The sequence below is a fragment of the Carlito syrichta genome, unplaced genomic scaffold, assembly GCF_000164805.1.
Source record: "Carlito syrichta isolate Samal-C Ts95f unplaced genomic scaffold, Tarsius_syrichta-2.0.1 Scaffold301633, whole genome shotgun sequence".
Lineage (NCBI taxonomy): Eukaryota > Metazoa > Chordata > Mammalia > Primates > Tarsiidae > Carlito > Carlito syrichta.
In genome coordinates this window covers 673,842-735,228 of record NW_007245729.1, presented here as the reverse complement: position 1 = coordinate 735,228, position 61,387 = coordinate 673,842, and the positions used below count along the sequence as shown (strand labels likewise).

Sequence of the window (61,387 nt, the reverse complement as noted above, 5' to 3'; positions counted from 1 at the left end):
AGGGGGGCACATGTCATCAACAAGGGTACCTGCACAATGAATATTTGTATACCTAACCCTGAATTGTACCCCACAATTTTAAAGTAAAAAATTTAAAATAAATGTAAAAAGTCTTATTAGTTACCTATCATGTGCTGGTCATTGTCCTAATGCTGGGCTTGACAGGTTTATACCCCTCAGGACTTATAAAATGATATGGGAGAGATAAGCCAGCAACCCAACGATTATATGATGACAGAGCTTTGAGACAGGCATGAGATATAGACAATGGGTGGTGTGGTTGAATTTTGTAGGTGATGAAATGGGATTACAAAGGCAGCCACTGAAACTAGTTGATGTGTCGGGAACGGCTTCCCAGAAGTGAGGTTTAAATTGACTTTTGAAGGAAATGTTGGAGTTAGCTACAAGAATAAAGGGGCAAAAATTTCCAAGTTCTAACACTGGTACGTGCTTATGGCACCGGTTGTAGGAGAAGTAGTTTGATACATAAAGAAGGGAGAAGCCTGTGCAAGAGGGACAGGGAAATAGATTAGAGGGGGTGAGGGATGGAAAATGAGGAACCTGGGTGCTCAAGGGGGAAGGTTGAACTTTGTCCCCTTACCTTGGGAACCCTCAAAACATTTTTAAACTGGCAAGTAATATGATCGGGTTTTGGTTTTGGAAAGAAGTCATAGATGGACTATTATGTCACCCTGAATTAACTTTATGGTTAGCTTCCTTAATCTGGGCAAGTAAATTAAATCCTGAGTCAATACTCACATCCAGTTGAGTTGAGGCATTTGGGTGCACAGCTTCTGGGGAAGATCTTCTAAGTAGTTATTAATCATAGACCTTTACACAGAGAAAATATTAATTGAGACAAAATGATATGCCACTTTCAGGACGGTATTTTCATTATTCTACAATTTGGAAAATTGCATACCAAAAATCAATATTTTAGGATGAAGAGTTTACACATAACTAACTACTTCAAAATAATCTTTAAATATGGGTATGGCAAGGATTAGAGGGCAGATGTTGTCAAAGAAACTACACACAGGTGAGTATGATATATATTCTAGGAATAAAAGTTGTACAGTTTAATTTTATAAGATGAAACAAAAGTGTATATCGGGTAATAACTTTGAAGTTCATGGTAATTTTTCTTGTAAACTTCACATTTGTGATAATTTCCAGCACCATACACCCAAAGTTTCTCCTTAAGGGGGTCATTAATCGTTTCTAATATTAAAGGGCCACATTGGAAACCACATTACATCTGAGAAGTGACAGTAATGGGAATTGGGGGGAGGAAAACAACTTATGAACATGTTAAGCTCCACGATTAATTAATGATATTGTGGTCCCTTTTGACAAATGGAAAAATAATGATGCCATATGACCAACTGTAAAGGAACATAATAATCCCCTGATAAATCATTCCAGTGTATTAATAAACAGTGAACAATAATTGTGAGAACAGCTGTCTTGGTAGGACAAAGATTTTGGAATTTTTAGTGACTCTTGCTGGGCAAAGGCACATTTTCCTCGGTTAAAAATGGAGTTGGAGCTTAACTCCTTGGAGATTCCAAGAGATATAAATGTATTCATAGTTAGGATATAAAAATGAATACTATCTTTGGTCAACCACTACTAATAAAAACATGCCGTAGGCCTAAAAGGAAATTTAAGAAGATTCAAACAAGCCTATTTTAGTAGGCTTAAAATATACATTATGATCTGGTTGGCTGTTACCTTTGAGGCATGGCCAATCTGTAGCAACAGAAACGGCAGTTGGAAATACAGGAGAGGTTTTGACTAATAAAAATTTTAGTGGGCTTGATTTTTTCAAAGTTCTTTTTGTAAGCCAGTGTTAGATGTCGTTGCAATTTACAGACAAATGTATTGAAAGGTTGATGAATACTTACAGGAAAAACAAGGAATTTAATCCAGTAAACAACCGCTGTGAAATTCTGGTTATTGGGTTGTCATCTAGAATTCTGACAAAACATTTTCCAGTGTTAGAGACATTTGTGAAATAAAGCCAGGAAAAAATCAAAAGGTCCATGATGATCCTGCCTTCTCAATATCTGATCTACTCTGAGTGTCCTTCCTACTTTGCTCAGCTATTTCTTCTGGCTGGAGTGACTCTTCTCTCCAAATTCCAACATTTCCATCCCAACCCTTATCAAGTCAGATCCTGACTCTTTGCTTTCTCCCCATCCCCACTATCCAACTCCCCTAGACTTAAAGACCTAGGAATGTCCTTCACTTCTGGATACCTGGGTCCAGCACAAGCTGCACATATTGAATGAATATTAACCGAGTGAAGAATGAATAAAAATAATGAAAATAAAATTCTTAGGAACTCACAGATGATTCTTTGGTCTCTCAGTGTTTAAATGATGTATTGAGGGGACGCATAACACCGATAAGGGAACCCACACTTTTCCTGTATGATGACCACTATGTACCTAACCCTAAATTGTACCCCACATTTTTAAAATTAAAAAATAATAGGGGAAAAACTGGCATACTTCAAAAAATCAAATTTTAAAATTGTCATTTTGAGCCAAAATCACTTGGACATAACAGATAGAATTCCCTGGAAGTCCAAGAGAGAACATTAGGCTTATTTGATATGGTACAATTGTGCAGGTAGCCCTGGGAAGCAACAACTGGTGTCTAGCTCTCTTTGTGTTATGTTTGTATAAATGTTATTTATATGGATTCCAAACTTACATACGATTTTTAAAATTCTGAAATGTCTTGGTATCATATGTTATGAGCCATAATTTCACTTACTATGTTAACTTATTGTATGCCACAGAAATAACCAAATTTCTTTGTATGGCATCTTTAATCATGATTACTCTAAATACTAAAAAATAAATGATGTATTTAATAAAGTCTGTACAAACGAATGAATGAATGTCACACCATTCATAAGGAGCTTTATGTGTGAAAGACTGAACATATTTGTATATTCAAACCACCGCTTTTAACTGATTATGATACTGTCATAGAAGAAATTAGGCTAAGGGGAAACAGGCCCCTTTTCTTCTTGTTGCCTGTGAGACATGTAGCATTTCCTTTTACTCACAGGAGGTCTGTCAGCTTAGGACTGGAGAAAGGAAGCCACATTGAGTACCTACTGTATGCCAAGAGTTCTACATGGGGCAGTGTATACCTTTTATCTGATTTAATCTTCACAAAGTCCCTCTTAAAAAGAAATGATAAGTTACAGATGAATTACAGGGGCCAAGAAAGATTAAGAAAGTTGTCTGGAAGATTAAGCCCGGGGCCAGGCACATATAAGGGTCTAGATGAAACTGAAGCTCTGGGTTTTTCCACTAAACCAGGCCAAGCTACAGAAAATGGGCAAATGACACAGAGAGCCTTCTAACTGCCCTTGGTTTATTTTCCTGATGAAACACAGACATCTGATAGGAGATTCCTTGGCGTGGAGTTGATGGCTTAGTGGAGAAAGTGGCGAAATACCATGAGTTACCATATTCAGACTTTTCTCTGAATGCTCTAAAAATCAGAACAAAGTCTTCCCTTGCATCCTTTTTAGGTCAGTGGTTTTCAACAGAGTGCCAGTATTCCTCCCAGCAGACATTCAACAATGTCTACAGACATTTTTGGTTGTCACAACTCTTCGGCATGTACTACTGGCATCTACTGAGTAGAGGCCACAGATGGTGCTTGACATCCTGAAATGCACAGGTCATACTCTTCCCTCCCACTACCCCACACTCCTCCCCGAACCAAGAATTATGTGGGACCAAAAGGTCAATGGTGCTGTAGTTGAGGAATCCTGTTTTTGATGAACACGGAATGGACAGGTGGCTTAACAAACCTACCATAGAGCTCAGAAGGCCACCTGGAATAGCACGGCCAGCTTCCTCATCATACAACCACCACTTGACATGCCATTGTCTGAATTGCTTGGGTAAAGTGCCCCAGATTGTGTGACAACCAGAAAAATAAGTACAAAAAATAAGTGACATCAGTAAGCAGAAACTATATGAGTACTGTCATATATCATTAAGACCATGATCCTCTACGAGGGGAATGAAAGCTTGAATACTTACAGCCAAGTTAGCTGATGTAAGTCTTTGAAGACTCCAGGTCTGAGAGTTGTAATGCAGTTGTGGTTGAGATATCTACAAATAGCATGGGTGAGTTAATTAGGCAAACTCAACACTCTATTTTAGTCACATATAATTAGAATATAAGTCCCTGATGATAATTATGAACTTGGACATCTGCTTCTGAAAGCACTCTTCTGGTTGAGAAGAGGGAGGAAAAAAGAAGCAACGGATGGCCAGGAGGTACAGATAACCACTAGTCGTATGTGCAGCATTGGGGCTGGAGCAAGGAAAGTGGCCAGAAATAATGTTTTGGGTTATTCCATTACCTTAGCGTATAAAAACTGTGTGCGGGAATTTTTTGCTTTTAATTTTTTTGGTCACATTCTTAGTAGACTAGCATTTTAAAATACCAAAGTTTAGAAAAAAATAATAAAATGCTAAAATATTGTGGAAGTGCCTCAAGCTGGAGAGAATAAGGTGAAGGAGAGCCTTTATATGTTTTCTGGAAAAGTAGGAATTTTAAAATAATTCTTTCAGTGTAACAATGAATCCAAGTTCTTTGTGATAACCCATTCCCCTACGATCAATCAAGTCTTGAGAAAGTACCATTCTACCCTTTTAGTCTTTACTTAAAATTATACCCATAATAAAATGATAAAAAAGTTACTCACAATATTTGCAGATTGTGTAAGCCCCAAAATGCTTTCCTGGATATGTGTCTAATGCAGTTATGCTGAAGATATCTGATAGAATAAGATAGAAGAGTCAGGTGATTATGGTTCATGGACTTCATGAGGTTGAAAATGGACTCACCATTTTCCTCACCTGAAGACAATTGTGAAATTGGCTTACGAAGTGCACCATTCTATTCTCATGTTGTGTCCTTTTTTCATATCAGTGGGATGGCTATGAACTAGCCAGTGCATGCAGTTCTCATAGTACCAGTGAAGTGAGATTTAGGCATCGCTGATTCGTTCCACTGAACTCCAGGGTGTGATGTGTTTGGGGAAGGACTTAATATTGTTTTTGCAAACTGCAATGGTGGCAACTCTCCTGTCCTGACAGGCAGGAGTTGTTGGCCCCGTGAGACTAGCTGGAAGCTCATTGCTGAGCTTTCTTGTTCATTCAGCACAGAGATGCACCTTTAACTCTTCATTTCTCTTCCTTGTTCGGTTCCCCGTAAATGAAGGAGGGGCAAGTTTTAATTCTTTTCTATTTCAAGATGCGAAGTGAGAAGCACAAGATGACATAGTAAGGTGCTCAGCATCCCAAAGGGCATTAGTAGTTGAACTGAGGCAAGTACGCCAAGTTCAGCTCTCAGGACCGGGATTATTTGACCTCTGAAGCAACTTAACAGCACAGTATGGATCCAGTAATGGCACTGTCAGGACAATTTTCATTTTCTGTCTTCATTATACAATGGGAGGTTAGCCCTGAATGTTTATTTTCTAAGGGCTGTCGAGGCAGGTAACAGCTACACAAGTAATAACGAGTTATTGCATCGTCTTTTGAAAGGCTTCCGTTTCTCTTATTTGGATTTGAATTAATTTCTAAAATATCATACCACACTGTCTTAACTGTTATGATACTTTACAGCAAAACTATTGGTAGAACACATGCTCATTTAGCATCCGGCTACGTTGAATTTTGTTATATCACAATCATTTCCTAGTGGCTCCTCTTAATCTTTTCCTTTGGGTCACAAATTTGTTACAGGAGTGTCAGAATACTGACTCCCTCAGACCTTATGGTAGCCAGCTAAAACCAAGATCAATTTCCAACTGTCAGCAAACCCTATCTCTTACCCCAAGTACTGTACTGTACACTTGAAACTCAGTGTCACCTTGTACTGTCCTAACCCCCGTGCCCTGCACCAAGTGTTTGGAAAAAGGCCTCTCAGTGCCACATAAATTCTGCCCTTGGTTTAAGGTTCTGCTATGACTAGGACAAACACACAGATCAATATCTGCTTTAGCATTTTCAGAGCCCTTGAATGGATGTAATGAAAGGGAATATGGTGAATTACATTACAGCAGCAAAGGAAAATAGAAAAAGAGTATAATACTCTAATGTAGACCTACTGAAATTCCCCTTCAGTATAAAATTCACTATCTAACTAGTGCTGCTATTTACATTTTATTCAAGGTGATTAATTCAAAAGTGCAACCAACATTTTACCTACATGTGGTCACATCTTGAAGAGATGGGTGTCTCTGCAAGTTGTGAATTTGGTCTTGTGCTTTTGTCTTATAAGTCAAAGGAAAGAAAGAGTAAACCCAACGATCTGCATGACTCATCGGATATGCACAATCAATCTCTTCACTAACATCAATGAAGGCTCAAACTCAAATAATAAAGAGCTTCTCATTTTCTATATACAGAGGGTACCAAAAATGTATACACATTTTAAGAAAAAAAACTATTAAAATTGTAATACTCAGAACAATTATCATAATACTATAAGAAAGGGATTGGCAGTAGTGGGAAACTGCCAGGGGAAGGGGGGGCGGTAAGGGAGCACACTTCATCGGTAAGGGTACCTGATCTCAAACCAGGTGACATGGGGACCCAAGTGAGGCCCAAACTTTATCTGTACAATGACCATTTGTATGCCAATCTCTGAATTGTACCCAATATCCTTAAAATAAAAATTCAAAAAATACAGTAAAATAAAATTGTAATACTTCATATATACCAATAACAAAAAATGAATACAAGTCACGTTTGACTTCTGTGATTACAAGTGGTGCTCAGAGTGGTTACCATCAGGGTCCAGACACTTCTGATTATGGCGAACATCTCTTAGCATCGCTTAAAATGTGTATACATTCTTTTGGTGCCCCTGGTGGTTGACTGGCTGCTGCTCCATAGAGAACTAGAGCCCTAAGTCTCATGTCTCAGATGTAGGCTGCTGACTTCAGCTCCATCCTCCAGTATCTTTGCAGAAAAGTAGTTTAAAGAATATGAGGGGAAATTTGGAAGCATGACAATTTGGCAAGCAATGTCCTCTTCTTATTCAGAGCTGAGGCATAAGCCCGTTGAATATACTTTACACTGGATGACTTTTCTAAGAATAACTTACTGGTTCATGAATTCCTGCTGTTTCAGCTGTCAGGACTTTTCAAGCAGAAACGCCAGGAATTTATGTACCTGAAACTAAAGCAAATACATGCTTTAATGACATACATGTTTATAGGCTATTTTAAAATGTGACATTTTGTATTCAAGAGCCAGACAGACATCTTGAATTACATTTTGTTGCCAATGATCGCATTGAACAAGAACCCAGATTAAGAAGGGATTCTTCCTAACTTATATAAGGTCGATGCTACAAGGAGGAAAACTGCTATTGGTTTCTATAGCAGCAGTGATAAAGTATCATAGTCAATCCCATACATTGTGTTTTATTCCTCTGAAAGGTCATCTGAAACTGTTTTTCCCCCTCAAAGTTAGAAAGGCCTGACATTTGAAAAGGTTATTCAAATGAATAAACTGATCAATGGTGGAAGCGTTCAGATCCATTGAGCAACACTTATTTATATGGCGATTAAATTTGGTTTTGATTTAGAAGTATGTTTTTCCGGATGCCTAAATGACCTCAATTCCACTGTGAATATCTAGAGCATCTCAGACTGGAGTCTAACTTGACATTGAATTTGGGGGTCTCGTAGAATATTTCCCAATACAACTTAAAGATGCAAAGTAACTTTATTAGCTCAATACAGTCTAAACTACAGATGTGTGCATGTCTGTTCTCTGCTTCAATAGAATAAACTCCAGATACTTTAGCTGGCATTCAATGTCCTTACAATCATGATCAATGACCTCTCTAGTACATGTTCCAACATTTCCTATGGGAATCCTTCCTTTGAATAACCTGCCTGTTTACTCTCTTCTCAACATCTTTTGAATGTTTCTGCTTATGTTTCTTTTTTCTTTCTGCTTAAAACACTTCCTACCCTCGCCTTAGTCCAACGTGTTAGTCCTACCCATCTTTCATTTTAAAAAAAAGTTTGTAGTAGAGACGAGATCTTGCTATGTTGCTCAGGCTGACCTTGAACTCCTGCACTCAAGCAATCCACCTGTCTCCGCCTCCCAAAGTGCTGGGCTTACAGGTGTGAGCCACTGCACCCGGCTGCCATCATTCATTTGACAAACATTCGTTCCTACTCACTGGGTCCTTCCTATGTATGCTGCAACGCTAGGGTGGGCCAGGAGAGAACCAGGAGACCACCAAACTCAGGACAGCATGGTGGTAAGTGAGTAGTTCCTTCAAAACTCAAAGACGAAAATGAGGGTTTTATGAAAATGGAATTATAGTTGACCCAAGACATGCTGAAAAGATGAGATCAGTAAAAGCCCAAACTTTGTCATCATGCAATATACCCATGCAACACTCCTGCACACGTACCCCTTGAATCTAAAATTAAAAAAAAGATTTAAAACCTTGGGATAGCAGACCCTAGCTTTAGAGTTGCAATTCCCAAATACTGATGGGAAACAAAATAGGGTCAGGAAGAGAAATCAAGTACCGACTGCAGAGTAAGCAACTGGAGAATATACTTGTAATTTTTAAACTGAATTCTACTTTTAGATTCAGAGAAAATAACTTAAAAAATGATCATCATAATAAAAGCTCAGACAGTAAGAAATAGTATGGGAAATAAAAATGTATTTCTAGTTGTATTGTAGAAGCAAGAAAATGTTAAGAAGAAGTCTAAACTTGCCTCCTGGGACCTGTTTTATAATGTTGTGAGATAATAAAACAGAGACAACTGTTCATTTCTCAACTCCTGGTTTGTTCCTATATTCTCAAAGAAGACGATCTCAGAACTGAGGCAAACAGAAAAGCTACCGGGCAGGGGCAGTGAACGCCCAAGATGGTAGAATGCGTTATTCAAAATCAGTTAAAGCCTGGACAATTTCTTTCAGAAATTGAGAAATAACAAAAATAAGAACATCAAATCATGACCAATTGCTGAGGAATCTGAAGAAAGAATGAGTAACTGGAAAGTTAAAGATAGCAAATGGACTTTCAAGTTCTCAAAAAAGGGAAGAAGTAGGTGTCACATGCTATAGTTGGATGAGCTCAATGCTAGTCCAGGGAAGAGCATTGAACGTGCTATTATGAAGCTCCTTTGTGAACAGGGCAGTTCATGAAAAACAGAAACAGGGCATGTCAGACCAACTTTATTTCTTCTTTGAAAGACTGACCAAGAAAAACTGTGTGGTAGGCATTGTTATGTCTATTGGGCATTGATCAAGTGGTTTTATGATGTTTTCAAAGGCAAACTAAAGAATGATACACATCCTTATCTGAAGGATGTTACCGAAGGAATACTGAAAGACAATTTGCTGCTGTCCTCTTCAGAATTTTACTCTGTGATCTGAATACAGATGGCTCATCTTATTTGAAGATGATAGAAATCTAGGAGGAATAATGAATATGGTGAACAATACACAAAGATACGGTCTGGTAAGAAAAGCTGACTCTAACAGTATGAAACGGACTAAGGATACATTAAAGGACCCACAACTACCTCTCAAATGCTAAGTGCACAAGTACAGGATGGAACACACATTGCTTAGCAGTAACAGACACAGTGTGGGGTTAGGCATTGTAGAGGCAACATCACTAGGGGTTAAGGGTATCAAGTAGTCACTAGAAGAGTGACTACCACCAAAATCTTAGGACACACATAGCGTTCAGAAGGAAAGGGATGCTAATTCTTCCCTATTTGCCCCAGTTATATCATGGAGATAATTATATTTATTCTAGATATCACACGTTAAGGTAAATGTAGACAAGCATATGCGGATTAGTATGACCAGAATGATAACTGATTTGAAACCATGCATGTCCTCTGGGTAAGAATTTAAGGAGCTACAGATGCTTGGAGAAGATTTGTGGTTGGATAGAGGGTGACGACAGCTAGCTTGAGATGTCTGTAGACTTATGTCTACAGACTGATTGAATGGGTTCTGAATAGTCTTCTAGTAAATCTAAGAATGATGGGGCGCTTTAGAGGTATTGTGGGTAGCAGTAATGTGGACAAAATTTATTTATTTATTTGTTATTTTTTTATTTTTTGAGTTGGAGTCTCACTCTGTTACCCAGACTGGAGTGCAGTGGCCGCTCCCGGCCACTGCAGCCTCGACCTGCTGGGCTCTGGCGATCCTTCTGCCTCAGCCTTTCAAGTAGCCGGAATTACAGGCGCTCACTATCATGCCCAGCTAATTTTTTGATTTATTGTAGAGATGAGGTCTCGCTGCCCAGGCGGGTATCGAACCCGCGGGCTCAGGCAATCCACTCACCTCAGCCTCCCAAAGGTGCGGGATTACAGGTTGAGCCACCGAGCCCGGTTTGGACAAAATTTATTAGTGGACTGTTTGAAATTCTATTTCCCCAACACCTCCTAATCATCTTTCTTGGTTTATTTTTCTCTATAGCCCTAATCACCAGCTAAAAAATTGCATACTAAAAATTTTATTTATTGACTATCTTTCTCTATTGAAAATTAAGCTCCATGAGGAGAGGGCTTTTTATATGTTGTTTACTGCTGTATCCTTGGTGTCTGGCACCTTGTAAATATCAATAAATACTTGGCGGAAGAGTGAATAAACATGGGTTTTGCGAACCTTCTGCTCTCCTGCTATCTACTACCAAGAGTAGTAGAGGCCCGTCTGGTTTCTTCCTTCTCCTGATACATTTTTCTGGGAATGGTTTGGTTTTTGCCCCATTGGTTATTTGAGCTGTTCTATGCAGGATTGGAAAGAAAATGAATGTTAAGAGTAGACAGACAGGAGGGACAAGAGGTGGGACTAGGGTTGGGGGAGGCTTTTGGGAAAGAGTCACAGGAAGCCACAGACTAATGTGAGCAATGGGATGGAGAAGAATGGAGATTTGAGGAAGAACTGCTGAGCTTCTGAGTCGCTTTAGGGTATTTGAAGAGTGCTTGTAAAGCAGCAGTCCCCAACCTTTTGGGCATCAGGGACTGGTTTTGTGGAAGATGGTTTTTCCATGGATGGAGGGTTTGAGGGAGGATGGTGGAATGTGCAGTCAAACCTCACTGCTAAGTTAATTTGTATTTGCAGCCGTTCCCCAGTGCTAGCATCCCCACCTGAGCTCCACCTCAGATCATCAGGCATTAGATTCTCATAAGGAGTGCACACCTTGACCTCTCGCATGCCCAGCTCACAATGGAATTTATGCTTCTGTGAGAATCTAATGCTGCTGCTGCTGATCTGACAGTAGGTGGAGCTCAGGCAGTCATGCCAGTGAAGGGAGCGACTGTAAATACAGACGAAGCTTCACCTGCTCACCTGCTGTTCATCTCCTGCTGTGCGATCTGATTCCTTAGAGGCAGTGGAGTGGTGCCAGTTCATGGTCGTGGGGTTGGGGACCGCTATTGTAAAGAACTTGAGTTACTTTCAAATCCAAGTTTAGCTTCTGTGTGGCTTCACTGACAGTATCAAGATTATAAGATGAGACCAGCGGAGAAGCTTCCAAAGGAGCGTTGTCAGAAGATCTGGGTCTGAGGTCAAGCTTTAACATTTGTCAGCTGGCTGACTTTGGGCAAACAACCTTCCTTCTCCAAGAGTGGCTTTCCTCATTCCTGAGAGGGAGGGGATAGTGTCTGCCCCACCTCACAAACTTTGAGGACCAAAGCCAAAATGAAAATCCTAACTATTGGAAATCTGTATAAACTTTAAAAAATGGTATGTGAATGTAAGGAATTGTTTTTTTATTCCCCTGTTATGTTATCTCAGATATGACAGACACTTAGTGAATGTTTATAGGTGAGAGTCTCATACTCTGTCTTCTCTTAGTTTCTGGGAGAATTCTACCACCTAGAAGGCATCAAATGCAGCTAGGATGGAGAGATCCCTTGCTGGGTGATATTCAGGTCATGATGTAGTGCCTAATTTTCCTCAGATGAAGTAGAATTAAACATTTACTTGGAGAAGTTGTCAACTGCTCTTGGCAATGAAAGTTAATTTCTATTTTTTTTACTAGGAAAATTTGGGATCTGAATGATCAAAGTGCTCCCATATTCTTCCCTTCAGTGAGCTAGCAGCTATTACCAGAGAGAAGCATTTGCATAGGACAGAGCCACGGATCAGTAGATTAGGAAAAGACTGCCAGGAAGTCTCTTTTTAACTCTCCTGCTTGATCCTGGAGTGACCCCTCTGCCTCTCCAGAAGTCAGCTTCCCCCAGATTAGGGGGCAAAAGTGTAAACGGGAATTCTACCTGGGACAGGGCAATATGTATTAGTAGAAATTCAATTAAATGTTAGAAGGGGCTGGGCATGGTGGCTCATGCCGATAATCCCAGCACTTTGGGAGGCTGAAACAGGAGGACTATTTGAGTCCAGGAGTTCAAGACCAGCCTAGGCAGCACAGCAAGACCTCATCTCTACAAAAAAATAAAAAAATTAACCAAGCGTGGTGGCACACACCTGTAGCTCCAGCCACTTAGGAGGCTGAGGAGGAAGGATGGCCTAAGCCATGTTGAGCCGTGATTGTGCCACTGGACTCTAGCCTGGGTGATGGAGTGAGACTGACTCACAAAAAGAAAAAATGCTAGAACAATTTCTGTCCATCTTGAGGTTTCTCATTAGGGTAAAGCAAGGACTACCTTGGACACCAGACGATGTGATTTCTGATTCTGGCTCTTCCACTAACTAGTTATACATCTTAGGTGAGTCATTTAACCATTGCAGACTTTAGTTTCTAGTGTATAATGAGAAGACTTAATGAGAAATTCTTAAGACTTCTATGACTCTAGATGATAGCCTTTTACCTGCTACACTAAAACAAGATGTTTTTCCCATTCTTTCTGCTAGTGGTATTTTATTTTTCCTCTCTTAAGCATTGTTCAGGACAATACTGATTCATAGAACGAACATGTTGTGATTTTAAGAATCTCCAGGAAGACTAGAAGCAGTGTGGTGAGGACTGAGAAATTCCTCTCTAGAGAATTCTGGACATGCAGAGCCAATGTGTAGTAGCTACTCCAGTGTGACAATGAAAACATGACTACGTGCTTTAGGCTGAAGCAGCAGGTCTGACTGTAGTTGGAATTTACAGAAACGATAATCAAACCCAAGTATAGCTAAGCACGTATGTTCACACAGGATTCTTCCTTGTAGACTTTCTTCAATGACTTCCTTCCTTTCTTTTTTTTTTTTTTTTGAGTAGGCGTCTCACTCTATCACCCAGTCTGGAGCACAGTGGCATGATCATGGCCACCATAGCCTCAACCTGCTGGGCTCAGGTGATCCTTCCACCTCAGTCTTCCAAGTAGCTGGAACCACAGATGTGTGTCACCACGCCCAGCTAATTTTTTGATTTATTGTAGAGATGAGGTCTCACCAAGTTGCCCAGGCTGGTCTTGAACCCTGGGACTCAGACAATTCTCCCACCTCTGCCTCCCAAAGTCCTGGGATTACAGGCGTGAGTCACCACCCCTGGCCAAAGTCCTTTCTCTTTTTAAGTTTTGTGCATTTGATGAATACTTTATCTGGGAAACTGTGGGTTTTGTTTTCCTTAAGAGATCTCAGAGAATCTGTACTTGAATTCAGCAGCATGGAATCCTTGATGGCATTTCAAATCAGCTGTGTTTGTCTAGTATCAGCCAAGATTCAGATCAATTTTATTTCTGGATTTTGATGAATTTTGCATTTCTAGAAACTTTCTCCTCTCAGCCGTATGTTGAAGGAGACAAACAATAAGATGATGGCACTTCCAAGGAGACTTACAGCTTGTACAGTGTAGTGTTATCTTGCTGGTCATCTTGGCAGGTGTATCCCCTCCGGGGCTCCAGGATGACTGGGCCACAGGGACTGACCAACACTAATCCACTTTATAAAAGGCTGATACATGTACCTGCATATTCTGATTTATTAATCTGAATAGAAAGTATCCCATGCCGCTGATGGGAATGTTCTTATTCCCTATTCAATGCAACGCTTCAAATATGTTTTATTTATTATTTATTTATTTATTTGAGTTGGAGTCTCACTCGGTCGCCCAGACTGGAGTGCAGTAGCCGCTCCCGGCCACCGCAGCCTCGCCTGCTGGGCTCCGGCGATCCTTCCGCCTCAGCCTTCCGAGTAGCCGGAATTACAGGCACGTGCTACCACACCCGGCTGATTTTTTGATTTATTGTAGAGATGAGGTCTCGCTGTCCAGGCTGGTCTCGAACCCGCGGGCTCAGTCAATCCACTCACCTCAGTCTCCCAAAGGCGCGGGATTACAGGCTGAGCCATCGAGCCTGGCTTCAAATACGTTAATATGAAAAAGTCAGGACTTCATCATCACAAGGTTGCTTGGTGAGTAGAGAATCAAAGCAAAGGCATGCAGATAGTATTAAGAGGCAGTTTATGACAATCGTGGTGGAGATTAATGATGCATCTCTGTCCTCCAACAGAGACCATCTCCTGGGATTTTATTTCTCAACTTTTTTGGATGGTGTCGGGAGCACGCTGACCTCTTCTTTTTTACTGAATACCATCACTTATCTGCTGACCACAATATTGACATTTCCTTTCCTCAAATATGCTAATATCACTGAATGATTGCACTGCTTCTGTGTTTTTACTCCTAATACCCTGGGAGACAGTCTATATCCTATCATAATGTGTTTAAATCCTTTAAAGATCTAATCTTGTCTATGCTGTTTCTCTTTTTCCAAGTTGAAAAGTACATCTAGTGCCTCTGAACATGCAATGTCATTTTTCCAAATAACCTTGAGGAAAAGCATGCAACTATGTATTTTCCTACTGCGATGTTTTTAAAAAAAATCTCAACTCTCAGTTTCCTCTCTGAAAAAGTTTAAACAAAATCAGTTTAGCTACTTTAAATTCTAATATGGAATGATAACATACTTTCAAATGCAATAATTTCTAATCTTAGTTACATGTGGAAACATAAATTTTAATGGTAAAGATAATGAACTGGATTTTCCATTTTATTTTTAGGTCAAAAACATCTCAAACAAAACATCACATGGATTTTCCCATAAATACAGTATTAATGACTACTTACATCTTTTTAAGTTTTGTGTATTTGATGAAAACTTTATCTGGAAGACTGTGGATTTTGTTTTTCTTGAGAGACCTAAAATAACATGTAAAACAAACTTCATTATGGATTTTTATGGGCAACCAAACTCTTCCCTAGAAACTGCATGCTTAGGAAGAGAATTTTTGAGAATGTTCTGCGGTGCTTGGCACACATTTGAACATGACAGTAACTAAAAATTTTTAATGGGAAAATGAAAAGCAAGATGAAAGTAGTTTGCAAAGACAAAGTATAGGCAGTTAGTATAATAGATTGGAGGGTCTATGGTGATTTAACATTAAAAAAAAAAACCTGGATATGTTAACAAAACACAACAAACAAACCCAAAAAACAACCAAAGATCCTAACCAACTCAATTATACTCAAATGACGTCACTAAAACTTCCTGAGTGTTTTAAGAACTTCACGTACAGTACAGAAAGTTTGCTCTCTATGGCAAAGTTCATTTCCTAGAGCTTTTATATTTTTCCATTCTTGGATAAATTACCAACATTAAAACTGAGAAAGATGAGTGTGCTGGCTTTTTTTTTTTTTTTTTTTTTTAACATTTCAGCACAGGCACATTAATAATAATACATAAGCCAGAAAGTAATTGCAAATAAGAACTCTAGACCATAGACGTTTGTGTGCTAAATGATCACTGGGATAATTTAACATACGGCGTTTAAAAGATTTTTTTCCCTGGATGGGAAACCTGCAGAATTCTCTGATGATGGGTAGTTTTAAACAGAATTTCTATCATTTTGTAAATATACAAGCAGCCCAATCAGGTGTGCATGTGACTTTAGGGACAATTGTCACCAAGCATCAAGTTCTACTCACAGTAACGTCACATTCCTGGAAATCATTGGCACAGACTTTAAGTTGGCATCGAAACATTCCAGTTCTCTTTCCTTGCAGTCACAGCGTTGTGGATACGGGTTTAGAACTAGGAGGACCAAAAATAAAATAAAATAAAATAAAGTAAAATAAAATAAAATAAGATCTCACTAGCTTAAAAAATTCATTTCTTTAATCATGACTTTATCTATAATAACTGACATTGTTCTCTTTGCATTGAATATATACAATTGTATCTGTTGAATGAACATATCCGACCCATAATAAAAGCAAATAAGAATTAAGCTCTCGCCGGGTTCGGTGGCTCAGCCTGTAATCCTGCGCCTTTGGGAGGCTGAGGTGAGTGGATTGCCTGAGCCCGCAGGTTCAAGACCTGGGCAGGCGAGACCTCATCTCTACAATAAAATAAAATAAAAGTTAGCCGAGCGTGGTAGCGCATGCCTGTAATTCCGGCTACTCAGAAGGCTGAGGTGGAAGGATCGCCAGAACCCAGCAGGTCGAGGCTGCGGTGGCCGGAGCGGCCACTGCCCTCCAGTCTGGGTGTCAGAGTGAGATTCCGACTCAAAAAAAAAAAAAAAAAGAATTAAGCTCTCATCAAATATAGACTAATGAGGCTTCTAGCAGTCATTTCAGAGGCGTTTAACAGATGATTAGAAACTATGGAAATGTTAAATAGCATAAAGTCATGTGGTGAAACAAGATTAATGTGTGTGTGTGTGTGTGTGTGTGTGTGTGTGTGTGTGTGAGAGAGAGAGAGAGAGAGAGGGAGGAGAAAGAGAGGGAAGGAGAGAGAGCCCAAGCAAATATTACTGAAGTCTTTGGTTTTTCTACTGAACTTGACAGTTATTTTCAAATTTTTATTTTAATAGTTATTTTAATGTAAATTCAAGTTCTTTCCAGTTGCCTTATTTCTTTTAGATCGCTTTTATCCAAAAAAGCATTTCTAAAATGAATTTCGCTGGATTTTGGTAGTAAAGCCCACTCGTATTGGGTACCAACTTCATGCAAAAGATGCTGTTATTGTGTTTTGCTGATCTTGTTCCCCTGCCCATCCCGTTAACCTCCCGTCCTTCCCTCCATCCAAGGACTTCAAAGCCCGTCTCATTTGTCATCCTCTCAGGAGTCTTCTCTTTCTCCATCCCTGGTAGAGCCATCATTCTTCCACTGGGTTTTCCCATTCCCTTGTGCAAACATTATTTCTCCCTTACAGTTCTAATATTGTACCGTCGCTGCTTTGGCAAAGAGCTGTCTTTATGCTACCTACAAGGTATTTGTGGGTTGGAACCACATTTCAGTCATCTTTGTGTTCTCAGTGCCTCATACGGGGGCTGGAAAGTGGTTGAGGCTCAAAAACTTTCTTGAAGAAAGTGATTAAGGTGAAAAGAGTCTTACTATTTGTCATAATTATTCAATTCTTATATATCAGTGCCATCTTTGATTAATAACATAAAAATAGTGTGAATGGATATTGCTACTTTTTTTCTTTCTCTCTTTCCAGTCCCACAGGCAGACAGCAGACTGGTTAGCCAGTGAGACACACTGCACCTAAATTGAAACTCTGAAGGGAATCGATCCTATGGCCTACATAAATCCATGGACCGCAAATCATGTTCTTTGCAGAGAAAGTTGATGCTGTCTTTGAAACAATATGACTTACGGCACTCATGTGTTAAGGTCACAATGTCAGCATTTCCATGGACTGTGCCAAGTATGGTCGTCCATCCACTGGTGTCACCTGTGAAATGGTGATTGACATGTGTCAGTTATTCTAGAAATCAAATACCATATTACAAAACAGAAGTCTAAAAATGTAATCATGAAATTAAATATTTGTTTAAGTAATAGAATGACTGATGTTTTATTTTATTTTAAATTTATTTTATTTTAAAGATAGGGGTACAATTCAGGATTAGGTATACAAGTGGTCATCATACAGGTACATTTGGACCTCCCTCTGGTTCCTATTTCACCTGGTTTGAGATTAGGTGCCCTTATTGATGTTGTGTGCTTCCCTCCGCCTCCCCTGGCAGTTTCCAGCTACTGACAATCCCTTTCTTATTATATTATGGTAAATGTTCAGGGTCTGCTTATGAGTGAGAGCATGTGGTACTCAGTTCTTTGTTTCTGTGATAAATCATTGAGCATTATAGACTCTAAATCCATCCAAGTTGCTGCAAAGTCCATAGTTTTGTTCTTCTTTATGGCTGTGTAATACTCCATCATGCATATGTACCACATTAAAAAAAAGTCCAATCCAGTTTCCATGTTGTTGGCGCCATGTTTTTGCTACTGAAAATAGTGCTGCAACAAACGTGTGTGCAAGTCAGAATGACTGATATTTTAAATACATACACAGTAAGGGGAAAAAGACAAGACAAACATCTGTGGGATTTCCCTCTTTTACAGTAACAAGTGTATGAATCACAAAACATATGGTGCAAATATATAATTGTTTTATTATTTGTTCGCTTGTTTATTTATTTACTTATTTTTGAGTTGGGGTCTCACCTGTCGCCCAGGGTGGAGTGCAGGGGCATGCTCACGGCCACCGCAACCTCAACCTGCTGGGCTCAGGCCATCCTTCAGCTTCAGCCTTCCAAGTAGATGGAACTACAGGCATGTGCCACCACGCCCAGCTAATTCTTTGATTTATTGTAGAGATGAGGTGTTGCATGTTGCCCAGGCTGGTCCCCAATCCCTGGACTCAGGTAATCCTCTCGCCTTGGCCTCCCAAAGTGCTGGGATTACATGCTTTAGCCACCGCACCCAGTATAATTATTTTATGTAAATATAAATGTCTTGAGAAACCTTGCCTATTTCTAGTACTGACATTTTAAATCCTTGACCCTAATTCTGAGAACCTCAGAAGAAAATATCTGAATTGTATTTTTATCAGGTGAACACTATTGCATAAGTACATGTAGATACATACTTGATAGATGTATTGAGTCAGATAAAATTAATATCATACGACCTTTACCAATAAAGCAGAAACAAAGTTATTTTTAATAAAGGCTTTTGAGCCTTGTTGAGAGAAATAACAGCCCAGGCTGGAGTGCATTGGTACAATCACTTCTCGCCACAGCTTTGAACTCCTGGGCTCAGGAGATCCTTCTGCCTCAGCCTCCTGAGTAGTTGGGACTACAGGCATGCACCAACAGGCCCAGCTCATATTTTTTATTTTTCGTAGAGATGAGGTCTTGCTATGTTGCCAAGGCTGGTTTCAAACTCCTGGACTCAAGCAATCCTCCTGCCGTGGCCTCCCAAAGTGCTAGGATCACAGGTGTGAGCCACCATGCCCAGCCTCAATGTGTCGTATGTTAATGTCAATTTGCATATGTCAATTTGTCATATGTGAATATGATCTACTTCTTTGCCAAATTTGCTTCTCTTTTTTGTGATGTCATCTATTTTTAAAAGGAGGTCTAATTTTGAAGTATTATTACTTTACCATATGGTATTGAAAACTATAAGATACACATTATAATGTATAATATTGCAGTTCATACAAATAGAGAAATAATTGTAAATAATTGCCCACAGTCTCCTTTGATCCTGGAATCTTTAATTTATCTCTCTTTCTTATTAATACCCTCAATGATTTGACTACGATGCTCCTTCATATAATTATAAAAATTTGGGCTCAGAACACCCTTGTGAGCAGATAAGCACTCATAGTCTTTGATTCCCATGCAGCCAACAAGAAAGGCTGAGAATTTTAGTAACTTGCCCATTGGCGTTCAGAAAGCACTGGTTGAGTGCCTACTGTGTACTCTAGTGTTCTGGGCTCTGGCAGCTACAACACAAATACGACTCAGGCATCTTCTCAAGGAGTTCCTGTCTAGGAAGAGAAATACGGTGAAAAGATAAGGCAGCCCACTTTGTGAGGTTATACAGACACACCCAGGATGCTGTGGTAGCAGAGAGAAACTGTATCCATCCTGCCCTGGGGATAAAGCCTCAGGGTGGCCAGGGAAGCCCTCCTGGAGGAGGAGACACCGGAACTGGACCCTAAGGATTGAGTAGGAGTGATCCACAAGAAGTGTTAGCAGAGGCTGCTTCCATCAGAGGGAAGCATGCCTGAGTACCCAGGGGCGGGAGAGTGGATGCTGGAGTTTGATGGCTGGCATTCCTGGACTTTGCTGCTGCACTTTGATGGCTAGCTGGGCAGTGCCCAAGAGAGGTAGCTCTGTGTGGCAGAAAACTCATAGATGCTTTCAGATTCAGATCAGGATTCTAGTGTCTATTCTGGGACTAACTAGACCTGTCAGTCTCCCTTGGCATCTGTTTTCCCCAGAGAAAAAGAGAGAGGTTAGATTAGTCAAAATATACAGACTGAACACATGGACCTAAAGTTGGCCCTTAAGGTCTCATGTGACCTGGCCTCTGCTCACCCTTCAGTCTCTACTAATATCCTAGTTTACTCAGCTCAAGCGCCACTGGATTTCCTGTCCCTCAAATACAACATTCAGCCTCAGGGCTTTTGCATTTGTTGTCTCCTTTGCCTGGAATTCTATTCCTCTAGGATATTTTATACTTTGTTTCTTTTTTTTTTTTTCATTTTGTTCTTAATGAAAATGTCATCATCTTGAAAAGGTTTTTTTTTTCTGGTTATTTCCTTAAAGTTTCCCTCCCTTCGAGTTAGTTTCTATCTCGTCATCCTGTTTCATTTTCACACTTTGAGATTTATTTATTTACGGACAGTTTGTCATCCTCTTAGTTCATATTGGTGGTGTGAGCTCCACAAGGTCAAGACTCTTATCTCTCTTGAGTGCACTGTGTCCCAGTGATTTGGAGAGTTCCTGGCACAAAGTGGGCACTTGGTATTGTCCTGTTCAGTCAATTAATTCTCTAGATAGGCTCTCGCACACTTAATTAGCATTCTTGCAGCTGAACCAAATTACCAGCCACAAGCAGAGAGTCATAGGAAGCCCCACAAAATTAAAATATGAGTCTCCAAGTAGATTTTAACATAATTTCAACTTAAAAATTTTTTTTTTGTTTTTAGGCTGGGCTCGGTGGCTCAGCCTGTAATTTCAGCATTTTGGGAGGTCGAGGTGAGTGGATTGCCTGAGCCCGTGGGCTCGTGACACACCCGGGCAACTTGGCGAGACCTTATCTCTACAATAAATAAAAAATTAGCCAGGTGTGGTAGTGCACCCCTGTAGTTCTGGCTGCTTGGAAGGCTGAGGTGGAAGGATCGCCGGAGCCCGGTAGGTTGAAGCTGCGGTGGCCAAGAGGCATACCACTGCCCTCCAGCCTAGGTGACAGTGTGAGACTCCAGCTAAAAAAAAAAAAAATTTGTTTTTAAAAAGACGAGTCAAGTGCAGTAGTGAGAAGGGAGGAAAGAGTAAAATAAGAAGACTGATCTGTAACTGACTGTGAACAATCAATTGAAATAACTCACTACCTTCAGACCAGGTTAATTTCAATTTTTATAAAATATAACATTTTATAATACCGTATTGCTGATTTAAGTAACCTGCCTATATGAAAATTCAGGTCACGTTCACAAATAAATTGGGGAGTGATTATTTGCTTTACAAAGGAGTTCAAAACAATACAAAGGGTGACCAAAACAGGTCTAGAAATTTAGATGAAAGAGAAATTCTTTCGATTTAGAGAGTGCTTTCCTGAAAATAATAAAAGACATATTTTTAAATTGGCTAGTAGAAGGTGTCCCTAAAGAACACTGAAATCTGCTCTCCTAGTTCATAACAATCCTTACCTGACCGACCCATAGTTTTGAGGAGTTCACAAATCGGGGCATGCATGGGGTGTGAAGGGAAAACACTCACCACAGTTCTCTTCATCCGCGCCATTCCCACAGTCATCCTCACCATCGCAGTGAAAAGCTCGGGGTAAGCACTTGGTAAGATTCCCACAGGGAAAATATCCTTTGTGGCACAAAGACGTGACTGTACCAGCATCAGTCAGTGCAAAATCTATGGAAAAGAGGGGACCAAAATCTTATGCCAGAGAAACAAAGTGTTCAGAGGGTCAAATTCTGTGTCCCACTTAATTCTCACAAAAGCCCTGTGAGTTAAGTTAGTCTGGTATTATTCTTGGTCCACAATTTCTTTGAATAATATTCTGAATGATGACATTTTAAATGGGCATGATCATACCTAGCACCAACTATACCAAGAATGGACAAAAATTTCATTTTGAATTCACTTCTACAAGGTAAGAGTGGAAAAAAAACTTAAAAGTGTTTTCCTACTTTTGTATGAAAACAGAGTCATATACTTTTGGAAAAAAATAAAGGTAGAACCGTGAGCTAATAGGGTCAAACACATAGACTGACTGATTTATTAATTTTTTAGAAGAAAGATCTGAGATGACATAGTAAAAATGCATATGCAAAAAGACAGTTTAAGTGTGAGTTAGAGAGAAATCCAGAACAACTTTAGAACAAGGGGAGACAATACCAAGCAATGATATCTAATATTTATTGGGTTAACTGTGTGCCACACACTTTACACAGTGGTTACCTTAGTTAATCCTTCAACCAACCTATGGTAGGAATGATATTCTCCCTCATGTTTTGGGATTAGGGAAGTTAAATATCTCGCCTGCAGTTGTTCATCTGGAAAGTGACACAGGGTGAATTTTAATTGTCCCTCTGACCCCAGAGGTCCACGCTTAACCATTGTGCTATGATGACATCAATTGAACTAGGAACCTGCATTTCAAGGACCATATGTCTACTATGAGGACCACTTTAAGACAATCTTATGCAGGGAACATACGGGAAGACCAATGAGAGTTGAATAACTGCTGGGTTGACTAAGAGAGTAAAGAAAGGAAATGCAATTAACATTTACAAAAGTATATCTGTGGATAGATGACCAAAACAATTCTAGAAATTTAGATGTAAGAGACATTCTTTCAATTTAGAGAGAATGCTTTCCTGAAAATAAAGAGACATGTTGTAAGTTGGCTGGTAATATTATGGAGGTCATGTATTTTTTTTTAAAGGAGTTCAAGTTGAAACATCACAGAAATTGATTTAAAGAAAGTGTGGACACAGAAATAGCTATAGTTATTATATTGTAAGGTTACAATAATCAAAATAGCCTGGTATTGGTACAAGAACAGGCATATAGACCAGTGGAACAGGACAGAGACTCTGGAAGCAAAATCGCAGTTTCTCAACTAACTCATCTTTGACAAAGCCTCCACCAACTACCACTGCAGAGAGGAGAATCTGTTTAGTAAATGGTTCTGGGAAAACTGGTTGATCACATGCAGAAGATTGAAACAAGACCTCTATCTGTCACCAAACACACAAATCAGCTCCAAATGGATCAAAGACCTAAATATAAGACCCCAAGCTTTAAGAATCCTAGGAAATACAAGAGATATTCCTATGGAAAATGGATTAGACAACCAATTCCTGATCAAAACCCCAAAAGCCCATGCCATAAGAGATAAGATAGACAAGTAAGACCTCATCAAACTGAAAAGATTCTGCAAAGCAAAAAAAAACCAAGCCAAACCAAACCAAAAAAACCATCAAGAGAGTGGTGAGACAGCCCATAGAATTGGAAAAAATATTTGCCAACTGTTGTATATCTCACAAAGGCCTAACATCCAAGATCTACAAGGAACTCAAACATGCCAAAAGGAAAAAAACAGAGTCCTATTAAAAAGTGGGCAAAAGACATGAATAGACACTTCTCAAAAGAAGACATACGAGCAGCCAACAGACATGAAAAAATGCTCAGCCTCACTAATCATCACAGAAATGCAAATCAAAACCACACTGAGATACCACCAACTCCAGTCAGGATGGTCATCGTGAATAACTCAAAAAACAACAGATGCTGGACAGGATGCGGGAAAAAGGGACACTTCTACACGGTTGATGGGAATGTAAACTAGTACAACCTTTGTGGAAAACAGAGTGGCGATTTCTAAGATCTAAAAATCAACCTTCCATAAGACTCAGCAATCACCCTTCTGGGAATATATCCAGAGGAAATCAAATCATTCTGCAGAATAGATACCTGCACCCGCATGTGTATTGCAGCGCCATTCACAATAGCAAAAACATGGAACCAATTGTGCTGACATGGATAAAAAAAAATGTGATACATATACATGATACAACATCATACAACCATAAAGAAGGACACAATTATGAACTTTGCAGCAACTTGAATGGATTTGTACGATGACCACTTTTGTGCCTAGTCCTGAGTTGTTCCCGACATCTTTAAAGTCAAAAAAAGGAGAGAGAAATGGCCATAGTTCATTATGACTTGCTGAAGGCAGCCAGGGATGGTGGCACCATGACCAGGAATTTTCCTAGGTGGGTGCAGAGACTTTTTTTTTTTTTTGAGTTGGAGTCTCACTCTGTTGCCCAGACTGGAGTGCAGTGGCCTCTCCTAGCCACTGCAGCCTCGACCTGCTGGGCTCCGGCAATCCTTCCGCCTTCACCTTCCAAGTAGCCGGAATTACAGGCATGTGCTACCACGCCCGGCTAATTTTTTTTTTTTTGATTTATTGTAGAGATGGGGTCTCGCCAAGTTGCCCAGGTGGGTCTGAACCCGCGGGCTCAGGCAATCCACTCACCTCAGCCTCCCAAATCGCGGGATTACAGGCTGAGCCACCAAGCTCGGCTAGAGATTTTTTTCAAAAAAATGTAGCAGAAGGATAGGGAACACATCTTTCTGCAGCATCATCTACTTTGTGCTGGGCATTTCCTAGTTACTTGATTTAATGTTAACCGCAACCCGGTACGATTAGTATTATTATCTCCGAATAAAGATAAGGCCGTGACTGAGGATGTGAGGCACTTTCACTCTGGTTCTTGGGAAAATGCCCTCAAGAGGTCTGAGCCCTCCAAGTAAATGCTGCCTTGGGGAAAGCTTCTTCCCCTTAGACCCCTCAAGAGTTCCCCCTAGAGTTGGTAAACCCTGCTGGCCCTCATTAACAAAGGCGGCCATTTGTCCAAGGGCAGGAGTGGGAGCTGAGGCCCTAAAGCTGTTTCTGAGTTACAAATGGACTTTGAGCTTTTAGTGATGTCATTGGAGAGGATGAGCGGATGACCTGAGCTTGAGTGGTTTAGTCCTGATAACCCTGGAGGGCCCAGAAGGAGCATAAAAGTAGAGCATCTGGCCCCTTCGGGGGCAGCCTGGAGTGATGGTGCCCGGGGTGGTGGTGCACACTCTGAGAGGCCGCTGCTGCACCCTTTGGGCCTTCTCTGGCCAAGGGGGAAAGTCTGCAGCATGGCTTTGGGATGCTTATCTACTCGCTGGATTTTATGCTTACCAAGCAAACAATTATTTCTCTGCTGTTGCTGCAGGGGTGGGTGAAAGCTTTACTCTTGGGACTAGGCAGAAGACCAGTTAAGTCTGTGACTATTTTAGGAAGATTTGCAGCTGCCTGGTGCCCACCGGGCTGGCCTATTGAGCTGTTCAGACAGGATGGGAGCACTGACTCAGAGACTTCAAACCGCTGGACTTCTTGCTTGTGAAGATTCCTATCGAAGGCGGATTTATAAAAACGAGTCAGACTCCCGTGCTTAGAGCGGGAATGAGTGAGAATCAGTAGGGTTTTGTGGAGTGGTTGGGGAAAACCTAAAGATAAAACCCCTCACACACTCACAACCCCCCACATACCCACTCACACCCACACTGCCTCACACATCCAAACACGCTCCACACCCACACACCCCTCACAACCTACTCTCAAGACTGTCACATACCCACTCACACCCACATACCCCTCAGAAATTGACTTATACCTACACATCCTCACATCCACACATTCACACACAACCACACTCCCCTCACACACCCACACATACCCACTCACTCCCCCCACACACTCATACTCCCCACACCCACATGCACCAGCACGCACACCCCACACACCCAGATCTACACAGCCACGCACACTGACACCCACACCCACATCCATTGCTGTTCTATCTTGCTCACTTGGAAAGGGGTCATGCGCCCCTCCCTTGATTTCATGATCAACTTGGTGAGTCCCATGGCATGGGACCCCCTGCTGAAACACCATCGTTAGCTGCACTGCACTCTGGAGACCATTAGACCTGGATGAGAATTCTTGCTGCTACTTCCTAGCTACTTTAAACTCCTCTTTAAACTCCCTTTTCCTCAGACCTGGATGAGAATTCTTGCTGCTACTTCCTAGCTACTTTAAACTCCTCTTTAAACTCTTTAAACTCCCGTTTCCTCACACTCAAAACAAAATTAACGACAGCGTCTCCCTTGTGAGTGTGTGTGTTTTGAGGACCAGACAAGCTAAGTGCCAAGGTTCCCCTGGGCTAATGTCAGCACACAGGCCATGTCCAGGCCAGGGAAGAAAACAACTTTAAGGAGCGAGTCCTCTGCAAAATGCAAACTTGTCGCACCTTAAGGAGCTCTTGATTTTTTATGTGACTTCTCCGACAGAAATAAAAGGAACTATAATAAAAACTTTCCCCATGTCATCATGTTATTTTGTCTTAAAAGCCATATGACATCTATGATTTTTATTTCAAGTGGCCTCAGATCTCTCTTGGAAGCTGAAAGAGAGCTGTGAATGAAAAAAGAACAAAGAAATCAATGTCCTTACCACCCCCAAACAATGCTTTCCTAATATTTAGAAGAAATGATTAAGCGTTTGATGAGAGATAATTTTGAGACGGAAAGCTGAGGCCACATGAGATCTTTTGAAGGTGGCATGTTGTGTTTCCTTCTGGGGACACCAGCCGTGAGTTCTTTGAGGGCTGGACCCAACTAATTGTCCCATCTCACAGTTGCAGACTCACTGGGAGACAAAGTCAGACAATGGTCACCCACAAGGTGGGGCTCAAGACTATTTTCTTTTCCTTAGAAAAAAGTTTGAGCTTCTTCTAGCAAATACAGACAAAAGAAGCGGTGGAGGAGGATTGACCATGCATGACTCATAATTCCCTATTTTCCACCTGAGTAGCATCTTCCTGAAAACATTTTAAAATATAAATTTTATGTGGAATGAAAATAAATAAAATATATTCCCTATCCATGACCCTTTCCCCTAAATCCCTATTGTCTAACTTAGTATCTTACTGGGTGCTCACATTTTTTTTTCTTTTTGTAGCAATGGAATATCACTATGTTGCCCAGACTGGTCTTGGATTCCTGGCCTCAAGTCATCCTCCTGCCTTGGTCTCCCAAAGTGCTGGGATTTCAGGCACCAGCCACTGTGCCCCGCCATCAAGAAATTAAAAAAACACACAAAAAAACATATGAATGAATGAGTTATTGATGAATAAAAAAGGAAGTGAATTTAGCCTGATTTAGGCTTCCTAAAGAGGCAGGCTTATGCTGTTATTCTGGTAACAAAAATATTGTTTCGTCTTCCATGCACTTCATTTATCATTCTGCTCTGCCATTACAACATTAAAAAAAATAAGAGTCCCCGCTGTATTTGGTACCTACTGAAAAAAGCATCACGAGCCGTCTGTAGAAAGCATATTTTGCTGTCTATTTTTCCTGCCATCTGTGGAAGTGGAAAGAGACAGTTTTTACTGGAGCTTGGGGATTATAAAAACAGGGGATGCTTACATCACAGCAATGTGGCTCGCTTCTGTGCAGCTTCTGTGGGACCCCAGCCAGACAAAGCTGGGGGGATGTTTGAACATATGAAAGAGAATTGCTCGGTCATAGTCCTTCTTCTCTCTTCTGGTCAATATTCTGGACATGTCTGTGCCAAGGGATTTGAAAATGACTTTTGGGATAGCTTTCTAAAGCCAACCAGACTGCTGCCCGAGGGTGTTTTTTGCTGCCCATCAACATTTTCCCTGGCTGATGGGGAAACAACAGGTGAGAATGACCTTTCAGGTCCTCAGTTTAAGAATCGACGGAAATAGACAAGTCCTTCTGCTTTCTCTGGTTCTTTGTGGATGCCAACCCTACATGAAACTGAAGAGAGCCTGTATCCTCTCAGCCTGGTGTTCTGGCTGAGACTCTCTTGACTTTAATGCCAGAGATGATGGTCTGGGGTTCTGGGGACACACAGAGGCCATTTCCCAGCATGCACCACTCCTAGTGATGTTCAACCCAGTTTAGATTGCATTGTTACCAAGGAAGACGGTGGAGCTGGAAAGCCACTGTAGACATCATAGATGAAACCTGTGCCATTTTCTTTAAAGAGCAGCACCAGAAGAAACATTCATTTGACATCTGGAGCATGTTAACTGAGTGCCTACTATGTGCCAGGTTTTGTTGTCAACCAACAAGGCTGACGTTGTCCTCTCCTGTCTGGAACTCAGGTGCTGGGATGTCTGAGGGCACCGGCAGCGCCATTCTGGGCATCTCCAATGAGAAGCAAAGGTCAAGCCAGCTCCGTCACTGAGCCCACCTGCCAGAAGCTGCCCTACTTCTGGGAAGGGTCTGAATTTCACTCAAAGCTCATCTTTGTGGGGTAGATGATATACTGCTTGTTTGAAGAAAATCAGAAAATTCTCTTTTTCTTTTTCTTTTTTTTTGAGTCAGGATCTCACTCTATTGTCCAGGCTAGAGTGCAGTGGCACCATCACAGCTCACCACAGCCTCAAACTTCTAGGCTCAGGCAATCCTCCCATTTCAGTCTGAGCTGCCTAAGTAACTGGGACTATAGGCATACCCACCACACCCAACTCTTTTTTTTTAAATTGTAGCGACAAGGTCTTGTCAAGTTGCCCAGGCTGGTCTTGAGCTCCTAAACTCAAGCAATTTTCTTGCATCAGCCTCCCAAAGTACTGGGATTATAGGCTTGAGCCACCATGCCTGGCCTGGAAAGGCTTTCTTAAAATACTTTTATGTTAAGATGGGTGGAGAAAATTTGGCCTCTTGGTGGTTGTTTTTTTTTTTACACTTGGAAATCTCCTGCTTTTATGCTACTGTTTGGTCCTTCCTGCCCTGATAGTATGGGTTGGCCACGTTAATCATTATATTCAGGATTTGATTCAGTTTCATTCTCACGGTTACCCTATCTCTTCTCATTTCAAAGATTCCAGCCTTAACTAAATTTCTCTAAGCCTTTATTTTTTGTCATATTCTTCTGGAACGAACCAACCACCTCATGCTGGTGAAAGTCCCTCAGGCCCTACTCATAGATCTTTTGCAGAAAATATTACCTCATATCTGTTTTCAGATGATTACCCAATGTTTAGGCAGACATATTTGGTAAAATGATGCTTAACTTTGTGGAATAGACTGTAGGAGCAATACATCTTGATTTAAATTGGAAAAAAAAGAGAATTTCAAGTTGCCATCATCATCCTTACCAGGGATGGATTTCAGTCCTCCATCCCTCTTTCCTGGATGCCTTTATGGGGGTCATAAACTGAATGCCGTGGCCCTCGATGAGTTAAAAGAGATTTACGGGAACAAATATTTCTTTTTCTGACCAGTAAACAGCCTCAACTTCACCTTTAGGGATGTACTCTTTTAGGTTAAAATCTTGTCTTTTGCTGTGGAAATACCTGTCTTGTTCTACATGATGTGAGAGACTACTTTCTTTCTAAAACCTGCCTGAGTGAACTCAGAGAATGGGAAGAAGACCATGGAAACGGGGCATGTGAGGGAGACATATAAGGGGAAGGAATAACTTGGCATGGGAAATGTGGAGAGGGGAAAAGGCAATACCTCTGTCCCTTCACCTCTGTCTCTTCTAATTCATTGACTGTTCTGTCTCAAGGGACTTTCACTATTCTTCCTCTTGATGGGAATTCTCCCAGATTTCTTGTCCTACACGTTTAGCTGCATCCAAGATGGTTGCATGTGTCTGGGCAAAATGTACCTCACACAAGTCTTGGGTACCATTCACAGAGACTGCAAGAGCTGAGCCTTATGGAAGCCGCACAGTGCTAGACCAAGGCCCTGGATCCTTCTTTTGTGATGCAAAAGAATTAACATTTCTCTTCCTTCCCATGGTAAAGCCTTCCATTTACATCCTAGACCTCACTTGACCTCCCTTCCTCAGACTCTTCATACATAATTTCCTTTATTTTTGATATCTTTGTCTCTTCACTGTATTTCAAAACAATAACCATGCATCAAAAGAAAAAAACAAATAGCTTCTTTAAAAAGTGGGCAAAAGACATAAATAGACACTTCTCAGAAGAAGATATACGGGCAGCCAACAGACACATGAAAAAGTGCTCAGTCTCACTCATCATCAGAGAAATGCAAATCAAAACCACATTGAGATACCACCTAACCCCACTAAGAATGGCCATCATTAATAAAAAAAAAACAACAGATGCTGGCAAGGCTGTGGAGAAAAAGGAACACTTCTACACTGCTGGTGGGAATGCAAACTAGTGCAACCTCTTTGGAAGACAGTGTTGCTATTTCTGAAAGAACTAGAAATTGACCTTCCAGATGACCCAGCAATTCCACTGTTGGGAATATACCCAGAGGAACACAAATCATTCTACAGAAAAGATACCTGTAATGTATGCTCTATTCACAATAGCAAAAACATGGAACCAACCATGTTGCCCATCGAAGCTGGATTGGATAAAGAAAATGTGGTACATATACACAATGGAATATTATACAGTCATAAAGAAGGACAAATGTATGGACTTCGCAGCAACTTGGATAGATTTGGAGTCGATCATACTCAGCGATCTGTCACAGAAACAAAGAACAGAGTACCATACGTTCTCACTCATAAGTGGACCTTGAACAATCATAATACTATAAGAAAGCATTTGGCAGTAATGGGAAACTGTGGAGGGAGGGGATTGACCATTGAGGGAAACTGCTAGGGGAGGGAGGGGCATACCTCATCAGCAAGAGTATCTGCATAATCAAAGTTTGTATACCTAACCCTAAATAGAACCCCACATCTTTATAATAAAAAATAATAAAATAATAAGATTTAATAAAAACAAAACCAAACCGTATTCAACTAGCTCCCATCTTCAAAACAAACAAATAAATGAACCAAATTAAACCAAACTCTCTTATATCTGCATGCCTGTATAACAGGCTCGTGCTTCTCTCCTTCACAATTACAATGTTGTGAAGCATTTCTCAAAGTTGAGAAGAATTTCAGCGGAGCAATAAGGCCAAGACCGGAAGTTGTGGTTTGTTGAATGAAAGAGTGGTATGGAAACGGAAACATTGGTTTATACAATTTTTCTGAGAAATGTGATTGTGAAGGAGAGAAGCATGAGCCTGTTATACAGGCATGCAGATATAAGAGGGTTTGTTGTAGCCGGACTCGGTGGCTCAGCCTGTAATCCTGCGCCTTGGGAGGCTGAGGTGAGTGGATTGCCTGAGCCCGCGGGTTCGAGACCCGCCTGGGCAGCAAGACCTCATCTCTACGATAAATCAAAAAATCAGCCGGGCATGGTAACACATGCCTGTAATTCTGGCTACTTGGAAGGTTGAGGCGGAAGGATCGCCGGAGCCCAGTGGGTTGAGCGGCCACTGCACTCCAGTCTGGGTGACAGACTGAGACTCCAACTCAAAAAAAAAAAAATTCTCGTTGTTACTAAACCCAGTAGGAATTTTACTGTTCGCTCTGGCTTTGTTATGTCCTGTTGCTCTGGTTTACTTCCTTTGCCATATTTTCTAAAGGGTTTTTTCCCCCCTTCTTTATCTTCTTAATTCATAGGCTCCTTTTTCTTTGTCAGTACTCTGAATATCACTGATAAGCATTAGGTTAGAGGTTTCCAGATGTTTACATTTCTTAGACCAATGAAATCAATTAAAAAGAATTTAAAGGAGCCTTCAAAGAGTTGCTAATATTATAGTTTGTCAAATAACAATGTTCAAAAAATCCAAAGTCATATATTTTAATATTGATTTGTTAGAAAAATATATTCTGTTATTAAAAATTAGAAAGAACATATCCACAGGAGAAAAGTCAGTCCCTTCAAAGGAATACATTTAACTATGCAAAACTAACATTGATGCTTGTGAATGGGTAGAAGTTTCATTCCTGACAGCAGTGGTCTGGAACAGTGTTTGGAGCTATGTATGAGAACACAGAATCTGGCAATGGGACCAGAATTCTTTAGGGAGTTTATCCCTTTGTTCTATAACTCACACATGTTTTGCTGCCATTTGTCACTTTTCTTTAACTTTGCTTATCAGCGGCTCTAGGGATGGGACTAGCAGACCCTGACTGTAAAATAACTGTGCAAACTAAAAATAGGTAACTCACTTGATTTAGTTAAGAGTATCTATAAAAACTCATGTCGTAAACTATATTAAATGGTGAGTTTTTAAAGGCTTTCCCTTTGAGGTTGGGAACAACAGAATGATGCCCACTATTATTATATCATTCAATTTTGTACTGGAGGACTTAGGCAATGGAGTCAAACAAGGAAATGAAATCAATGATATAAATATTGGAAAAGGAGAAATAAAACTGTGATTATTTATGAATGATGCGACTGTGAATATTAAAGTAAAAAATAATAAATCATTAGTCTTAGTGAGTTTTGCAAGCTTTCTGACTTTGGTCAATTTTATTTTATTTTATTTTTTGAGTTGGAGTCTTACTGCGTCACCCAGGCTGGAGTGCAGTGGCACGGTCTTGGCCACCCAAGCATAGACCTATTGGGTTCCAGCAATCCTTCTGCCTCAGCCTTCCAAGTAGCTGGAACTACAGGCACGTGCTACCACGCCCGGCTAATTTTTTATTTATTGTAGAGATGAGGTCTTGCCAAGTTGGCCTGGCTGGTCTTAAACTGGCAGACTCAGGCAATCCACTCCCCTCAGCCTCCCAAAGTGCTGGGATTACAGGCTGAGCCACCGAGCCCGGTCAATTTTTTTTAAATTGTAGAGACGAGGTCTTCCCATGGTGCCCAAGATGGTCTCGAACCCGCAGGCTCAGGCATTCCTCTCACTTCGGCCTCCTAAAGTGCTGGGATTATAGGCTTGAGTCACCACACCAAGCCTGGCCAATTGTATTTTAATAGATAAGCAACAAACAATTAGAAAATGAAATGCTTAAAGAACATACTTTTTACTGTGGCATCAATAGTGTCAACCAAAATATGTAAGACATTTAAGTAAAGTGTAAAATATTATTGAGTGACATTAAGGACCTAAATAAATGAAAAACTTGATATTTTAAAGTAGTAAATTCTTTCCTCAAATTGATCTGTAAATTCAAAGCAATCTCAATAAAAATCCCAAAGAGTGTGTGTGTCTGTGTGGAGGAATGGATACACTGAATCTCAAAGGCATAGGGCAGGGGAAAAGGACCCAGGCCCCAGGCTATTCTTGAAGAAGGTAAGACAACTTGTTATCATATGACAAGACTTATTACAATGGAATAGCAATTCAGGCAGTGTGATTTGGCACAAAAATTGAAAAACAGAACAATAGAAAGGATAGAAAGTTTGGAATCAGACACACACATGAACATTTGTACTGCAGAGCAGTGTGAAAAGGTAATGGTCAACTGTAGGTGGATTATAGGCCAAAATATGAAAGAAGAAACAATAGAATTACTGGAAGATATGATAAGAGAAAACCTTTATGACCTTGGGGTACAGAGTTTAAGGAGAATACAAAAAAGAAAAACCAAATAAAAGCCCTAATCACAAAGGAAAAGATACCTAAATTAAACCTTATAAAAATTAAGAATTTCTGTTTTAGAAAAATAAAATGTCATCATTAAGAGAGTATAAAGGAAAGCTGCAGGGAAGATGTTTTCAAAGGGCCTGTGATTAGAATACATACAGACGTCTTACAAACCAATAAGGAAAACATGAACAGCAGATAAAAAAAAATGGGCAAGACACTTGAATAGTTACTGAACAAGAGAGGATATCCAAATGGCTAAAAAACATTTGAAAAAGGTATTAAGTCATTAAGTCTTGTTCATAATCAGTGAAATGTTATTTTAAACCACAATAAGATATCACTATAGATTACTAGTATCTTTTCTTAAAAAAGGATTGCTATACTATTTGGTGAGTATTTGAAGTTATGTGAACTCTCATTCACTGGTGGGAGTGTTAATTGGAATAGCTGCTTTAGGAAGTAGTTTGTCATTAACTATTAAACTTGAAGCTTTGCAAACCCTATTAGTGAGCATTTTTATTTACTTCTAGGTAAATACTCATAGAAATGCGGTGCAGTGGCTCAAACTGATAATCCCAGCACTTTGGGAGACTGAGGTGAGACGATTGCCTGAGCTCAGGGGTTCGAGACCAGCCTGGACAACTTGGTGAGACCTCATCTCTACAATAAATAAAACATTAGCTGGGCATGGTGATGTGCATCAGTAGTTCCAGCTACTTGGAAGGCTGAGGTGGAAGAATTGCCTGAGCTCTGTAGGTCCAGGCTGCAGTGGCCATAAGTGTGCCACTGCACTCCAGCCTGGGTGACCGAGTGAGATTCTGACTCAAAAAAAAAAAAGAGAAATGCATGTACACATGCACCAAAAAACTCATACCAAAATATTAACAGAAGCATTATTCACAATAGCCCCAAACTGAAATAATCCAATGTCTTTGAAAAAATAAAATGGAAACAAATTTGTGGTATATTCCTCAATTGCATGCTATATAGTCTTGAAAATGAACAAAGAGAAACATCTGAAGTGATTTCAGTTCAGACAGAGGCAGTGAAGAGTTCTCTTTAATTTTTTAACAATGATACTTAAAATTCTTTTTTTGTTTTAAAGTTATTTGTAGAAACAAGGTCTTGCTATGTTGCCCAGGCTGGTCTTAAACTCCTGGGCTCAAGCAATCCTCCTGCCTCAGCCTCCTAAAATACTGGGGCTACAGTCCTGCATCACCTCACCAGCCACATTTTTTAGTTATCTTATATTCCATTAGAAAAATATTTCTGGCAGTCTTGACTTTCAAGATGATAAGATATTGATATTTTAGCATATACTGTTCTCTGTATCTAAAATGCAGATCTTTCTTCTTTTCCACTTCCTTATTTGATGTTTATCTCAGAAGTCATTTCTGTGAAAACTTGACTGATACCTTCCAAGTCACTTCAGAAGCACAAACTTTATTTTTTTCTTCTCAAACCATCTTGCACATGCTTCTATGGCAGTATTTATGGCATTTCATTATAATTATAGACAGCTTTCTTTTTCCTATAGTTCACTGTGCTGCACATAATGGAGATAAGTTTGTTTTTATTAACTTTAATTCTGATGGCAAGCAAAATTCTTAGTTTTTAACATATAGCATAGACCTCAAAAGTTGTTGTCTAAGCTTTTTTTTTTTTTGAGTTGAGGTCTCACTCTGTTGCCCAGGTTGGAGTGCAGTGGCATGCTCACAGCCACCACAACCTCAACCTGCTGGGCTCAGGCAATCCTTCTGCCTTAGCCTTCCTAGTAGCTGGAACAACAGGCACACACCACCATGCCCACTCAATTTCTTGATTTATTGTAGAGATGAGGTTTCACCAAGTTGCCCAGGCGGGTCTCGAACCCCTGGACTCAGGCAATCCTATTGCCTTGGCCTCCCAAAGTGCTGGCTTTACAGGCATGTGCCACAGCGCCCAGCCCCTGTTGTCTAAACTCAATGAACTTTTTCAGGAATAGCAATGCTGGTGTGTAAGTACACCACAGATGCCCAAATTCCCATATGTGGGAGTGGGGAGCACACAGTTACTTCAAGGATAATTCATGTCCGAAGCTTAGACCAAACCTGGACATTTACCTGTTGATACTGATATCGGTTTTGGTTAAGTACATATAGGTGCTTTAGTTTTTTTTCAATGTTGACATTTTTATTTGAAGTCATCTACTGTGAAAGTGGTGAGGTGGCTGGGTCTCTTCTAATTTTCAGATGGACTCTACATAGTTTGGGTAAGGTGAACCACATTAGTCTGGGAATCAGGTCATAAGTAACTTCCTCATTCTTTATTCTTTACAAAACTTTCAATTCACGTATACAATGAACAAAAATAACATAGCATTTGCGAAAACCTGTGCTCTTAGGGAATGCAGCTTATTTTTCCAAGTAGATAATTTTAGCTTTAGTTGTTACAGTAAGAGCAGCATTTTAAAGTGGGAAACAGGAAACAACCACAAAGGAAATGGCTTCAAATAAGGGACCAGAGTTTCCAGTAACACACTTAGTGTGGATTATTGTCCTTTTCCTGCCTATAAGAGAGTTTACACAAAGGCTGTCATTTCATCCTCAGATAGAATTTGTGACTTTTAAGGCACTAGTTTTGCAATAGCCCTCAAGGCAAAAGAAAAGAGAATCAATATGGTCTAGATTTCTCATATATCATGGGTTTACATAAAAGGAAATTAGAAATAGAAATATCTATGGCAATAGATGCACTATTTTTAGCTCAAGAGTCTGAAACTGAATATCCCAGGTAAGGCATGAATAAAAGAGAGAAAGACAGACACACACAAACACACACACACACACACACACACACACGGGGGAGGGGAGAGAGAGAGAGAGAGAGAGAGAGAGGCAGGCATAGATATAGGTAACACCATCTAAGTCATAATCAAGCAAAAACATAGATAATAAAAGCCAAGTGGTGATTGAGAAAGAGGACTTGGCCCCAAATTAGAAGAGATACTTTCTCACCCATGGGTGTTACGGGTTTAGGTTCTCCTAAAGGTGGGAGTGGTAATTAACATCAAGACTACTCTATAGGTGAACTTGCATATTATAGTTTTTGAATTATACTCTCCATTAAGAAGTTGAATACTGATTATTAGACAGAGCAGGTTCAGTTATTCTCTTGCCAAATACTTAAGTTGTTCTTATAATTCCCCAATTTATATTTAAATTTTTTTCTTTGTTTCTGTGATAGATCACTCAGTATTATGAGTACCACATGTTCTCACTCATAAGTGAACCTTGAACAATTATCATAATACTATAAGAAAGGGATTGACAGTAGCTGGAAACTGACAGGGGAGGGAGGAGGGCCGGATTGGCAGTAGTGGGACACACCTCATTAACAAGGGTGCCTGAATAATGGACACTTGTATACCTAACCCTGAATTGTACCCCACATCCTCAAAAAAAAAAAAAAAAAATTTTAAAATCATATGTTACTCATACACACACACAAAAATTTTCAGTTTATTCGAGATAATTTTATTTATTTTATTATTATTATTATTATTATTATTTTGAGTTGGAGTCACTCTGTCACCCAGACTGGAGTGCAGTGGCCGCTCCCGGAGTGCACTGCAGCCTCGGCCTGCTGGGCTCCGGCGATCCTTCCGCCTCAGCCTTCTGAGTAGCCGGAATTACAGGCATGCGCCACCACGCCCGGCTGATTTTTTGATTTATTGTAGAGATGAGGTCTCGCTGCCTAGGTGGGTCTCGAACCCGTGGACTCAGGCAATTCACTCGCCTCAGCCTCCCAAAGGCACGGGATTACAGGCTGAGCCACTGAACCCAGCAATTTTATTTATTTTAAATTCAGGGAGTATATGTGTATATTTGTTACATGAGTATATTGCATACTGGTGAGAATTGGGCTTCTGGCATACCCCATACCCGAATGGTAAACATTGTACCAAATGGGTAATGTTTCAATGCTCCCCCTTCTTCCACCCTCCCCAACATTGGAGTCTCCAGTGTTTTTTTACTTCTATTCTTTGGTCCATGTATACACACTGTTTAGCTCCCACTTATAAGTGAGACCAAGTGGGATTTGGTTTTCTGTTTTTGAGTTCACTTAGCTCCATCCATGTTGCTGCAAAGAACATGATTTTATTCTTTTGTATGATTGAAAAGTCTCTATAACCCCCCAATTTAAAACATCCCTTCAAGTAGAATCGATGTGTTAAATCATCCCCAGGGGAGACCAGTTAGCAATCCAGCTACGCAATAAAGAGAATAACAAAAATGATCATCTCCTAGAGAAAACAAACAAACAACCCTACTTATATTTTGATGTGCTAACTGCAATACTAGTTTTTCCAGAGGTGTGACCCATGGAAAGCGTTCATCAGAATCTCCTAGGCTCTTCTTAAATGCATAAAGCTCCATTTCCCACCATAGACCTATTGCTTCTTCAGGGGCTGGAGTCCTAGAATCTATTTATCTGACATCATGATGAGTAGTTTTTAGAAAACTCGATAATTGTGCAAGTGTTAGAAATGACGCTGAGAGGTTATTTTGTATGTTGAGACCAAACACAAGTAAGCGTCAGGGCTATGACTTGAACATGGGTCTGCTGACCTCAAATCCAGCATCTTTATTTCTCTAGCCACCTCCTAGGGTCATCCCTTGATGTTTGTGTAGCACTTCTCGACTCCAAATCTCTGGTATGTATACCCACCGGTCCAATCTCTGAGAAAGCACAATCTGAAGAAAAAAGTCACCTTTTCTGACTTTTGCATCAAGACCAGCCCTGGTCAACAAATCCTGAATATATTTTCACACGAAGCTCTTTCCATAGACACAGGGAAAACTGATGTGTTTTTCTCATTAAGACATTTAAGTCATAGGAGAGAAAACTCTCCATAGAACATGAATAGAGAAAAAGTCACTGCTGTGTAAAGAGTGAAAGCCATCATTTCTGCAGGGAGCTGGGAGCGGAGAAGCCATCAGAGCTGGGTTCAGTGCCAGCTTGGAAAGGGAACTGCATGAAGTCAAGCACAGGGACTGAGCCCCTGACGATGGGTGAGAGATGAAATTGCTTTGTCTGACCACCCAAGGTTGCGATTTGGATAATGCCACTTGCTCGTGGCCAGCAGGGAAAGCAGTGATGGCCTCTCTGCAAATGGGCATGAGATTTCGAACTAGCACACCCACAGGCAAAATCCCTGAGATACAACCATAAACCACAGTTTGGATCTGATCCACATGGAAGCAATTAGGAGAGGCATCTAGAAAGCCGTGTGCAGGAGAAAAATCTCTCTAGCTTGATGAAAACGTTCAGGGCTCCAACAAAGGGAGAACTCATACCTGGGGAGTCAGGAGATGACGGAGCTTTAAAGAGCAGTTTAAACTCCGTACAATTAAACTTCTCAAAGAACTCATGGAAGAAAGAACATCATGGACTAAGAATGGATGTTTATAAAACTGGACAGCTTTAAACACAGTTGGAATGATTGAAGTGAAAAGTATAGTCACTGAAATTAAAAAAAAAAGCAAGTAGAAATTGAACAGAAAATAAACTGAAATCAGAAGAAGAGAGAACTGGTTAAAATTATCTTTTCCTCATCACACACATTCTATCAGCACTGAACTGTCCTGGGCAGAGAAAATAGTCATTTTACTATCATTGAGAATAATGGCACAAGACAGTAGGTGATCTGAATAGGCTGATGGCTAATACAGATTGATATTATCTTAACAGAAACCCACTGGAGAAGTGTGTTGCAGGATGTGTAACTTTTTTTAAATTTTGGAAAGTTAAAACAATGCATAAGCTATAATATTTCCTAGTGGGTCTGGAGGAAAAAAATCCCATAATCAAACATCTGAATAGTTTTCCATCGCACGATGTATGAAATTTTATAATAAGTGCATAAATAAAGACTCTGAGTAGCTTCTGGCCAATCCTAACCAGATTTCGTAGACAAAGGTGATCTAACTTTCAGTGTTCAGAGCTGTCTGGGTTTCGGAATTGTAGACAAACCACCATGGACCTAGAAAAAGAGAGCCTGCCAGTGTTGAAATAGTAAGGAGATGCAACATTGATTCCGTCTGGGCGTGTGTTCTAGCAGTTTGAGTAACAGAAGTGGTGACTGCTGACCAGGCCAGAAGACGATGAAGACAGAAAAATACTAGAAGGGAGGTGAGGGTTAAAACAGGGGATGCAAGGGAGATCCAGGAAGTCCCCAGGGAGGAAGCTCAGCAAAGACAGGAGGTGGTCAGAGGTGAGGAAGACTTGAGGAAGGGGATACACATATTTCAGGGTGGAAACACCAATAATCAGGATGGAGTAGATGTGAGAATTAGGGAGAATGGAATAGAGCAAGGACAAAGACAGAGCTGGAGAAGGTAAGAGCGCAGGAAGCGGAGATGAGGAGACCAGAACTGGAGACGGGAGGGGAGGAAACCCGGAAGATGGGGAAGGGGACGAGAGGGTGAGAGGCAGAAATGATCGGAAGAGAGGTCTGGAGGGCCTCTAAGGCAGACATGACAAAGAGGAGGATAAATAGGGAGGGGAGAGAAAATATGAAGAGAGGAACAGTGAGGAGGGGGCAGGGGCCAAGGGGACAGAGGCATGACCAGGAGCAGAGGAAAGGGACCCAAGTCAGAAGAAATATGGTGGGAAGGAGGAAGCATTAGGAAGACATCCTTGAATTTTGTCAAGTATGCGGGACATGCTTTAAAGGCTTTTTGCTTCGTAATAAAGTTAATTTTTCAGTAGCATTTTTTTTTCTAATCTTAAAGCACTCAAATGCCTGTTTGCCACATGAGCTCTGAATCCATCGTTTTATTCTGACTTTGGAGCACTTATCAGGTAACAACATTGACTTTCATTGTGAATTCTTTCTTTCTTTTAAAATAGAGGCGGGATCTCACTATGTTGTCCAGCCAGATCTTGAACTCCTGGCTTCAAGCCGAAGTGCTGAGACTACAGGCATGGGTCACTGTGCCTGGCCTATGAACTTTATTTAAAAAAAAAAAAAAAACAACGAAATACCTGGACGTATAAGGCTGAGAAATTGATATAACGTGAATCAAGTGTGCAAGATAGATTTTATTTTTCATTTTTACATAGCTATACCTCTAATCTCACTACTATTTCTCATGTAAAACAAGCACATTCATCTTCCTGAGGAATGTTGAGTTATATATTTACCAAGCAAGCAAACCAGGTAGTTTTGTGTTCTTAAATGATTACAGACTCCTAAAATATTCTGTGCAATTATTGTTATGTAACTATACAAAATCACTCTCTGTTAGTTGGATTTTATTCAGAATACTATATTCCAGGATAAAAATGTGATTTTTTTTTTTCCATATCAACTTATTAGAAAGGAATATTCCAATTTGGTCTCTAAAATTCAGGGGGCAGGCAATTTTGTCGCTTCAAGAGGCCTTAAGTCTCTCTCTCTCTCTCTCTCTCTCTCTCTCTCTCTCTCTCTCTCTCTCACCCTTGGTTGTATTTACTCACAGAAAGATGAACACACGAGTAAACATCTGTGATGAGATGTATTTAGCTGGTGTCTTTAGTAGTGACATATCTCTAAAGGTTTTAACTCCTAGGGTCCTGATAGTCTCCCTCCTCCTGGGTTCCATTCAGCCTTCAAGAGTCCTCAGGCTAACTGGCCTGAAGTAGAATTGATTTTCACAGCTATCCACAGCATGCGGAAAGTGTGAGATTAAAATTCATTTGGAAAACCTCTTCTCCAGTGAAAGCAGTCAAATTGAACGATAGCCCTGAAAAAGGACCATCCCGGTTTTGCCTGGAACTTGGCCATTAGGGGGCAGTCAAACACTGCTCTTCAAAGTACTGCTCGGGCCTGGTTTTGGATGGTCGTGTGTTTTTGGAGATTAAGCCAATTATTTGAATAAGTAGCAATTGATAGTTACCAAGTAGCAGCCTCAAAACTGCATGCTTTTATTTTCCTATATAAGCCCATGTTTTTTATTTGTAGTGTTGTCCCAAATTAGTCCATTAAAACACTAATAAAAAAATGGTTTGAGGCTGGTTAACAAAAGTGCACAGTGAATAAATTAATGATAAATACATGCAATAATTTTAGAATGTTATCTATAATAATTTACTAGTGTCTGTAGTTTAAGACAATCATTATCATTCATTCCTTTGGCACTCCAAGGTGATCATCGCTAGAAAAGATAATAATATAATTTCTAATTTTTCATTTCATTTAGATCTAGTCTAAGAACCTATCACAAGTATTTCTTTAAATTTAAAGAGCAATCTTTGCTCTTACATAATTCTAAATGATCTTTTTTTGGTTACTATAAACAGCTTTGCCATTTTAACTGTCTGTAATTCTTTATGAAAAATTTTTACTAATAATACAGCAAATGCTTATTACTTTTATAAGTAGGAGTAAGATATCAAAGCATTGATTAATATGTCTTTGAAAATAAATTATTTTAAACACAAAGGTTTAAATTAGCAATCAAAAGTAATGTATAATTAAAAAAATAAAAATTGGGGGGAATTATAATTCACAATAAATATTTCCATTAGGTTGGTATATGAAATATGAAATATGGCATCTACTTAGAAATAAAAATAAAAAATAAAGAATATCTGTTTGAAATCTTCCTTTTTTTAAAGAATGCTATTACATTATGGTAAATCATAAAACATTATTTTAGCAATATATGTTTTTCATCTCATAAAAGGTTTAGGTAAATCAATTAGATGCTTTGTTATAAGTAAAAACAGTAGATATAGTAAAATTGGATAACTATAGTTACAGTCCTGCACGTTAAGGAAGTTTTTAAGGGCACAGACAACTTTTGTGACATGTCTTAAATCCAAGAACCTACTTTATAACTGTTTATTCTTATAAATTTTATAGAATGAAATATTCCAAATGTGGAAAGGACAGGAACTTCTGAGGTAAGAAATAGACTTTTGCAACATGAGTTCATATATTGTTTCTCCTTAGATGATACTTGGTTTTTCATGTAAGAGAGATTCAGATATGAAACAAAAACCATTCTAGGTTTTGGGGATAGATTGTTCAATAATTTGAAAAATAAAATTTTAGTATTTTAAGTTGAAAATAAAATCTAGATATTTTAAACATCTTAAAAAATATTTATTGATTAGAAGTTTTAAAATAATTTCACATAAATATTAGATTTCATTTCAAGATTAAAAATATTTAGTTGGAATTCACTTAATGAAATTGAATATTTTAAAAAACCTAAAGTGAATTTCTCAAAAAATAAAAATAATTTCAAATTTTAACTTTTACTCTCAGAGGTTTACAAGTTTTTAAGAAAAAATGTAAAATTAAATTACATATATTTTTGAATAATAATAAACTCCTGCATATCTTAAGTATGATGAATAATTTGCATATGTGCAGGCTCACAACAAAACTAGCCTTTTTCTTTAAAACCAGGTGGAGATTTAAGTTTTATTTTTTGGTCAGCTTTACAAAAAGAAGTTGCTGACTTGAAAATTAACAATTTGACTGAAATAAAAGTTTCCACAAATTAAAAACAAAAGTAAGAATTATCTAAACAGATGTAGTTTTGTAGATTTTTAGTAACTTTAGACAGGCTTACTCTTTGAGAAAGATACTGTTCTTTAGATTTGTCTGTGTCATTGGAGTGCTCACTTTAACTATGTTAACAACATAACAATAAATATGTTAAAAATGTAACAATAACTATGTTAACAATGTAACAATGTAAAATGGTTACTAGCAATTATATAAATATGAATATATTTCAGCAGGCTGAAATTTTACAAAATACAATTGTAGTTTATTAACTTGTCATACTTTTTCAAACAAGTACTTAAAATTTTTCTCTACTATAATTGATACAGTCAAGATTTAAAAAAATATTTTATCTACAGCTTTAATAACTTTCATTTTCATGTTTCCATAAAAAATATGCTGCATCTAAAAGTTGCTAGACTGTATGAAGGACTATAAACAATTAGTGAAATTGACTAAGACAAGGCATATTTGAGGTCTGGTTTTCCAACACCTCAATGAATTTATTACAAATGCCATAGAAATAAATAGGAATTTTGTATTCTTTGGGAATTGCCCTCATTTAAAGCAAGAAAGCCGTAGCCTTACCTTTGACATCGATCAGAATGATGAAACGAAGGAGAAAGAACATTGCAATCAATCTGAGGCTGAAGAGATGTTTAATACCAGAAAAATAACAATAGGTTTATAGCAATTGAGTTATTAGACACGTCCTCCTTATACCTCGGAAGGAGTTCTGATGTAGTAACTTGGGTACATCCCAGTGGAGCATGCTCACAGCTAGAACTTCCCTGGCACAAGGCGGCCAGACTCTTGTCACTCTGCAGCCGGTCTCCTTTGTTCTTTCTTTTTTGTTTCATTTTATTTTAAATCTACAGTTGTGTTCTTGGTCATTAATTCGTCATGGTGTGTAAAGGGAGATATACATAAGACTTCGGTGTTATTAGATAAGAAATCTTTTTTAATCACTTAACATTTTCCCTCTCAAAGCGTGCGCAGCAATTTGCTCTCATTGAAATCCAAACATACAGAAGTTCTTAAATATGAAGGGATATAGATTTTCACTGAATAGGCTATGAAACTCTTGACAAGCATATTTTCATACAATAAGCAAATGTCCAAAAGCTACTCACTGACAGACATGCAAAGAGCACCCACTTGTATTCAAATGCACTTAAATGTTTTCAAACCACATACAGAAAGATAGCAATAATTGAGATATATGGCCTTGTGTTAAATCATTACTTACGGCAAAACAGTTACACAATATTTTGAACTTCACTTACTTCGCCCATAATCATATTCCTTCTTCTTGAAGTGGATAATTTTATCCTTGCTTTCAATTCTGTGTTGCCTACCTATTAGAAAACATTAGTTATAATTTAGTTCCAGCCTCCTGAAAGCAGCTTCCTAAACAGCATAGTTAAAGTACAGAAAGGGACTCTTGGTTGTAGGATTCTATTGATACTAGAGTAATCATAGAAACTTCTCCAAAAAGATGTTGCAGAATTTCCGCATCTGAGGATCTGTATTACTAACTGGGAAATATCTATGTAGAAAACAGTTTGTCGTCCTGATTTGGAGACAATTTTGCAACTGAATGGTACGGATTATCTTATATGTTGTTATTAACTGTGTCTTAACAAAACTTAGAAAAACTATCTTGTGGTTGCTATTGTCATTACAAATCACAGGAGATGAGTTTTCCTTGTTCTTTCATTCCAGCCTTTCATAGAATAAGGATTCAAACAGAATTTGAAATAAAAAGTATTTTATTTATCACATAAGGAAGTTTAGTGCTTTGCTCTTTTAAGGAGTTAAATCCCCTACGACACTTTTCAGATAATTTAGATGTGTTCTCATCTGATCTTTCAAACCAAAAGAAAAAGCAACAGAGAGAATAAAGTAAAAGATGAAAAGAATTACTTTGAGATCTTTTCTTACATTCAAGCACCTTTTTTTCCCCCTTCACTAACCTCAAAGTCTTTTTAGATAACAATGGCCTGCTTTACTTTTTAAAAAATGAGGAATAATTAGTTTTTCTTACATTTTGGTTTCTGCTGCCAAGATGACGAATGCTAGTTTATGGTACTGACACTCTGAGCACAAATTTTTAAGTACAGTTAAATACCATGAATTGTCCATCACAAGTCTATCTGGAGTTTAAATGTATTTTGTATCAAAATGCAATCTGGGGAGAGAAAAGAAATGCCAAAATTTCAAATGTATATTAAGTCTCAGTAATAGATTTACATTGCTAAACAGCTGAATCATTATTCCTTTTTGTTAGGTTTTTTCCCAACATCAATATTTCAAATATTAACACAAACATCCAGAATTCAATAACTGTAAATAATAGCTGAGAACATGGTTGGTTCATTGGTTTTTAAAGGCAAATAGTGCAAGTGTTGAAATGCAGCATTTCATTTAATATGTGTTAACTTTGATTTGTCTGGTGTGAATATGCAGCCTTTTGAACTGAAATGGAAATCGCTGAAATGTACATAGGGAATCTAACATATGCGTTTAAATAAGAGCAGATGAATTTACTTTTTTCTTGGTAAAGAGTTTCCAGAGAGTGATCACGCAGAGCTGAGAAGGAAGACTTGTTCAAAGTGATCCCTCACTGGGTATTAACCTCAAAACTGCACGAGTGTCTTTTGTTGATATTTGTCTAAATCAACTCATCTCTTCATTCCAATTTCCTGTTGGTAGCGCCCATACTTTTGGCAATAATACTATAAAAGTTCATGTAAATATATTATTTACTACATAGTACAATTCAATATAATTCTGGCTAACCCTAGGGAATCTATTTACTGAAAGTACTAATTACCTAGGTCTGTGTTGAGGAGCGGGCAGATATTTTCTTAGCTTCCACTATAACTTTCCTGTACCTCTTTAAAAAAATGTTAAATATAAAGTTCTTAAATCAAGAGCATAATTTATTTAAATCTGGTCAGAAAACTCCAGTGTTAACACATGTTGAGAATTCCGGATTTTTGTAACATAGGCTATAATTCGCTATCTTGCTAAATTAAGGTTTTTAGTCAAGATATTTACTACTTGGTAACATCTGCTCTACTTAATAATAGTATAGCCTTATAAACACCTCTTATTTCTACAGACCGTATATTATTTTAGTCACAAAACCTGATCTATCAGCAGTTTAGAATCACTTTCTATTTTTGAGGAAAAAGACATAGTAATATTCAAAGAGTAAATTACATTCATAGATAAGATTATAAGATACATTATAGAATAATAAATAACAGACTCCTAAGTTCATGATAGCAGGCCAACAGTGGGAACATTCTCCTGAGTATTCTCCTCACCGTAAATCCAGTGATGGTAAAATCTTAGTCATTCAGCCCTACTAGCTAAGTATTTGGGATTATAACTCTATGTTACCCTTTATATTTGAGGTGATAGCGTTGTCACCATTCAATAAGGCTGATATTTTGAGTAACATTTTCGCAGTGGTAACAGATTTATTTGCACTCTATTGGCAGAGTAAACTTAACTGAATCACACGATCTCATTAGCATACTGCGTCCATCAGTTGAGCAAACCGGTTCTGGTATAAGGTCCATTTGGACCAAGAAAGTGAAAGTTAAGTGTTTTAACACTGATGTTCTAAGTTTAAGATAATTTAAGTCATGTTCCATTTATCTGGGAATTTCAACTCTTGGCAAGCTCAACTCTTAGGAGCACAGCCACGAACCTAGAGTAAAAAATATCACCAAGACTTTCACTACCAGCAGTGTTGTAGGTTAGCGACTCTAAAAGTATTTCTTGCTTGAAAATATCATAATGGCTCCTGCATTAAAAAAAATTTTTTTGTTGTTGCATTTCTGGAGTCTTCAAAATTAGGGGAGTCAGGTCTAAAGGGAAAATGCAGGGCAAAACAAAAACCAAATGCTGAAATGGCAATGGAACCCAGAAAACAAATATAAAAGACAAGATCGCCTTGCAAAGAAATGCAGATACCAGAGCTGCAACTTTTAGGCCAGGCCTAAGTGGCAAAGTCTGAAAGCTGAGTCAGAGCCTCCTCAGAGAATCAAACTGAGGACTATTAAAGGGGTCTCCTTCCCCACCCCAGAAACATCACTGCAAAAGAAATGCAAACTCGGTAAGAAAAATATTCTTGGCAGACCCTCTCAGTAGGTAGTATATGTCTGCTCCATTGACTTTTGACTTGGCCATGAGACCTGTTTTCACGAACGGAATGTGAGTAGATGTGACATATGCCACCTCTCAGCAGAGGCGTTAAGTGTGCTTCTGTGGTATGTCGTGGTCATTGTGCTCCCTCATCCCTTAGCCTGAATGAGAGTCACAAGGAGCGAGCTTGAACCAGAGTCCAGTCAGGCCCAGAAGAGTCACAGAAGACCCACAGACTCTTAGGTAAGTCATATGTGTTTATTGTTGTAAGCCACCGAGACCTTGACTTTATTGTTGTTGTTATGTTTGCAACAGCAAAACCTAACTCAAGCAGACAGACAGATATGGAAATCATTAGTCTGATCCTTAGTTTTACAAGGCAAAAACTGAGGTGATCAGCCTAGAGGCATGTGCTGTGTATATTGAATAAATTAATACATAAATTCAATTTTTCTTTGCAGAACTTTTCTCCTTTTGGAATGTATATTATATGCTATTCCCAAGTTTCTTAAAGTGAATTATTCAAAGATTGCTTTCAGAGCTGGCATTCCTTTCATGATTCAAAAACATGATTCCTGAACATTCACTAATATCTTTTGTTTTTCTGAACTTCTGTGTAATATGCCTGAACTTCAATACACATTTAGTCAATGGGTGCTATTTTCTAATGCATGTGTGTCACGGTCTCTAAGTGCCTTCATATTAAAGCTTCAGGTGACATAAAATAAACTAGAACATTATAAGGTGGCTGTTTAAATTTTCATGGCCGGGTATGGAGTTTACCCGGAAAGAATGAGCCTTTATTTATGGAGCACCAACCATGTATACTGCTGGGCAATGATCTTTGCTTTAAAGTGAAAAGTCACAAATCATTTTTATCTACATGCTTTTCAAATCCATTTTGCCAGTTCTTCATTTGATAGGATTATAAAAGCACAAACCTGTTGGTGCTCCCAGGTGCTCCTCACCCTAGCCCCAATACTCAGGATGGACATTATTCTTACTCTGTTCTCATATCTCACCTTTTGCCTAAGTGTGAGCCCTGGCTCGTGTGGTTTCTTGACACTCTCACTTTCCTCATTCTGACAGCTGACTGGAATGTACAGAAAAATGCCCCAAAGTGTTCATTTCAGATGAAAGAAGGAATTAGCAGAAGCAAGGCCCCAATTATTCATTGATTCACCTCTGAGAGCAGTGTTAACTCTTCTCATCTTTGAGCAATTCAAGGACCACCGAGGATGGATATTTAATTTCAGCAATTGATGTGTTTGTTCATCAAACTTTGACTGAGTTTATGTTTAAGCCGAAGAATGAGGGAGTGTGGCGTGTGCCATGGACTGGAATGAGTGAAGGGGGCTGTGGGAAGACATCACATGTGCAAGTGGAGGGGGGGTGTTTTTTTTTTTTTTTTAATTTAATTTTAAATATGTGAGGTATAATTTAGAGTTAGGTATACAGATGTTCATTATGCAGGTATCCTTCTGGATGAGGTGTGCCCTCCCTCCCCTGGCAATTTTCCACTACCGCCAACCCCTTTCTTATAGCATTATGATAGTTGTTCAAGGTCTGCTTATGAGTGAGAACAGGTGGTACTCAGTTCTTTTTTTCTGTAAATCACTCAGTGTTATAGCCTCTAAATCCATCCAAGGTGCTGCAGAGTTTATCATTTTGTCCTTCTTTATGGCTGCATAATATTCCATCGTGTATGTGTACCACACTTTAAAAAATCCAGTCCTCTTTCAATGAGCAGCACAATTGGTTCTGTATTTTTGCTATTGTGAATAATGCTGCAAAAAACATGCATGCACAGGTATCTTTCTCATAGAGTGATTTGAGTTCCTCCGGATATATTCCCAGTAGGGGGATTGCAGGGTCATATGGGATGTCGATTTTTAGATCTTTTGGGAATCGCCACACTGTTTTCCACAGAGGCTATACTAGTTTACACTCCCACCAAGATATACAGACTTCATGTGGCAGGAATGGGAGAGTCGTCGAAAACCTGGAGTCAAAATGGACAGGTGAGTAGGTTGGCATGGCTTCATGTGGAGGGTGGTTGAAGAGGACAGAGGTTGAAGACTGGAGGGCCAGTGAGATGTATTGCAATAGTCCGGGAAGGCATAAGCCAACACCGTGGCAGGAGAAACAAGAGGCAACAGATATGAGATGTGTTTTGGCAGTAGAACTGACAGGATGATGAGCTCTGGGAGGCAGGGGAGAGAGAGAGAGACAGACAGAGAGAGAGAGAGAGAGAGAGAGAGAGAGAGAGAGAGAGAGAGAGAGAGAGAGAAAAGCCTCAGGTGACTCAGGTGACTCTCAGGTCTCTGGATTGACCAATGGATAATAACCCTAGAAAGAGGAATGTTTGTTCAGGGATGATGTTGAGTATTTCCATATGCTGAGTCTGAGAGGCCTGGGAGATATCCAGACAGCAATGTCCAGCCAGCAGGTGGAAAGAGAAATCAGAACGCAGGAAAGAGTTGCGGTCTGGGAAACAAGACGTCTCACTTGCAGAAATAGTTCCCTAAAATACTTTAAAGGGATTGGAAAGCTAAATGGGGAACACAGCTCAAATTTTGAAGTCACTCAGCTGTTACATCGCAGGAGATATTCATTAAGAAGCCTTATTAAAAAAATCATTAAAATTCTAAGGCACTCAAGGTACTAGAGTTAACACACAGCTAATATCAGATTACTATCTAATGAACATTTATTATGTGACTGGCATACAGAGTTTCATTTGGGTAAACCCAAGTAAAGGAGTTAAGATGAGAAAAATTACAATGCCATGGGGTGTAGGTGAGGTCATTGAACAATAAGATGCCGAAAATCACTGGATGCTTCAATACAATGCTCTGGGTTTAAAAATGGGTATTTAAGGCATGCAAAGCTGACAAATGAATGAGGAAAACACTAAACTGTGGAAATGTTGAAATATTATTATATTTTGATATTACTAAACATGTGTAAATATGCACATACAATTAGTGATATTTGTTGTATATAAACTATAACTCAATGAACTTTATATATATATGTATATACATATATATACATATATATATGTTTCCATTATTGGACAGAAAACATTTTTGTTTCTGTTGCATGCTACATTAAAGGAGTTTATTTCCTTTTTTATGGCTGCATAATATTCCATTGTGTGTATGTACCACATTTTTTTAATCCAGTCCAGCTTTGATGGACAGTGTGGTTGGTTCCATGTTTTTGCTATTGTGAATAGAGTGGCAACAAACATATGGACTTCACAGCAGCTTGGATGGATTTAGAGTCGATCAAACTCAGTGATCTATCATAGAAACAAAGAACAGAGTCACCATATGTTCTCATTCATAAGTGGACCTCGAACAATTATAATACTATAAGAAAGGGATTGGCAGTAGTGGGAAACTGTCAGGGGATGGGGGGTGGAATTGGCAGTTGAGGAAAACTGCCAGGGGAGGAGGGGACACACCTCATCAACAAAGGTACCTGCGAATGAACATTTGTATACCTAACCCTGAATTGTACTCCACATCTTTATCATAAAAAAAAAATTGACCGGTCTGAAAAAAAAGAACTTATTTCAATCAAATTGATGAGGCCAAATAACTAGACTTTTTCAAGCACAGAGTCATGGGAAGACTGAAATTCTGTCTCTGAAGCAGATGCATGAAAGGATGACCTCTGTAACCCTCTATTTTAGGATTCTCCTGAACTCTAGTCAGGACCAATGGATCTCAGAAGGATTCAGAAGAGCTGAGAGAGGGGCTGAGGTACCAGAGAGAGAAATGATTTCACTAACTGGTGCCAAGAATGCCCTGAAACTTTTGTCTATCTCATGCAGCACAGCTGGCTGTCTAGAATCTGCTCATCTTCCCTTTCCACATGTCCCTGGAGGTATGTAGACACTCTTTGTATTCTTTGCACCTCCAAATCTATCCATGATGTTCATCAAGTCATATTTAACATATATTTTTCATTTATAGTCTATATTATTTAAGTAAATACATATATGTCATGTAATAGGATATGACTTAGGAAGATGGGAGAGGGAGGGGACCCATCATCACAGTTACAATACAGTATTTGGAAAGTGACTTTAGGCCGGGCGTGGTGGCTGAAGCCTGTAATCCCAGCACTTTGGGAGGCCAAGGCGAAAGGATTGCCTGAGTCCGCGAGTTCGAGACCAGCCTGGACAAACTGGCAAGACCTCATCTCTACAATAAATCAGAAAATTAGCCAGGCATGGTAGCATGTACCTGTAGTTCCAGCTACTTGGAAGGTTGATGCAGAAGGATCACTTGAGCCCAGCAAGTCGATGCTGGGGTAGCCACGAGCGTGCCACTGCACTCCAGCCTGGGCGACAGAGTGAGACTCCAACTCAAAAAAGAAAAAAGAAAGGAAAAAAAGTGACTTTGCCAAGAGAAAGATCGTATGTAGTAGAACAACCAGTGACAAATACTTATGAACAGGTACAATGGAGAACAGTTAAGACAAGTAAACTGAAGCAGTGAGAAGCTTCCAAATGTCATAGCTATACTGTAAGTTTATAAAAGTAATGGAGGAATTCCAGAATTATATATATATTTTCTTTTTCTGCTCAGGAAAGATCACAGAATGAGAAAGCTTCTCTTCCAAGATGATGTTAATAATAGTTAGCTGTGTTATTTTTCTGTTTGAGACTATTAACAACCATTTTCTTAGAAAGTCATATAACCATATCAACAATCACATCAGACAGAATCATATTCAGATATTGTTAACAGAACAGCTGTCTACAACTCAGAAATAAATACTGGTTTTTCCAGGAATGACTGAGCTGCTGGTTTTAGAGGAAGGCCAACGCTTACATCATCATAGATTACTATGATGTTTACATGAGGTGGGTGTTTATGAAATATTTACTAAGGAAGTGGCTTGACTTCAGTGTAGCAGAATTCTTCTCTGTCATTTTCTTATTTTTTGTGCTGCTGTTCAATCTTATCTTATTTGTGGTTGAAGTGTTCCACAAACATAAAAATCTTCTGAGGTAACTGGTATCAATGATTGTATAAAATTATAGTTACTTATAGCGATTGCCAAGTGTAACAATATACAAAGCCTCTAGTGGATGCATATAGGAATACTCCTGAAAAACAGAAACATCATACACAATTCTGTGTTTCTTACGGTATGCAGATTTTTGATCTATAAGACTTTTCCAGGATAAACCCTCTGGATTCTGGATGAGATTATCATTTGAACTGAGTACTTTGTAAAATATTCGCTTTCTGGGAAAAAAATCATTCTAACTCATCCTTTTAGATTAGCACTCAATATAAACAAAAATATGCTGTGTCCAATAATTTAAAAAATTTAAAAACATTTATTGAGTTATACCTTATTTACAATAAATATCAGTAATGTTAATGTATATATTTACATAAATTTTAGGTCCTACCTTTAAGTCTATAATAAATTTTTGAGTTACATTTTTGCTTATGGTATGTGAGGTTCAATATCTTGAATGTGGATATTCAATTGCTTCAGCAACAACTGTTGAAAAGATTATCATCTCCCTATTGAATTGCCCTCAAAGCTCTGCTAAAAATTAATTCACTATATATTTGTGGGTCTGTTTATGGATTTTCTATTGGTTTATAGTCTATTCTTTTGCCAATATTATACTGTCTTGATTACTGTAGGTTTATAATAAATCTTTGAATTGAGTCCTCCAAATTTGTTCTTTTGCAAAGTTGTTTTAATAATTCTTGATGGTTTGCATTTCCCTGGATGAGTTTATCAGTTTCTACACTTTCTGGTATTGTGATTGGGATTTTGTGGAACCCATAAATAAATTTGGGATGAATTTACTTCTTAACAAAAAAGGGTCTTCCGATTCATAAACAGGGTTATCTGTGGTCATCTAATTAAGTCTTCTTTAATGTCTTTTCACAATGTTTTGTAATTTGTAGTGTACAGATATTGCATATATTTATTTGAAATCATCCTTAATCCTTTTAGATGTTATAGTAATGTATGCTTTTTAACATAACATTTTATTTCCATTTATGGCACGCATATGAGAATATAGTGGTTTTTATATATTGGTGTCACATATAGAAACTTTGCTAACCATATTTGCTCATTCTGGTAGCTTCTTTGTAGACTACTCAGAACGTCCTATATAGATTATCATACATCTGTCAATAAAGATGGTTATGCTTCTTTTCTAACCGTATGCCTTTTGTATGTTTTTCTTGTCTTGTTGCACATGCCACGATCTTCAGTACAATGTTGAATAGAAGTGATGAGAGGGGACACCCTTGCCTATTTCTGTGTTGGGGGAAGCATTGGGTCTTTTACCATTATGATGTAATTTTTTTTAAGAGAATAATGTAAATTTTTTCCCAGATTCTCTCTCAATTTGAGGAAGTTTCCTTCCATTCTTAGTGTGCTAGGAGTTTTTTTTTTTTTAAACCATGAATGAGTGTTGGGTTTTTTCACATGCTTTTTATGTATCCATTTACATAATATTATTCTTTGCTCTTATTATATACATTTTTTGTAGTCTATTTCAGTTTTCCAAAGCTGATATTAAAAAAGGCAGTGCTTTAAAGATAGTACTTCACTGTCTTCTTTCTTTCATTATTGTCAATGAGAAGTTTTTGATCATTCTTGTCTTTTTTTTTTTTTTTTTTGAGTTGGAGTCTCACTCTCACCCAGACTGGAGTGCAGTGGCCACTCCCAGCCACCGCAGCCTCGACCTGCTGGGCTCCGGCGATCCTTCCGCCTCAGCCTTCCAAGTAGCCGGAATTACAGGCATGCACTACCATGCCCGGCTGATTTTTTGATTTATTGTAGAGATGAGGTCTCGCTGTCCTGGCGAGTCTCGAACCCGCGGGCTCACCTCAGCCTCCCAAAGGTGTGGGATTACAGGTTGAGCCACCGAGCACGGCTGATCATTCTTATCTTTGATTTCTGGTATGTAATATGGGTTTTTCCTCCTCTAGTTCTTTTGAATAACTATTGGTTTTAAGCAATTTGATTATTATGTGTCTTTAGTGTAGTATTCTTTTACTGCTTCCTGAGCCTGGAGTTTGTTGAGCTTCTTGGATCTGTGGGTTTATAGCTGTCAGTAAATTTATAAAATTTACAGCGATTATTTCTTCAAATGTATTGATTTAAGGAGTTGTAAAATTTAAAAAGGCAGACAGGAAGAAAAAATGAGAACAGCAATTTTTTTCAATAAACATTTCTTTTTCAAAATTTCAAAGTTCAGAAGACTAGAAAGCTAGCAAAAACACTGGAGAATACATACATTTTAGGACTGTGGAGATGGAATGGAACACTAGATGGTGCGTATCATGGAGAACTTTGATTTTTGACTTGAAGCCTTTGGACTTGATGTAACAGATGACAAAAAAACCATTTGTGTCCATTGAGTAATAGAAAAACGGAGGGAAGCTTTATTTTAGTAAGACTGATCAGGTCGTGATACCGAAGATAGAACAGAGGAAGAAGAGAGAGGCCAGGGGATGGGAGAGCAGTTTGGGAAAAGGTAAAATTAGATCTACATCTCACCCCAAACCCAAGAATAGCTTCTCAGTGGATGAAAGATCTGAAAGAGAATGATGAAAACTTGCAAGTATAGTCATCCCTTGGTACCCATAGGCTCTAGGACTCTCCTGCAGACAACAAAGTTCACAGACACTCAAGTCCCTTCTATAAAATGGCTTAGTGTTTGCATACAGCCCACACACACACACGTCCTCTTGTGTGCAGTCATGCATCTCTTCATGGCGAGGATGTATTCCGAGACAATGTGCTGTTCAGTGGTTTCGTTGTTATGTGAACATAGAGTCAGTCATAGAATGTACTTACACAGAACATCAGTCATAGAGTGTATTTACACAAACCTGGATGGTAGAGGCTGCTACATACCTAGGCCATATGATACAGCCTATGACTCATAGACCACAAACCTGTACAGTGTGTTTCTGTACTGAATACTGTGGCAGTTGTGACATGGTGGTAAGTATTTGTGTATCTAAGCATAGAAAAGTTACAGTAAAAATATGGTATTATAATCTTACAGGGCCACCATCATATATGCCGTTGATCACTGACCAAAATATGGTCATGCAGCACGTGACTGTGCTTTAAGTAATCTCTGGATTAGTTATAATACCCCAGACAATATAAATGCTATGTAAGTAGTTATACTGTATTGTTTTAAAATCTGTATTGCATTTATTGTTGTATTGTTAATTTTTATTGTTTTTTTTCTTCAATTTTTTTATTTCCAAAGATGTGGGGTACAATTCAGGGTTAGGTATGCAAATGTTTATTATACAGGTACTCTTGTTGATGAGGTGTGCCCCCTGGTAGTTCCCCACTACTGCCAATCCCACCCCCTTCCCCTCTGGCAGTTTCCCACTGCCGCCAATCCCTTTCTGGTAGTATGATAATTGTTCAAGATCTGCTTATGAGTGAGAACCTGTATAACTCAGTTTTCTGTTTCTGTGAGAGATCACTGAATATAATAGACTCTAAATCCATCCAAGTTGCTGCAAAGTCCATATGTTTGTCCTTCTTTATGGCCACATAATATCCCATTGTGCATATGTACCACATTTTTTTTTTAATCCAGCCCAGTTTCAATTCAGCATGGTTGGCTCCATGTTTTTGCTACTGTGAATAGTGCTGCAATAAACATGTGTATGCAGGAATCGTTTTTGTAGAATGATTTGAGTTCCTCCTGGTATATTCTCAATAGGGGGATTGCTGGGTCATATGGAAGGTCAATATCTTGTTCTTTCAGAAACCATTACACTGTTTTCCAAAGAGGTTGCACTAGTTTGCATTCCTACCAGCAGTGTAGAAGCGTTCCTTTTTTCTCCGTGTCCTTGCCAGCATCTGTTGCTCTTTATCAAATATTTTTTGATCCATGATAGTTGAATCCTCAGAGGCAGAGACTTGGATAAAGAGAGTCAATTGTACTTGAAGAAAAAATGGGTGAAATTTTCTTTAGCCTTGGTAGGGAAAGACCTCTGTGCTTCAAAATCCAGAGATAAAACAAGAAAAAACTGGTAAATTGGTTGTGACTAAATGACCTTGAATAGGCATATTAATTATTTAGTCCTGCAAACAAAAAAAAATCACATGCTTAGTGGCTTTGAACAGCATCCATTAATTATCTCATAGTTGCTGTGGGTCAGAAGTCTGGGCACATTTAGGCTGGTCCTCTGCTCAAGGTCTCACAAGGCTATAATCAAGATGCTAACTGAGCTGTGTTCTCATCTGGAGGTTTGGTGGGGAAAGACCTAGTTCCAAGTTCACCCACGTTGTTGGTAGAGTTCATTTTCTTGCATTTGTAGGACTGAGGATCTTGACTCCTTACTGACTCTTGCTAGAGTCTGCCCTTAGCTTCTAAAGACTACTCCCAGTTCTTGCAATGCCTTGCCATGTGGGTTTTCCCAGTTTGGCCTCTTCATAATGCCAGCAAGGAAAATATCTAGTGTGCATTTGCTAGCCGACAGAGTCTTACACAATACAACATAATCAAATGAGTGCCATTCCATGACCTTTTTCACAGTTTATTGATTATAAGCACATCACTGGTCCCATACCCTCCATTCAAAAGGAGATAATTTTTTTTAAGGGTATGAACACAAGGAGGTTGGGCTCCAGGAATGGGGTGCCCTGAATACTGCTCACTACAATAGACAAGCATATTGCCATCAACTAAAGCAGGAATTTGAGAATAAGTGAAGTCCATTTATAAGGAAAATAAGTGTGACATTTTTTTCCCTTTTCCAATTGTCATGACTGTTCACATACGTGCCTGCTACTGGGGCTTTCTCTTGGGAATCCTCACCATTGCTGAGGATTGTAATGCAGGTCATTTCCTACTGGAACACTGGTTGGCAGCCTGGTCTTCTAGTCCTTGCTGTTGGGCCACAGTTTCACTTACCTACTGTGGCTCTACATAATGTTGAGAGACTATTATGTGATTTTGAAGCAGAATTTAGGTCTTCCTTTGCTAGAAATTGAGTGTCAAAAACTGCAACGGCAGTATACACTGCTCTCAGAGGTCTTCCCCTTTCTGGCCTCGCTTTCTTTCTTAAACTAGACACTTTGTTTCTTCTCCCTTCATGTGACTGATCCCTTGCATCTGTTAGATTTAGGTTCACCTGACAGGCCTCCAAATATCAATGTAAAAGGAAAAACACATCTGTTAGGCTAAACTCCCAGTGTGGCCTCTAAAATGTTAGTCAGACCTGCCAAGGGGTGTGGTTTGAGATTCAGTGCTGAGCACAAGATGCAAAGATTGCACAGAAGTTAAACTGGAATATATAGTTTATTTAGAAAATAAATGAGAGAGAGAGAGAGAGAGACAGAGATTGAGAGAGAGAGAGACAGACAGACAGAGAGAGAGAGAGAGAGAGAGAGAGAGTGAGAGAGAGAGATTGAGAGAGAGACAGAGAGAGGGAAGATTCACCTCCCCAAGGTAGGGAAGGCAGCCGAAGCTAGGAAACATGGCGGCCATAGCTCAAAGAGCCACGAGGACACAACAGAATTTAACAAAATAATGGCAAGAGTCTGCTTGAGGTAGAATGTCTTTAAACCTTCCCTTTTATGGAGGGTATTTGATGGAGGGTCATTAAGTTGATTATGTGGTAGTCTCCTTCACATCATCATGAAAGGGACAGGTAAGCACAAGTACTGACATCAGGTGATGGATGGCAGGCAGATGAGTGGGGCAGTCACATGATGGTTGCCATGTTGATGGGGTCTGTGTCAAAAAGCTAAGAAAGGGCTGATTAGGTTACCTTGTTTGCAAAACAAGCTGGGGAGGGAGTTGTAAGACAATTATCAATAGCTACCTCTGAAAAACAGGTTCTGTTCTTGGCTGGCGATTGGAGGGTGAATTAAAGCAAACTGCTAGAAAAACATGACAAAACTAAGTAATGTTAAAATGGCCGCTCATTGGGTCAATTGACTCCATCTTACATCCTTTCAGCATTATTTTCTCAGATAAAATAATTTAGGAAAGATGGCTGTCAAGGCTGGCCTGGGAGCTCCACAATGTAAGCAAAGATTCACACAGCAAAAGAAAAGGGAGGTAGAGTCTTTCACTCAAGGAGGCCATAGGCCTACCTGAAAGACAGGGTTGAGAGAAGAAGGAACGGGAGAAAGGACGATGCAAAGGTGACCTTGAAATCAGTGAGACATTCTTCCTTAGCTTTCAGGCCTTAGGAAATCCTTTCCAGGATGTTTTTTATATTTTAACTTTTGTGTATTCGTTTTACTACTCGATCCAATAAAAAGAATGTATCTTCTCCATCATTTCATCCTGGATTTGTAACACAATTCTTGTCCTGTGTAGATGTATATTACATGGAATTACACGAATTGAACAATTCCTGCCACTGCCATCCTGGCTCTATTGTATTATTGGAACTTATAGTTCTTAAAATTAGTTAGAAAGAATATTTATTTATTTATTTATTTTGAGTTGGAGTCTCACTCTGTCGCCCAGACTGGAGTGCAGTGGCCGCTCCTGGCCACCGCAGCCTTAATCTGCTGGGCTCCAGCGATCCTTCTGCCTCAGCCTTCCAAGTAGCTGGAATTACAGGCACGCGCTACCATGCCCGGCCAATATTTTGATTTATTATAGAGATGAGGTCTCGTCAAGTTGCCCAGGCGGGTCTTGAATCCACGGGCTCAGGCAATCCACTCACCTCAACCTCCCAAAGGCGCAGGATTACAGGCTGAGCCACCGAGCCCGGCTAGAAAGAGTATTTCTAAGGAGGGAAACACTTATTATTTTTGTGAGACGAGCTTGTTTGTTTCAAAAAGAGACTTTGTAATCCAGGAGACTGACAGTCCACCCCTTGCCCAGCAAAGTCCCCATAACTGGGAGGAGGGGCTGCAGAGAGACACGTGAGAGGATTGTGTCTTTCTAGTTCATGCTCACTCTTCTACCTGAGGATCCCAACTGCACTCTGGACAGCTGAGACTCCTTCCATGGATGTTGACCCCTATTTCTGGTGTCCAGTGCTTTTACCACTTTGTGCCTCATTTTTGTTTGAATGAGTGTTTTAAAAAGAAGATCACAGGAAGCAGATCAGGGATCCCTTGTTGGGTTCAGTTTTGTTACTAAGATCTTACATTACAGAATTTCAGAGGGAAACATCTTGTCCAAAAATCTTGCCAGAACTCCAAATTCTTACTGTATAACAGAATATTGAAATAGTTGCATTCTCAATGATAGTAGCTATAAGATAAATTTTCTTTGAGTCTTATTTGCCCTTGATTTTCATTATGAAACCAAAATGGTGTTTGGCCCTAAGATATCAGGAAAATCATATTTTATAATACAGAAAAGCCTTCAAAATAGTTCATATGAAAAAAGATTTTGCAGTCCAATAAAATTTCACAAAGCAAACAAAACCTAAAATATGAGGAAAGCTAAAGTTAATTTTTTTCTCATTTTAGCTTAAAGGTCTAAATGATAATGAGACGTTTACCTAATACAAATGTTAAATTTTTAAAAATTACACCTTAATAAAACTTTTTCTCCAATATTCTGAATCAGGATATATTTTATTTTTCTTTGCTTTTTCTCAGACATATTTTCCAGCATTTTCTGGAAGCCATTACTAACAGAAAACTAGAGCAAGTGAGAGAGGGAGGGAAGGAGACCGGTCTGTTTCTTAAGGGATTAAGAGAGAAAAATAGTTTCAAGAATCCAAAAATTCCTCGTCACTGGATAAATTAGAAAAACTCATTTGCTGAAACAAGCACTGACAGACTCTGATACATCTGCAGAGTATGTCTTTAATTAACAATATATTGAACTAGTTTCCTGCAATTTGAAAACGCTTTACTCACTAATTTTAATACATTGAGTCTTTGCTAAAATTTATACCAGGCACCAATTAAATATTTTATCTGTAATGGAGCACTTTTCATTTAATGTCTTTTAGGAATATAAATGGGATTGCACGTCATTTAAGAAACCTTGATTACTTTATTTTTTCCCGCCCCCTCAGTACATAAAACTGTGAACTCAGGACACGACCACATATTGCAGAATTTCTGTTGGCCTAACATCTTGGATTACTTTGGATCTGACAAACTTCCAGCCTGCAGGCCAAATTTGGCCCTCGGCCCAAGTTCATCTGATTCTTGGCAAATAACCCCTATGTGAGAGTGGGCCTGGTGAGAGCTTTTGCAACACCTATAGGGATTTTATCCCTGAGAATATTCTATTTTAGGAAGAGTCAGTGAAGATTTAATGATGTGCTGTGAACTGCAGATTTTAGCAGATTTAGTTGAAGGGCGAGCATTTCATCTTCCAGGTGATAACACCTCTCACACTACAGTCTTAGTGAACAACAGTTAACCCCAGACTTCCTCTAGTCCAGAAAGCACTAGACTTCTCCCTTTCTTTTGAGTCCTTCCCTCTTCCTCTTCTTTCTTTCTTTCTTTTTTTTTTTAAATTTTTCAAAGCCCTGTTCTAGGTCCAGAGAAAATCCTTAGCAAATATTTGCTGGTTGAGTGAATGGGCGATTTTCCCTTTATTAATCTTTCTCTTTACCCCATATGTATCTCTTCACCTTCTTTATCTTTTTAATTTTCTTTCTCTGTTTTCTTCATTGAAATGAACACAGTATAGAACTCAAACAGATTTAGACTTAAACAGATTTTGTTTAATAAAAGAATTTTAAAAATTCTTTGCTAGCAGGAATCTTAGAATTCATGTAGTCCATGACTAAATTGATAAATGTAATGTTTTGTGGTTATCAGGAAACAAAAAAGAGGAAAAGCTTATTTTTCAATCTCGATTGATTTCTCCCTTTAATATTACAAGCTCTTGATAGAAAAATTCCTTTTATTATTTACAATTGCTTGAGGAACTAAATATCATTTGTACAGAAGTACCAAAAAAGGATTTTAACCTAGCTGGATCGAAGTGAGCAAAATTCTTACTTTGCTTCTTTCCCCAATATGACTTGCCTTTGAAAGGTTTATTTTAAGTACGAAGGATATTTAGTTATTTTTTTAATCTGCAAAGAAAGAGGGACATTCTAAGAAAATACAGTCCTGAATCTAAACATCACCATATTATATAAATCAAAAAACAGACATA

General features: G+C 39.1%; 1 protein-coding gene across 1 annotated transcript; it reads right to left on the bottom strand.

The window, feature by feature from the left end:
• Positions 1-759: 759 nt before the first annotated feature.
• RXFP2 (relaxin/insulin like family peptide receptor 2) lies at positions 760-43,837 on the bottom strand (the record flags this gene model as incomplete). The annotated part of the gene is made up of 9 exons (XM_008055010.1): positions 43,675-43,837; positions 21,801-21,947; positions 17,660-17,737; positions 15,985-16,090; positions 15,127-15,198; positions 4,748-4,819; positions 4,077-4,148; positions 1,908-1,979; positions 760-831 (listed from the first exon to the last, which is right to left on the bottom strand). Coding segments are annotated over exons 1-9 (734 nt in total), but the record flags the coding sequence as incomplete, so codon positions are not given.
• Between the last annotated feature and the right edge of the window lie 17,550 nt (positions 43,838-61,387).